Here is a 66,319-nt window from a genome sequence, read left to right as displayed (position 1 = left end):
TTTTCATGTTTTATTTTATGGAATAAATGCATCAGTAATACCCTCCTGTTAAGCTTTTACTTGTCTCAAGAGGCAGTTGTTAAGTGGCTAAATGGGCCTGCAGAGGTTGTTGGGGATATTTAAATGTCATCACACCAAACAAGTAAACTCACCTAGTCGGCTTTAACAGCCTCATTATTTAACTGTGGTATTGCAAATTATTCTAACTCAGCCTTTAAAATACATTTTCCTTAAGTTTGAGTTCAGAAGCTTAATGGTGTATTTTGCTTATGGGCAAGTTTATTTATATAGCACATTTCATACACAATGGTAATTTCAAAGTGCTTTACAGAAAAGGAATTAAGTTCCAATCTTTTTTTTAAACCCATCTGGAATGGAAGAAATGGAGTCAGATTTGCAATTTTACACTAGACATGCTCATTCTAGTGTCAACTTTCGTGGGAGTGTTTGCGCACAATTCACTGCCTGCCATACAGGTGATACTCAAATTTAGAATATCGTGCAAAAGTTCATTTCAGTAATTAAACTTTAAAAGGTGAAACTAATATATTATTTAGACTCATTACATACAAAGTGAGATTTCAAGCCTTTTGTTATAATTTTAATTATGGCTTACAGCTATGAGAACATCAAATTCAAAATTAGAATATTGTGAAAAGGTTTTCATAGCTGTAAGCCATAATCAATTATTACAAATATTGGCTTGAAATCTCACTTTGCATGTAATGAGTCTGTTTAATATATTAGTTTCACCTTTTAAGTTGAATCAATCAAATAAATGAACTTTTGCACAATATTAATTTTTTGGGTTTCACTTGTATATGGCTTCAGTGCTCCCAATTAGAGTGCAACTTTGTTGTCCGCCAGAGCAGATTTACACGGATCTTCTGCACCCAGAGGGAATGACTACTACAAAATATTTGTTGAGTTATTGTTAAACTACCCTTGAAGACAAATCTTCCTGGTCCCACCAGGATGTAAAGCCCCAAATGCTTAAACCGACAGCCTTAATGAAATCTTCCTACCAATAAATAAAATCTTAGCCAAAAATTAAGAACAAGGATATTTAAAACGGTTATTAAAAGAATAAAAAGATGATACTGTACATAGATGAACAATTTAGATTCAAAAGGAGGGTGCAAAAATAAAATAGTGCAATCAGTCGGACGTATTACAGTACTCATTAAGTAAATGCACAGCTAAACGAATGTGTTTTGAGTATGGTTTTAAATGTGACTACTGTTGAAGCACATCTGATCTCTTCTGGAAGCTGATTCCAGTTATGGGGGGCATAATAGCTAAAAGCGGACTCACCGTGCTTTGAGTGAACCCTTGGTATTTCTAGCTAATGTGTTCTGAGTGATCTGTTTATATTCAGTGATTCTGCAATGTATTGAGGTCCAAGGCCATTGAGTGATTCATAAACAAACAATAATACTTTAAAATCAATCCTAAATGTAACTGTAAAGACCCGAGGACTGGTGTAATATGTTCATATTTTCTGGTTCTGCTTAGAATCCTGACAGCAGCGTTCTGTATGAGCTGCAGCTGTCTTATGGTCTTTTTGGGAAGGCCAGTGAGGAGTTCGTTAAAATAGTCCACCCTTCTGGTGATAAAAGCATAAACGAGTTTCTCTAAGTCTTGTCTGGAAACAAAGCATCTAATTAGTGCAATATTTTTGTGATGATAGTATGCTGATTTAATTATTGCTTTGACATGACTACTGAAACTAAGGTATGACTCCAAAATTACACCAAGATTCCTGACTTAATTTTTAGTTTGTTTGACCCCTAGCATCAAGGTATGCGTTCACCTTGAGAACTTTATCTTTGTGTCCAAATGCAATGACTTCATTTTTGTCTTTGATGAAGTTAACAGTTGGATGTGTGCCAAAACTTTCTTCAGTTAAACAATGCATTGGCACAGGGAGTCAATGGGGCTGTAGTCGTTAGGCAATAGGGCAAAGCAGATCTACTTAGCCCTGTCGCCTAACGACTGCAGCCCCATTGACTGATCTTCTGATCTTCATAGCTGGTAATCTTGTGGTAATCTGATCTTCATAGCTGTGGTAAGCAATTTGGTTCTTTCTCATTATTTGGCTCAGTGGGAGCATATACAGGTTGAACAAGAGCGGTGCAAGAATTGAGCCTTGAGGGACTCCACATGTCATTGACGTCCACTCAGACTTATGGTCACCTATACTCCCATAATAACCTTTCCCTTCTAAGTATGACCTGAATCATTTTAGGACCATCCCAAAAAGCCCGACCCAGTTTTCCAGCCTGTCAAGAAGTATGTCGACTGTGTCAAATGCAGCACTGAGGTCGAGTAGTACCAGCATTGATATTTTTCCTGTATACATTTTTAAGCGAATATAATTTATTATCTTAATGAGCTGTGCTGTGATGTGGTCGGAAACCAGATTGAAAATTGTCAAAGTATCCATTTAAGCTTAAGAATTTATTCAGCTGATTGAAAACAACTTTTCCAATGATCTTGCCTATGAAAGGAAAATTTGAGATTGGTCTGTTGCTCAGTATGGTGTTATCCAGATTGCTCTTTTTCAGGAGGGGCTTAACTACTGCAGTTTTTATGGGGACTTTGGAAAAGTCCCAGAAAGAAGTGAGGCGTTTGACCTGTTTAGAAGCAGATCTCCTAGAAGTGGTAAACACATTTTTGAAAAAAAAAGATGTGGGACTGGGAAGTGTGTCAAGGGTTGATGTTTTTAGGTGCTTAACTGTTTCTTCCAAAAAATAATTTTTTGGGGGGGGTTAGTCTTTCAACAATTGCAAAAAGAGTGCGCGTGTTTAAGTTGCTGTTTATAATATTTTTGAAGGTCTGTCTAGCTTTTCCTAGTTCCACATTGAAAGCATGAAGGAAGTCTTTATAGATGTTATAATGAACTACAAGTTCTGTCTAGCTTTGCCTAGTTCCACATTGAAAGCATGAAGGCTGTCTTTATAGATGTTATAATGAACTACAAGTTTTGTCTTCCGCCACATACGCTCAGTTTTTCTGCATTGTCTTTTCATATTTTGCACTGGTGTTGTGTTTCTCCAAGGTGCTTTTTTCTGCCACTATTCTTCCTGACTTTCACAAGAGCAATATCTTAAATTACACTCTTAACTTTTGAGTTAAAGGAATCAAGGAGAAAATCAGAGTCCGCGGATATGCTTGGTGTTAAAGATATAGCCTTCATAAATAGCACACTAGTGTTCTCATTTAAGCATCTCTTCTTGAGAGACAGATCTAGCTTCAGTAGTAGGAGAGATCAATATATCAAAGAAAATACAGAAACGATCAGACCGTGCCACATCCTTAACAATCGATGAAATTTTTAGACCCTGATCAGTAAATCTAGAGTGTTTCCACGATTGTGTGTGTGGGTCCATGTACATGCTGAGTCAGATCAAAAGTGTTAATGCAGAAATCGATACAGCAAAAACACTTATCTACACTCACCTAAAGGATTATTAGGAACACCATACTAATACTGTGTTTGACCCCTCTTCAGAACTGCCTTAATTCTACGTGGCATTGATTCAACAAGGTGCTGAAAGCATTCTTTAGAAATGTTGGCCCATATTGATAGGATAGCATCTTGCAGTTGATGGAGATTTGTGGGATGCACATCCAGGGCACGAAGCTCCCGTTCCACCACATCCCAAATATGCTCTATTGGGTTGAGATCTGGTGACTGTGGGGGCCATTTTAGTACAGTGAACTCATTGTCATGTTCAAGAAACCAATTTGAAATGAGTCAAGCTTTGTGACATGGTGCATTATCCTGCTGGAAGTAGCCATCAGAGGATGGGTACATGGTGGCCATAAAGGGATGGACATGGTCAGAAACAATGCTCAGGTAGGCCGTGGCATTTAAACGATGCCCAATTGGCACTAAGGGGCCTAAAGTGTGCCAAGAAAACATCCCCCACACCATTATACCACCACCACCAGCCTGCACAGTGGTAACAAGGCATGATGGATCCATGTTCTCATTCTGTTTACGCCAAATTCTGACTCTACCATCTGAATGTCTCAACAGAAATCGAGACTCATCAGACCAGGCAACATTTTTCCAGTCTTCAACTGTCCAATTTTGGTGAGCTCTTGCAAATTGTAGCCTCTTTTTCCTATTTGTAGTGGAGATGAGTGGTACCCGGTGGAGTCTTCTGCTGTTGTAGCCCATCCGCCTCAAGGTTGTGCGTGTTGTGGCTTCACAAATGCTTTGCTGCATACCTCGGTTGTAACGAGTGGTTATTTCAGTCAAAGTTGCTCTTCTATCAGCTTGAATCAGTCGGCCCATTCTCCTCTGACCTCTAGCATCAACAAGGCATTTTCGCCCACAGGACTGCCGCATACTGGATGTTTTTCCCTTTTCACACCATTCTTTGTAAACCCTAGAAATGGTTGTGCGTGAAAATCCCAGTAACTGAGCAGATTGTGAAATACTCAGACCGGCCCGTCTGGCACCAACAACCATGCCACGCTCAAAATTGCTTAAATCACCTTTCTTTCCCATTCTGACATTCAGTTTGGAGTTCAGGAGATTGTCTTGACCAGGACCACACCCCTCAATGCATTGAAGCAACTGCCATGTGATTGGTTGATTAGATAATTGCATTAATGAGAAATTGAGCAGGTGTTCCTAATAATCCTTTAGGTGAGTGTATGTGAATATTAAAATCCACAGCAATAGCAAAACAGTCAAACTCTACCGAGCTGTTATCAACACTTTCATCAAGGTCCTCAACAAAGGCTGGAGAGTATTTTGGAGGCCTGTAAATAATAAGTAGAATGCGTGAAACACCTTTTAACACAATACCCAGATATTCGAATGAAAACTAATCACCAAATGACTTTATCATTGAGGACTGTTGCACTGCAGCTGTCTTCTTGCCACGTTTCATTTAGAAACATAAAATCCAGGTTGTTTGTGGTTAAGTTGTTGACTAGGAGTGATTTATTTTTAAGTGAGCGAATGTTTATAAGTGCTAACTTAACAGTCTAACCTTTTGAGCAGTGGTTGTTGTGGCTGCTTGGTGTTATCTTTGTCCTTGTGGGATGTGTCAACCGGATGTCCATTCAGGTGCTGAATTGCTGTGGTCATTCATACACTGTCCAGGTGTGTGTGTGCCATTCAGGTTGACTGGATTGGCACACACTGCCGAAGGATGATGGAGAGAGAAGTAGATATTGTCCTTTAGCACTCTTGCACCAAGTTTGTTTGGGTGGAGACCATCCTGTTGAAACAGTTGTCTCTGACTCCAGAAAAGATTGAAGTTCACTCCTTTTATGTTGCAGGTTAAGCCCAAGTAAAAACCTGTTTGTTCCCCTTGCTGGGAGTGGTCCACGAATGAATGGCTGAACTTCTTCTATGGAAGAACGGTCTTCTAAGTGTTTCAAAAAGTTCATTGAAATTCCCCATGAGGAGTTCTGACTGCTCTTTCCGAATTTCATTCTTTCCCACATGCTTGATAAGTCGATTTGCAGTCTTAGGGAACTTCAGACCATTCTGATGAAACATGTTTACATCAGAAACTGTTGCTTGTGGAAGGCAGCATGTAGCTGTCCTACTACTAATGTTTCTGATTATGGAGTCACCCACTATCAGAGTCCTATGCTCGGCTGCGTTCTGAGCTGAGTGCCGCTGTCTGCTCAATCTTGAGCGGCAGTTAGCATCAGTGTTAGGTACTGGCTGATTTGATCTATGTCTGATCATGTTTGGGGATTCCTCACCTACATTCATCACCTCTGGGGATTCCTCACCCACATTCATTAATACTTCAAATCTGTTCTTAAGACGTATAGGCGATGGTAGGAAACCAGTGTTTGCAATCCTTGTCATAGCCGTATCTGGGGTAGAGGATGTTACTGCAGCAATATGTGATTCTCGTGACAATCTGACAATCTTGCTCCCTGTTTGTTCCATTGATTAGTGTGTTGATCAGTTACGGTTTGTTTCTCTACACAGTATGGCCTGTTGAGGAGCGCTAGATTCATGGGACTCACCGGCTGTATGCTGAGGGCATCCATGACTAAGCTCGGTTGTGTGTTCCGTCTGGTAGTCCCGCAAGTAACTTTGTTTCAAGAACCTCAATGCTTTGTAGAAGTCTGTGGCAGTTTGTGCAGCAAGTAGATTCCAGAAGAGACATCCCTTTTCAGGAGAGTAAGCTGATGGCTGCTGTCCGTGGGAGGCTGTTTGGATAATAAAAATCCCCCCTTTTTGTAGTAATCTTCCAGTCACAAGCTTTGCTAAGCTTTGTCGTTTGATTACTGTGCTGATTTTCTGAAGTTAAAATTAGGAGATAAAATATAAAAGCGGTAGAGTAAAGCACGGAGCAGTAAGCAAGAGAGTCCGAACAGTAGCTAAGCTGGAAGCAGGAGGGTATAGCCTACGATTAGTGTTTTACTTCTGGAGATTGTTTTAGGCTTCAAAATTCATTTGATTCTTAAGATTATCCTGATGAGCAAAACATGCAAGAATCAAAAACTTAGCTGGTCACAAACATTTTTAAATAAAAGATTGCAAGTTGCCAGTAGCTTCTGGCTTAGTGCTGACATTGTGAGCTTGGTCATGTGCCCGTTCAATTGTGAATTCTTAAACAACCTGTAAGAATCAAACGTTTGTCACAGAGCTTATTTTCTGCTAGAAGTTTCCATCCCCCAAAGTTGATTAAGAATATACCTTTCGGGCAATTTCAAAGATTACGTAGAATTTGTGACAAAGAGCAATATTTCGAGGACAAAGCTAAGGGTATGGAAAAACGATTTTTAAATAGAGGGTATAAGTTTAAAACTATTCAAAAAAGCTAAGATACGTGCAAAAGATATGACAAGGGAAGATTTGTTAAAGAGAAAAACAAGAGCAGAGAGATCTAACAAAGTCTATTTTGTGACTAAATACAGTACAGTCGCTGAAAAAATTAAAATAATTATTTAAAAAAATTAGGGCATTTTACAAAGTGACAAATTAGTTCATAGCTATTTACCACCCACTCGTGGAAGCTCCTGGTTAGGGGTTAAACCTAAGGCTTGCTTTAAATGCCATCACTGTAATCATTGTGATAATGTTATACAAAATAAAACGTTTCTAGATGTACAGGCAAACAAGATCTATTCTATTAAACATTTTATTGTCAAACTACTCATGCAATTCATAGACTGGAATGTCCTCAATGTAAAGTATTTTACATTAGAAGAACAAATAGACAGTTATTGGATCGATTGGCTGAACATAAATATGCAATGAAGAATATCCTTTGGCAAGACATTTTAAATGAATGCATAACAGTAACCCTTCTATCCTGAGAATATTAGGTTTTGATCATGTGAACAGTACAGTACTATCAGGAAATTGAATAGAGAACTTAAACTGAATCAGAGGGAGACATTTTGGATTTATAAATTAAAGGCCAATAAATATCCAGAATTGAACGAAGACTTGGATTTTACTCCTTTCTTTTGATGTCCTTTATTTTTTGTGGTGCTTTTGAAAATGTATTGGTGAATGTTTAATGCTGCAAAGAGATGTTGATCACATGACAACTGTTAACCTATCAGATGTCTTAATGAATGAAACTGCTTGCACCTGTGACTGAGATTGTTGTGTTGCTCTCCCTGAGGAAGGCATGGGCCGAAACGTGTTGGAGAGTTTTTAGAGTTTTTGTATGTAGCCATCTGACAATAAAGGCTTTTTAATTTTAAAGAGTGCCATGGTCATCCTAAAGTTTCCTTTGATGGAAAACTTAAAATAGGGCTGTGCCGGTCAACTTAACCACGGGTGGTGGTACACCAAAACAGCTTTTCGTATGTGAATGATGTTTTATGTGAACATTACCACACGAGTGAAGCACACACCTTTTTCCAAAATAAATAATAGGTTAGCAATTTAATGTTACATCACAACCATGGAAACATTTGGATTTGTGCTGAATGAGAGAAGTACATTAGCCCATACATTTATAATATAATAGTAACATTTCCCTGTAGGTTTGTGAGATCCAGCCATTGGAAAGATACATGCTCTTTATTGTCTTTATTAGGCTAATTAATCTTATGAAAAATGAAAACTTCCACAAGCACAAATACATTCAACATAAATGGGCAAGTTTGACCAAATCTCAATTGTTTTACCAAATTTAGAGGCTGCCATTATGATCTCACAAAGTCTATCTGGATATCTTTTCAGAAATTGCTTCAGGATTCGTAATCACAGAGTATATAGGCTCATCTTGTGGTCTGGTTAGGCTCTTACTTATGTGCAAAGCAATCGGGATATACAGGTCATTGTGGTCACAAGTTCCTTATATCTACTGAAGGAATTGAATATAACTCTGCTCAAACGATCTGAACATGAAGAGGTGAATGTATTTGAGTTAGTGATGCAGAGAACATCACAATCACAATGACAATTTAAGTTCCGCTTCCCCCAACAAACTGAAACCCATTTAGTATGTTATAACACAGTTCATCTCATCAGACAGATCCTCCTCGAGGCGTCCTATTGGTTGCCCTGTCCTCCCTTGACTTAGAAGGTCAGTTGCAGCGCTCTCCATTTCGTCAATAGTCATGTGACAGGCACCTGCAATTTCCCGTTTTGCAAAGTCAACAAATTTGGGGTCTTTTGCATATAGACCCAAGCCTTCAGAGATCAGGATCTAAAAGATACAAAAAAAGAAGACCACAGAAGATGGATCAGATTTATTTACACTACAACCAGCTGAAATCCAACGACTACACACTATTTATGTCTGCTGAAAGCAGTTTGTTGCACTGGTAATTAAGGTGTGTCATATTAAATGGGGTTTAAAGTTTTGTATTCAGAATTATTGAAGATCAGTTGTTGTTTTTTTCACTTTAAAGTGGTCATGAAATGCATTCACATCTTTTCATTTCTGGAGGTTAGCTTATACAGTTGTTTTGCATCAAAATGTTCAAATATTTGTAATAGACTTTTTGATCATATGATCATTTAATATCATCTGTTGTGACATTAGATGAACAAACAAAAACAATCTTGTTCAATTGCTCAGGCACTTAAAAAAATAAACTTGTAACTATATTGTAAATAAACCATCCACATATTTCTAATAGTTTGATCTTTTGGAAGGGAGTCTTTCTCTGTACCACTCTTGTGATGTTATGTTAAGATGTTAAGTCATGTTAAGAGCAAGCCACCTTGATTTAAAAATGCATGTCAATGGGGTGTAGAAGAAAATTGTGACATCACAACTTCAAATGTGAATTTCAAAGCCTGGCATTTCAGAAGGATGGAAAACAAAAAACTCATATTTTTGGACTGGGGAGTTAGCTTTGAGGTATGAAACTTGCATGTTTTTATTTTAGAGCAACCTCTTATATGTGTAAATATCAAGGACATTTTGATTTTCCATTTCATGACCCCTCTCAAGTTTCTTTTTCTGTGGATCAAAGTAAAAAAATAAAGTCTATGATTCACTGCTGTACAAAAACAAAGTCCAGCTTGAATCGTTTTTATAGCCACTGAACCTGCATAAATAACAACTATCCTTATTACTTCGGGTTATTTGATACACCGCTCAGGAAGCTCATTTACCGACTCCACAAGGCTGTCAGCGCTTCCCTTCTCGATGTATCCGGAACTGTGTTGGGAGGGCACTCTGAGAGTGGTGTACGCCCGAGGCTGCTGGGCTACACCTGCCATTCCACTGCTAATCCACCCGGGACGGGCCGACGCCGGCAGGCTGGCGCTGCCATTGGCGTCACCCCACATTGCCTGAGTGCCCCCCATCTCGTTCACTAGAATAAGGGGGGCATAGAGGAGAGGACCCCGCCTGGCCTGGTTGTTCACCCAAGAGGCCGAAGAAACCGCAGATGAAATGCTGCTCCGCCGTGAGTCGAAGCTGTTTTGCGTCTGTGGGAGCACATACATTATTTTCATTATTGGTGTTAAAACAGTGAAACAGAAATTTGTCATTAGCAGAATTTAATGGTTTATTATTTTAATTTTGCACAATGTTGATTTTGTGTTAATGGTAAATTGCTGGCGTATTCTCCAAATTATGATATATCTTATTCTATATATTAATTCTAGGTTGGATCATAGTGTTGGTATCAAAGGTATTGCTCTAGAGTGGTTTAGGTCATATCTGTCTGATAGGAAGTTTTCTGTTTGCCTTGGAGACTTTGTATCCCCACAGGCACCTTTTACTTGTGGAGTCCCCCAGGGGTCTATTCTTGGCCCGATGCTGTTTTCCTTATACATCCTTCCTTTAGGGTCTATCCTAAGAAAACATGGCATTTCGTTTCACTGCTATGCAGACGACACACAACTTTATCTGCCTATGAAACGAAAGGATACCAGCTCCTTAAAATTATTGTTGGACTGTCTCACAGACATTAAAGCTTGGATGGCCATGAATTTTTTACATTTTAACGAGAGTAAAACAGAAATTGTGATATTTGGCCCAAAGTACCCATGTGGCCCGCGACACATAATTAGGTTCCTTACTTTCGTACGTTAAATCATCTGTTAAAAACTTGGGAGTAATCATGGACAGTGATTTTAAACTTGAAAACCAGATAAATTCTGTGGTTAAAGCCAGTTCTCTTACGAGAGGCTTCTCGTATTGCGTAAGCTAGCTTTCGCAATTTTTGTATAAGGTCAGAGAGGTAGGTCGGGGCTAGACCATTTAAGGATTTATAAGCAAACACTAACATTTTAAACTCAATCCTAAAATGTACTGGAAGCCAGTGAAGGGAGGCCAGTATAGGCGAAATGTGATCACGTTTACGTAAGCCTTTTAATAGTCTAGTTGCAGTATTCTGCACCAACTGCAGGCGTGAGAGAGATGCCTGGCTGACACCAGCATAGAGGGCATTACAATAGTCCAATCTAGAGGAGATAAAAACATGTATAACTCTTTCAAGGTCTTTGAATGACAACAGGGGTTTCACTTTAGATAAGAGCCTTAACTGATAAAAACGAATCGGTTACCTAACGTAACCTCGGTTCTCTCTAGATGAGGGAACAAGTATTGCGTAAGCTAGCTTACCATTCACCCTCTGGCGTTACACTTCAAAGCATGGGAAGCTATCCCAGGGATATCCAAATGGGTGTTAAGCACGATAAAACAGGGCTATTTGCTACAGTTCGATCGCCGCCCTCCCCGCTTCCGAGCGCGGCTCGAAACTACTGTGAACACGGAAGCAGCCTGCATGCTTCGTTCACAAATAGCAAACCTTCTGTGCAAAAGGGCCATAGAGAGAGTGCCGCCTTCTCTGAGCGAGTCGGGGTTTTACAGCCGTTATTTTCTTGTCCCCAAGAAAGAGTGATTTTTGAACAAGGTGCTTGCGAAAAGACCGTTCAAAATGCTCACAGTCAGGAAACTCCTCGCGCACGTGCGCCAGGGGGACTGGTTTATTTCTCTCGATCTGAAAGATGCCTACTTTCAGATTCAGATAAATCCCTGTCACAGGCCATTCTTGAGATTCGCCTTCAACGGTCAGGTTTATCAATACACCGTCCTTCCGTTCGGCCTGTCCCTAGCACCCCGTACTTTCCCGAAGTGCATGGATGCGGCGCTCGCACCCCTGCGGAGCCAAGGCTTGCGAATCTTGAACTATTTGGACGATTGGCTGATTTTGGCACAATCACACACGGAGCTTCTGTCCCACAGGACAGTTCTCCTCAGTCATCTGAACAGCTTGGGTCTCACAGTCAATTGGACCAAGAGCTCACTACAGCCCAGTCAGGCAATTTCCTTCCTTGGAATAGAACTAGACTCCGTGGCTATGACGGCTCGCTTATCAACACAGCGCGCGCGCCGAGTTCAGCGACTAGCTCATCTGCGCTCTCTGCCTGGGACTGGAGCATGCAGAGCTCGCCCTCGCTGACGGCGGATGCGACCTCTGCGAGGAGCTTCCGATGTCGACCCTGCAGGCTCGACTCGAAGCATTCAAAACCGAAGCCGCCGCGCCGCCTTTCGTCTCGCCACGCAAAAAGAAGCGCCGCTCCCAAAGACTGCCAGAACCGGTGTTGGAAGCGACTGTCTTGCCGGAGCCTCTCCCTCGAGCCTCGCTTTCACCCCCCCCCGCCCCCCCCGGACGCGCAGTTGCCGCCGAGCGGCCGCACTCCTGCCATCTCGGATAACGAGGCGGAGGAAAAGGACTGCTGTTCCTTCATGGCTTCGGACAGCGAGGAGTGGTCAGGCTCCCTCGCCTCCTCCTCGGCCCAGGAATCCAGCAGGACCCGCGCCGGAGTCGAAGAGGAACTAATGCGCCTCCTCACACAGGCCGTCGACCGCCTCGGGCTCGAGTGGTCACCGCCCTCTGAGCAGGCTCCCAACAGACTCGACAGCGGTTTTCTCCAGAGCCGTCGCCACGGCCCTTCCTGCCGGAACTCCACGCCGAGCTCACTAAGTCGTGGAGCGCGCCTCTCTCGGCTAGGACCCAGTCCCATGCCTCCACCTCTCTCTCTTCGGTGGACGGCGCCGCCGAGAAGGGCTACTCTTCCATCCCCCCGGTCGAGGATTCGGTAGCAGCACACCTTTACCCGCCCTCTGCGAGATGGCGGTCTAAGCCTGTGCTCCCGTCTAAGGCCTGCAGAACTACTTCCGCCTGTGTTGGCCGCGCCTATGCCGCCGCCGGCCAAGCCGCATCCGCTCTGCATTCCATGGCCAGCTTGCAGATCCTCCAAGCGGACCTTCTTCGGGAGTGGGATGAGAAAGGCAGGCACCCAGAGGCTGTTTCAGACCTCGTGTCGAGGTAAAATGGAGACATGAAAGTAGGCGTCCTTCAGGTCTATCGCTGCAAACCAATCCTGTGGCCGCACGCATTCGAAAATGCGTTTGGTCGTGAGCATCTTGAACGGCAGCCTGTGAAGGGAGCGGCTCAAGACGCGCAGATCCAGGATTGGCCGTAACCCACCGGTCTTCTTGGGGACAATGAAGTACGGGCTGTAAAACCCTGACCTCATTTCGGCTGGAGGGACAGTCTCGATTGCACCCTTCGCCAGCAGGGTGGCAACCTCCGCTCTCATGATCGGGGCATTGCCACCGACCAAAGTAAACGGACTCCCCTGAAGCGGGGAGGAGACCATGCGAATTGGATCGCATAGCCGAGCCTGATAGTTCGGGCGACCCAGCGGGACAGGTAGGGAAGCTCTAACCAAGCTCCCAAGAACTGAACCAGCGGAAACATCCGAACGACAGACGTCCCCCCGGAGGGGCAGCGAAGCAGAGTGACCGGCCCAGGCGTGGGTGGCATAGCGGCCCGGTGCGGGGGCACGGTCATGCTCCGCGTCCTGACAGAGGAGACCAGGGAAGGACCAGCGTTCCACGGGGGTCTGCTCTGCCAGGGGTCTGGCGACAGAGGGGGACGAGAGTGGTGTGGTCCGGAGACGGCACACACTGTCATCCGCGCCCTCAGAGACAGAGGGGGACGAGAGCGGCAAGGCCCGGGAGCGTCGCGCACTGTCGTCCGGCCCTCTGAGGGCTCAGAGATGAGATGCAGCTCTTTGGTTTAGAAAGATTCTCCCCCAGCCCTCCACCGGGGGAAGGAGTGGCCCTGCAACCACTCCCTGAAGAACTGCAACCCACATCTGAGCTGCCCGTAACGGGAGCCCCGCAAGCCTGGCCTTGGCGGGGCTGCGGGACCGGTACGGGCAGGGGCGCCTTCCTGCGACCACCTCCACGGCGCGGCCCGGTGCTGCTGGGGGCCGGGCGGGAGGGGGCGGAAGTCGCAGGAGGGCGCATTCGGCAGCAAGCGGACTGAGGCGTCTGAGCCGGCAGCTGGAGGCAGCAAAGCCGCCGGGTCAGACAAAATAGCCACAGTCCACTTCTATGCGGCCGAGAACTGTTGGGCAGAGTCCTCGACCGCGCCGCCGAAGAGGCCAGCCTGGGATATGGGGGAGTTGAGGAAACGAAATCACTCAGCCTCGCGCACATCAACCAGGTTAGCCAGAGGTGTCTGACCACCTATGTGGACATCACCTGACTCAGGGAGCGTGCGGTCACCTACGTCGCTCGGAGAGCAAGGTCGGTGACGGCAGGCAGCTCAAGGATGAGCCCTGAATCAGCCCTACCCTCGTGCATGTCATTGAACACCCAGGAGGATGGCAATAACACGCAGTGAGGTGGCAGCCTGCCCCGCAGCTCTATAGGTCCCCGCCACCGGAGTAGACAAGAACCTACAGGCATTGGAGGGGTGCTTAAGAGTCGCCACGCCAGGTGGAGGCGCTGTGGGGACACATAAGTGTTGCCACAGAACACTCCACAGGGGGAACCCCAGTGCACCCTAGGCCACGGCCTCTACAAGGGCAGAGAAGGCGGAAGAGGCCACTGAGCAGTCGTGAAAAGTCAAGGAGACTTCCACGACCTCATGATCTCTTCATGCACGTCCGGGTAGAAAGGATTTGGGTTCGCCACCCCCAAAAACCAATCACCCGGGAAGCATAGCTGTGCACTCTGGATCAAACTCGTTATGCTAGCACATCTGAGGACGGCAGCACAGACGAGCCATCATCTCTAGAGGACTCCAGCTCACCTTGTGATGCGGTGATACATGATTTCATCAGCCGGGGGACCGAATGAGACCGCGGGCCCGCGGGCGGGCCGGCGAACTCACCTGGGACCACGCAGGTTGCAATGTGAAAGACGGGGTGTGGACCGAGGAATTTTTAGTCGGTTTAGTTCCAAACCTGCCGTCTTAGGTCACCCTGGCCACCAGCCGAAGTATTATCTCACGTGGAGAAAAATAGATCGGGGTGTGGATGAGGGGACTCTCACTCATTGAGCTCATCGAGTCTCGACCGTTACATTGCGATGGTCACGTTCAGAATGTGACACACTCACGAGCGCTGTCTGAGCGCGATCAAAGCCCAAACACTCAAAACAGCGCTCGCGCCCATCAGCTGAATCTATCAGAATACCACACTCAGAAAAACACGGGCAGATCGTCTTTAGAAAGACGCGTCTTTAAAAAGACGTGCCGCGTGCAGCTCTTTAGTGAGAGGAAAAACTCTGCGGATGTTGAAGCGACCAGGGAGAACACACAGACTGGCAGACCACTGCTCAGCTCGCAGGCAATGTGAAACTCGCTGGATACCGCCGTCACACCAACACCGGAGAGTTCGCTCGTCTCAAAGAGATGTAGTCACTGAGAAAACTCAGAATTTGGCTTGTGGAGTGAAGAGATGCTCTTGGCTCCGAAGCGAAAACATGATCTGCTGTTGCAGGTGTCTCTCCTTAAATACCCACGCGGTGGGGCGGAGATACATTATGCAAATTCCGCAGACCCATGGCATTTCATTGCCATAGGCTCGTTTTTTAATACTCGAAGATGATAGGCTTTCTGGCGAAACCCCCATTCTCCGTCATCCGACTTAACTCGGAGTGACTACGAAAGGGAACTTATTTATTTTCCTTGGCTTTTACTTCAGTCTGAGAGCTGTGTGTCTTGTCTTCTCGTTGTCATTTTATTTGTGCTGTTTATTTTATGATTTTGGATGTATAGCACTTTGGTCAACTTCTGTTGTTTTAAATGTGCTCTAGAAATAAACTTGACTTTGACTTATATGATACTTCATTATGATACTTCGAAAAAATCTTTTCAACCCTGTAAAGCCTGAGATATAAAGAAATATGTCCGAACATTTATCTAATTGGTACAATTTTAAAATGAAATGTATTTTTTAAAATGTTTTTTTAATTACAAATATTTTTGCATACTTGTTGTGTTATATTTGATACATTAGGCTTTTATTGTAATTTATAGATGGAAAAGTATTTTTCTTCATAAAATGTTTTCATTTTTTATCATAATAAATAATCTATTTTGGCATGTGGTAGTCAAAAAATTAACTTGAGCAGTGACAAGATAAATATATTGTAAATATAAATGTAAACATTTATATTATATGTAACATTTATATTATATATAGATTATTTATATAAATGTGAATATAACATTATTCAATCTATATTAGTTGTTATTAGAGCAAATCAACAAGGTAGAGCATGCTGCATTTATAATAAAGAAAATAGATATAACTATTAGGTCTCATTCTAACACTGATTTTAATTCATTTAATTGAATGATTAATATACTTAAAATGCTTGCTGTATCACACCATGTCCAAACTACACGCGACGCAAGTATATTAAACGGTGTAATATTTTTGAATTTGATTATGTAGCCTACTTATCCATTTTCTTATGAGTCCCGTCAAGATTACTCTGGTGCTGTGCACTTGCCGTGAGACTCCGCCCACACGCTGTTCTGATTGGCTGTGGGTTTTGATTGATTTTGACGCATATCAAGGTCGCGTTACGTCTATTGTGGACAGACAAATGATTTGTCGCTGGAATCTTATCGTATCGCGTCTGGTTAGGACATGTGTCATGTTTGATATATTTAATATTGAATGAAAAATTGTTGAAAATGTGAGTTGCTTAAATCCACTAAATATTAATTTTGAAATATCAATAAAGTTATTCTTAGTGTTACTTTATTCAAATTATCAAAGATTTCTCAATAAAAATATGTATGCATATCTTTTTGGATAATCCACCAGAAGACATGTAGTAGAGTTTTTCAGGAAATACTGATTGTTGTAGGCCTCAAATGTTGTTGAGGCCTATCATGTTGTTGAGGCCTATCATGTTGTTGAGGCCTTGTCAGGTTTTATCGGGTCAGTGGGTTATCCCTGTTGGCGTTGGTCAGCACTTGTTTTTGCCAATTGAACATGTTAAATCTCCGATTGTTGGGTCAATGTCTGAGAAGTGACGTACAGTCTTCTGGTGATAGTCAGTGTTGGTTGGTGTCCTTTTGTGCAGCCTATAAAGATACAATTCCAAATCTGGAGAAAAGTTACCTGTATTCGTGCCCTACAGGGTGGGGAATTTTGGCGGTAAGTGCCTGGGATTGGGAGATCCTCATTGCTGCCCTGCCTTCTCAAACACTGGATGTTAAAGCTTGGCTTTCGGCCTGACAGATACAGGGAAAAGTAATCAATGTTAGGTTCACTGAAAGGTTTAACACATTCTTTTTTTGCAGTGCAGAAAGATAACAGTTGGATTTACCTAAGGGAGTTGGGGGAAGCATGCGTCGCCGTGCAGCGAAACCAGTGCCATTGTGTTCATTGTTGTTGTATCCGTTACCATTGTATCCATTACTATGATAACCATTACCATTGTAGCCATTGCTGCTATAGCCATTGCTGGAGTAACGATTCCCTGGATAATCAGTCCCATTGGTACCATCCCCATTGTAGCCATTTCCAGGGTAACCATTGCCATTGTAGCCACCAACACCTTGGCTGTTGCCTTGGTAACTATTGCTGATATTGTCAATGGGCTGAACTGGGGCCACGCATTCACTGCTCCCATTGGGTGGTGCAATTTGCGCCGGAGGAACCTCAGGAAACCACTGTCTGTTCAGACATTATCACAAAATCAGACAGATATATTAATTTGTAAGAAAAGCTTGTAAAATTCAGACACTGTTGTTTGAGTCATGTAAAGGCCCCGATATAATCACAACAATGTTTTTTTTTCCTTTTTCACATTTTTCTTTTTTTGAAAAACCTTTGCAGCGGTGTACTGTTATGAACATCCCAATGTCAGCCGTGCTTCTGGGAGTGGCGTTTAGATGAATATGCAAGTATGTGCTACACACTTTCCTCTCAATAAAAAAACAAACAACACAACTGACAGAGGTGATAAAACAGCGGTTAAGATGTGGATATATTTGCACCAGCTCTGCATTCTGGCACTCTAATCAAATCAAGTCACGTCATGTTTATATATATATTATACATATATATATAGCACTTTATACAATAGATTACTTAAAAAACAGTATAAAAAAAATAAAAAACAGTTTCAGTGTGGCTTTCAATTGACCGTTCGCAAAGACCCGCTCCCAATAGTTACTGTTGCTATGTCCGACAAGCCACGCCGCTCTCACGGCTCACCATGTTCTCACGCAGTGAAAAATGCATTGCGGAGCAAAGAGGACACTGACAACGCGCTGACAGACAGGACAGACCAGGTTACTTTTGATATGAAACAAAGTCTCAACTTTCAAATTTAGTCATTTTTAAAATAAATTTAAACAATAAATACCGTTTTGTGGCTCTTTAATGTGTTGTGACAGATCGCTGTAGTCTCTTAAAGCTGCTCGTGAACCGATCATCCCTTCCTTCTAGTTTATTTATAGCATCAAACATGAAAGAACATAAGAAGGAATGTTGTTTTAACCGCGGAAAGACGTCAGTACACTCCGTTTTTCAAGTTCAAATCCTCCAACGTTAATCTACTAACTCTTCTGACTGCTTTGTCGGACAAAAATGGCGGATTCGGCAGATGGCGGATTATGATTGCAAATGGACCAATAATCGCTATGGACCAATGGTAGTTTGAAGGTGTTTACCAGCAGGAGCGAACCTTTCCGGAAAGTTCACTTTGCCAAGCTGTTTCGTAAAGTAAACAAACTCCAAACGAATTTAGTTTTGGCCTGATTTAGATTTGAAATTATGTCATACGAGTTCGTTCTTTGATTTTGTTTAAAGTATATATTAGGGCCTTGAATTATTTTGGTGCATTATGGGTAGTCAAACATTTCCTACTAACCTATCATGTGAGACAGCACTATGAGGGTCCTCCCTGCTAACAGCACTTTGCTCTGGAGGGTTTGGCATCTCTGTAACTCCTCCTCCTGTGACTGCTCCTCCCATCACTCCTTCACCTCCACCTCCTACTTGTATGGCTTCTCCAGTGACTGCTTCTCCATTTCCTCCTGGAATGACGACCCCTCCTGCGACTCCTCCATTTTGCATTCCTCCATCCGGAGATGGGGGAGGAATATATTCACAAGCACTAGTTGTATCATTCCTGGATGAGAGTTTAATAAGAAATACAGTAAGATGATATACAAAAAAAGTTCTTCAAATACCTTATGAAAGCATGAAAAACATTCCAGTCACCTGCATTTCTTCCAGCTAACTGCAATAAGCTAATGCTACAATGGCTGATAATGCTCCACAATTAGGTTCTTTTAAAGTGAAAAGTCAACATTTCTCTAAAGGCTGGAATACACTACACAACTTTTAAAATCTGAACAGATTTTAAAACATTATACATTATATACTTGCAGACTAGGTAAATGGTTAGAGAGATAAACTGGGCATCATACACTAAACGACTGAGGATCATACACTACCAGACCTCCAAGTCGTTCTGAACACAACAAGCTCATGCAGAAACATGCTAGGTTACGCACAACAAATGAAAACAATGTGTTTGTTTTTTTAATTAGCTGAAAATATCAAACATATTTAAAATCCTCTATGCCCATAGATGAGTCTATGCCCATCATACACTACGTGATTTTCTGCAAAATCTGTCAACTGCCCAAAAATCTGCAGACTGACTCTGACTCACATCAACTCATTCAGACAAATCAGGGCAGAAATCCGGGCGAAAGATGTGAAGCGTATTCCAGCCTTACGGTGCAAAATACTTTTGACGGCAAATGTTACAATGTGCTACCTAAAAGCTTACACTGGGCTTGAATTTCCACCACATATTTTGCCATGAAAAAGACAACTGAACCATGTCTCCAGTACTGGCATTCTAGATATATTCAGAGCTAAGTCTCCAAGTCTGAGTTAAAGGAAACATTAAAAAGCCAAAGCAGCAGCAACAAGCAAGTGGAGCTAAACAAAGCAGTTAATGACAAATTGGGATAGTTTTATTGTCTCTTTGCTCTTGGTGTGAATGTGGCTTAAAGTGATAGTTCTCCAAAAATGTTTAATTCTGTCATCATTTACTCGCCCTCCTGATGTTCCAAACCTGTATCACTAACACTACTGTTCATAAGTTTTGGGGTTGGTAAGATTGTTTTAATGTTTTTGAAATAAGTCTTTCATACTCACAATTTATTTGATCAACAATACAGAAAAAAATATATATTATGAAATATTATTAGAATTTAAATGAACTGTTTTCTATTTTAATATATTTTAGAATATATTTTATTCCAAAGCTGAATTTTCAGCATCATTAACCCAGTCTTCAGTGTCACATGATCCTTCAGAAATCATTATAATATGCTGATTTGGTGCTCAGGAAACATTTTTATCAATGTTGGAAACAGTTGCGCTGCTTAATATGTTTGTGTAAACCATGATGCAATTTTTTAAGGATTCTTTGATGAATAGAAAGTTTAAAAGAACAGCATTTATTTGACATTTATATGTCTTTACTCTCACTGTAAAATCTGACTGATCCCAGACTTTTGAACAGTGGTGTACTTTATATTTTCAGGAATCTTTACAAAATACATTCGGTTACACTTCATTTTGACGTTCCACTATAGACATTCTACTAATTATAACTTTGCCACTACATTTCAGCTAACTTAGACTGTTAGGGTAGAGTTAGTTGTCAGGGTTCGGGTTGGTAGAATAAGTTGACGTAGTTGCAAAGTAACTCATAGTCAGTCTTTTGGGGGAGCATCAATATAAAGTGTAAGCAGATAGTCTACCAATACTCTAATGAGAGTTACTGTAGTAGATATGTAGTTGCACAGTTACTTATAGTTAGTTGAATGTCTAAAGTGATCAATCGAAATAATGTGTTATCATATTTTCTTTTGTGAAAAAAGTATCATACTGGTTTGGTTCAACATGAGGGTGAGTAAGGATGACAGAATTTTCATTTTGGGCAAACTATCCCATTGAATTGTAACCTGTTACTTCATAGTGCCAGGGTTTTCAACCAGGTGTCCTTGAAGGGGGTCATGATGTTTAAAACTATTATTAACAACTAATTTGTTGATGGTAATAACTAAAAGTAATGATAAATATTACATAATGTACTGTAGTAATGGTAATTCATGTTTTAATGAAAGATACTGTAAATTGTTACTGAGAAAAAAATTGACGGTTATACTGCCGATCCTGAGGTTGGCTGAAAGTTCGTTGGGTAGGTAAAGGTTGAAAACCTCTCCTTTTCCCATTTTAGAATACACTAGAGAGCATGACATCTACACAGCATGTCTGTCAAGCTTGGCAAGCATGGCAACTTCCCAAAATTCAGACTACTTGGCGTATTTCCAGTTTCCAAAATGTTAAATTGCAAAGAAAATCTTGTTTTTGGAGCATCTCAAAGCTGTGAAGCGATTAGTGAACTGACAGTTATGAAATTACAGGCCCTTTACAACAGAAAAAGTTTTGTCTTGGACTAAAATCTAACCAAATACCCCATCCAGTAAAAAATGCTCAAAACAGCTTTTCAGGTCCTGAGACTCCAAATCAAGTCATTAGAGTTTTCTAAATTCAGTGTAGTAGCTTCTAATTATATTTCTAAATCTAATTCTTACCTTTGGTTGGTATTCAGCATCGAAAATGGGGTGAGTTTGCTGTGACTGGAGGCCCACCTACTGGGCAGGGGAGACAACCTCTGAGGCTGATCAATTATCACTTCGTTTTCGGATAGGGCGGAGGCCGGACGGGACTCCAACAGAGCCTCCTCCAGCATTAAGCTCCCATTGCGTATTCTAGGAGGAAGCTCAATGCTCACTGAGGTCTCGTCCAGATGTGGGGGCATAGGGGTGCTTCTAGGGGTGGACATGACCGGTGTGGGAGGAGCATCACTGAAGACGCTGTCACTCTGCAGTTGGCAAGGGAAACAGAATTAACTGTCGTTCCAGTGAGACTTGTCTATAAATAGTTTTATAATGCATAAGGAAACATTTAAATTACAGTTGTAACTAATACAGTTGTAATACACTTTATTTTAAGTGTCCTTGTTATAGTATAGTTATACAATTAAGCACTGAATAATATTTTAATTAACAAATTGTACTTGGTATAGGGTTTAGATTAGCGTTTGGTTTAGGGTTAGAATTATGCATAATGTTCTGTTATTACTATAGTAAGTACATCTAATGTGTGACAAGGAAGGACACTGTAAAATAAAGTTTTACTTTTTTTTTTCTCTTATATTTACAATTTAAAGTGCCCCATAATGCTTTTTTGGGATATTAACTTTCACATAGTGTGTGATATAGCTGTTTGTGAATGTAAAGGTCTGCAAAGTTTCAAAGATCAAAGTGCATGATAAAAGGAGTTATTGTCTTCCAAAAGAAGGAACGATTCTCAACTGCCTGAAATGAGTCGTCAGTAATTCCCGTCTTACTTGCTGCATGAACCTATGTAGGATTGTAACACATTTGCAAAATGCTCTTAATTGGCTGCCCACGAACAACGTCTACTTTGAACCACCTTTAAACACTAGTTGTAGCTTTTCGTTTATGTTGTCGACATGTGGAGAAGACGCTGTTTTCTGTGCTTCTCGAAAGGAAATCCACTTTGCATGCACTTCCAAAAGATGGGGACTCTGGCTTGATTGATACAGTAAAACCGATGCTAATGTTACTGCCATGTAAACTATGAGAAAATTAAAGCGTTCTTTGCACTTTGATGCATGTAATCCTACTGTAGGAGACTTTAAAATAGCATAATAGGGACACTTTTGGTTAAGGTATTGACAGCATCTGGCATGCTGTCAGTTAGTTTAAAGCACTCTCATTTTACTATTCCCACTGGATATTTTTTACTGCTGAGTGTTCTCACCCTGAAGAAGTCTTCTTCTTCCATCATCTCCCCCTCTAGCCCTTCCAGCCCTTCCTCATCCTCCATTGCCATAGCCAGACGCATCTCTGGGGCCAGATCCTGTAGTGTGCGTAACCCAGCCTGGACCACACAAGATGAGAGTCATGTCAAAGACAGGCTGTAATCCAGTGATGCTGCACTAGGCTTGCACAGAATAACAGTGCAAAAAGTATGTAGAATGAGAATATGGAGCTCATACTCAAGGAGGGGAAAAGGCCCAAACTGAGCAAAAATATGCAATTTGCATACATTTATATGGCCAAAAAGTAAGATGAAATTCCAATAGGTTGTGGTGTAAATCAATGAGATCCTTTATAAGCTTATACTGAAAAATGAAAAATGAAAAGTTAAGAAAAGACAACACACACACACACACACACACACACACACACACACACACACACACACACACACACACACACACACACAAACACAAACCTCTCATAATTCATTACCTGGAGAGAGGCTGACTTGTCCTTGCCTTTCTTCTTCCTCTCTTTCTCCTTTCGCTTACGAAACTTTTTAAAGTAGTCCTGAATCAGGAAGCTGGCATAGAACTTTCCTGCAGTCACCTCATTCCCTAAAAACGTAAAGAGATGGATTTTTAAAAAGACAAAAAAATGCAGATCTTCAGTTGTCCGAAGAGGTAACTTTTTTGAGTGGGAAGGGAAGGACTTGTTGGGCATTGATTGAGGTATTTCTGATTCAACACAATGTTAGCGCTAAGCCTCGGAGAACACTGCATGTCCTTCATGGTCTGTTTGTAAGGTCAAACTTGTATATGGTGTTGGTTGTCCACATTAAGCACAGAAAGCCAATAAAAAGATATTATTGTAACATACTCTACCTGCAGGGGGAGGTATAACTTCATCCAGCAGTTTGGGTTTGGTACGTTTCCAAATCTTCTTGATGATAGCTTTCAGCTCCTCGTTCTGCTGGTCAATGGGGCCTGTGTTGAACGGAAAGGTACTGTATTACTGTATTTAGGATAGAAAAAATGCTTCATTTTTGCTGTAGTTTTTGTCAAAAAACAGATTATTTAAATCTATAAGCATCATTTTCCATAGAAAAGTTTAATTTATGGAAGCAATAACAAATGTCCTCACTTGTACATGTCAGAACTGACAGAAGTGTATTAATAGTATGTTAGTGAGTTTGTGTGTGTGTGTGTGTGTGTGTGTGTGTGTGTGTGTGTGTGTGTGTGTGTGTGTGTGTGTGTGTGTGTGTGTGTGTGTGTGTGTGTGTGTGTGTGTGTGTGTGTGTGTGTGTGTGCAGGAGTCCAACCGTCTGTTTTAATCTTGAGTGAAGTTCTGACGAGAGCAAACAGGGTGGCGTTGAAGGACACAGTGCCATCAGGATAGAGAGGCACATTCATAGCAACCAGTCTCTGCCAAAGAGAAAGAGAGAGATGGGCAGAGAGAAACAGAAGGGCTAAGATATGAATGGTTGCCAGGACACTGCTGTGTGGAGCATGTTGAAATGGGCCTGCAAGTGTGTTCTGGGTGGTTGCTTACTGGACCTCACAAGTCTCTGGTATTTTGGTCTCTACATACACCACCGTTTAAATGTTAGGATGCATTGTATTAATCAAAAGTGACAGTAAAGACTTTTATATTGTTACAAAAGATTTCTATTTCAAATAAATGCAGTTTAAACTTTCTATTCATTGAACGAATCCTGAAAAGCAAAATTTATCACGCTTTCCACAAAAATATTAAACAACTGTTTTCAACATTAATAATAATAAATAATAATAATAATAATATGTTGGTAGCACTTATTTTACAGTCTTGTTTGTCATTATTTTAGTAATGACACCTACCCTGAACCTACCCCTAAACCTTAACTGACCCCATGTAGTTACCTTACACTACTGTAGTACTTTTCATGTAAGTGGGTAAGAACACTGTAAGTACATTGAAAGTGCACGTACTGTAAAATAAAGTGCAACCAAAATGTTTCTTGAGCACTAAATCAGCATGATTTCTGAAGGATCATATGACACTGGAGACTGGAGACTTGTGTTCCTCCTAAAATGCAAGTCTACAGGACTTTTCACCCATTTCATTGTCCACCAGTGACTGTATAAATCCAAATGTCCTTACCCTACACGCTACTCGATGTGGACAGAGTTTCCCAAAGCCCAGCGGAGGCTGAATTCTGCGCAACATGGTGACTACATCTAGATGTTTGATCCTTCCCCTGACACAAAGAAATGCAACAGTATTTATTAATTTAATTAACATACTCATTTAAGACTGGGATTTAATTATGCTCTCATAAAAAAAGACATCCAGTTTGTGTGAAATCACTTACGTGGCTTCTGGGTCGTAATCTGACCAGACTCGTTTAAACTCATCGAGGTGATGAGTGCCCAGCACAGTCCAGTCTCTAGTCAGATACTCAAAGTTATCCATGATGACAGCGATGAACAAGTTAATGATCTGAGAAGATGCAGATTAATCACTAAACAAATTTGTTTATTATTTTCAGAGATGGATTTTTAAAAATTATATATTTCCCCAAGAAAATGTGTTCGCTCAAAACTTTTGCATTCTCTCTCAAAACTATTGCATTCCCTGAAAAACTTTGCATTTGCTAGCAAAAACATTGAAAAAACTTCAAAAAGCAACTTCATATTATTTCAAACACTAGCTTTTCCATTTTCCATTAACACAACTTTAGCAAGAGAGTGCAAAACTTTTGCGAGTTAAAGGTGCAGTAAGCGATTTCTGAGAAACACTGTTGATATTTGAAATCAAAAACCAAAAAGCACAAACAGGCAAAAACAGGGAGACAATGTTCTTGTGGATGTTTTATCCCTTACCAGGAAGGCACAGAGTGCAAAGAAACTGATGAAATAGAGGTACGCCAGGTTGCTTCCACAGCTGTACTCCTCCCCTGGCTCAATGTCAGACTCTGGGTCACACCGACGTCCTGGCAGTGCCGCAAGCATGATCTGCTGCCACTGTTCACCCGTTGCACATCTGGGTTTGAAGACATGCAACAAACCTTTACGTGAAACCATTTACTAACCAGATAAAAAAGCAGATCATTATCCAAACTCAAGTCAAAAATCAACCTAAGGCTACTGTACTCTTACCTGAAAAGCAGAAGTACAGCCATGAAAAAGGTTTGGAAATTGTTGTTCCGACTGAGTTCAGTATCGTCGTCAATAGCTATCTTCCCAAATGACTAGAACCACAGCAAAGAGTTTAAACTTCCCAATCTGGAATGTTTCTCAAATGAGGAGAGGGAGAGGAACATATACAAACGTATAAAGATGAACCCACCTGCATTCCAATCACACCATAGATGAAAAAGATCATAGCAATGAGTAGACCGACGTATGGCAGTGCCTGAAGGTAAGCAGAGAGACAGGTAGAAATTATGCAAAAAAGAGAATTGAGAATGAGAGAGTCTAGTGAGCTTGTTTGTTCCCTAAATTTCTCACCTGTAGAGATTTAAGGAAGGTCCAAAGGAGGGTTCGAATGCCTTCACCCTTACTGAGCAGCTTGACTAGTCGCATAACTCGGAAAAGACGGAAGAAAGTGATGGACACTTTGGCGCTCTCCCCATCTTTCTCCTTTTAAAGTGGGAAAAGAGAACGACATACCAAATATTAATGTATAAAGTCCAGTTAACAAAGGTTCTTGATCATGCCAGTGGCACAAAGTGAATTGTTTTGTGAAGCAGTCACAATATAATGCAGGTTATGCTAAGAGACAGGCAGTGAAAACTACATTAGACCTGACAGCAAACAGCCTGTTTGTGAGTAAGGATCAGAAAATGTGGAAAACTGGGAAATGGTCAAGACTAAATTAATTCCAAAGACAATCAAATGATTCAATTAAATTAAACATGTCATTTAAAGATCCTAAAAGCTCAAGAACTCACACTAATAAAAGTCATAAAAGCCTAACATTTAAATAATGAACTACAAAAATATACAAAGCCAATTCAATTTTGATATAGACAATAATATAATGTTAAATATAAATACTATAGTGCAGTTCTAGAACCTTCTATGTGTTGCCACATAAAACAGGACCAAAGTTTCTTTCTGCAAATTTCTATACAATATCAACGTAACAACACCATTGTTTCATGTCGGATTGATCGCATTTACAAAATAAGTGCGCATAAACAACAACACAGTGTTTTATTTACCAGCGGGAAAGTCACATTTTCACTGAGTTGTGGGTGTATTAAAATTATGGAAGCAAAACACCAGCAAATTCTTATTGATGACAATTAATGTTTAATTGCACATTTTGAATGTACAATTTATGTATATATTTTGTGTACTATTGAAAAACAATAGACAAGCTTGCAAAATATGAATACTTATTTAGCTGATTTATAAGGTGATTTATAACTGTGGCATATTCTTACCTCACCATGGCCTCCTCCACCCTGAGCCAGTAACAGGACGTTCCAAAAGCACACAGTGGAGCAGGAAACAGAAGATATGTGACATGATAGAAGTTGATAAGTGAGTGTGTGTCTAAGATAACAAATTCTACAGTACTTTAATCATTGTCACACCAAAAAAATCACATGCATGGGAATCCCTCATAGTTCAGATATAGTTTTAAAATAATACATACACTGAACTCTGCAATCATGATGTCCACCAAACTGCCCACCACTATCAGTGCATCAAAAGAGTTCCAGGCATCTATAAAATAATGCTGTGTAATCCACAACAAAGAGAGCAAGAGGGAGAGAGAGCAAAAAGCACAAATGTAAAGGCACTAACACGTGTTGACGTGTTATCAAACTATTGGAGCAAAGTGAAAAGTGAAGTGACTGAGGAAAGAAAGTGTCCAGCAAGTCTCACATAAGGTCTCAGAGCCAGAAGTTTGATGATCATCTCAATAGTAAACAGCGTAGTGAAGATCATGTTCAGGATGTCCATCACAGAGTTGAAGAGTTTGGACTGCTCATAGTGCTGTGGGGTCACAGTGACATAATCTCATTAGTGGACTAGACTACACATGATTGGCTGAGTTTTTATGCAGAACCTCTCCAAAGGAGCTTTACATTGATATGAGATATATTGTAGGATCAATTAGTTTTTCCAATTCTGAGAATAAAAATATATAGCATTTCAACTTGAAACATGTGTTGGCAGTTGTGATCTAATTGTTAGAGAGCCAGACTAGTAACCCCTCTCTAACCATAAGGCCACAACTGCCAACACATGTGATGTGTTGACTAACATACTAAAGCACATGTAAAGTTCTTGATTATAATTTTAACTGTATTGTGTAATTTAATATTACATTTAAAGTTGCCAGATTGCGGAACCAGTTGCGGGTTCGAGTCTCAATACTGGCAGGAAATGACTGAGGTCTGAAATGACTGCCCTTGAGCAAGGCATAGGCAAACATATCTATCTGTGCGGCCCCGAAGTGGTCCCAAATCAGCTGGACTGCCTGGGGATGAAGTTTCCACTCTCCCGGGGCCACAGGCTGTCGTGAGAGTTCGTCGGCTGCACAATTGAGCAGGCTGGGGAAATAAATGGCACGAAGCGAACCTCAGATGCTTCTGACACAATAGGAGGAGATGGCGGGCGAGTTGCGACATGTAACGGGACCGTAGACCACCTTGATGGTTGATGTACGCAACAGTCGCAGTGTTGTCTGTACGGACCAGTACATGCTTGTTGAGCAGCGGCGTCTTGAGGCGTCTCAGAGCAAGGTGTACTGCTAGCAACTCGAGGCAGTTGATGTGCCAATGCAGTTGGGGGCCCGCCCAGACCCCCGCTACTGCATGGAGGCATCTGTGGAGACCACAGCATACCTGGACACTTGTTCTAGGGGCACTCCGGCCCGGAGAAACGAAGTGTCTGACCACGAGCTGAGGGTTTGGCGGCAGGCCGGGGTGATTGTCACACGGAGCGTGCCGCTCTACCACACTCGTCTCGGGACTTGGCCGTGAAGCCAGTGCTGAAGCAGTCTCATATGAAGCAATCCGAGCGGCGTTACTGCGACTGCAGATGCCATATGCCCCAGGAGCCTCTGAAAAAGTTTCTGTGGGACTTCTGTTCTGCTCTTGACAGTATTCAAGCAGTTCATCCCTGGCCAGACACGATCCTCTGTGAGGCGTGCCGTCTGGTGGACCGAGTCCAGCTCCATACCAAGAAAAGAGATCCTCTGCACGGGGGCGAGTTTGCTCTTTTCCCAGTTGACCCGAAGACCCAACTGACTCGAAAAAATATGCTGGAGCAGCAAGTCCCTGTGCTCGCACAACTGCTCCCGAGACTGAGCTAGTACCAGCCAGTCGTCGAGATAGTTGAGGATACGAACACCACGCTCTCTCATGGGAGCTATGGCTGCCTCCGCGACCTTCGAAAAAACGCGGGGCGACAGGGCCAGCCCGAAGGGTAGGACTTTGTACTGATATGCTCGACCCTCGAACGCAAAGCGCAGGAATGGCCTGTGTCACGGGAGGATGGAGACATGAAAGTACGCGTCCTTCAGGTCAATCGCTGCAAACCAATCTCGGGGACGGATGCATTCGAAAATGCGTTTCTGCATTAGCATCTTGAATGAAAGCTTGCAAAGGGCCCGATTCAAGACTTGCAGGTCCAAGAATGGCCGTAACCCACCACCTTTCTTGGGTACAATTATGTACGGGCTGTAGAAGCCGGTCTTCATATCGACTAGAGGGACCGGCTCTATCGCATCCTTCGCCAGTAAGACTGCGATCTTCGCACGCATGACAGGGGCACGTTCGCTTAACACCGAAATGTAACGAACACCGCTGAACTTGGGTGGACGCCGGCCGAACTGAATCATATAGCCGAGTCTGATGGTGCGGAGGAGACAGCTCCCGGCTCCACGCTGAGGCCTGGGTGTAGGCTGCTGCTGTGGCCTAGCGGCGGTAGGGAGACGCCCTCGGTGACGAGCAGGCGGAGGATCTGCCACCAGCGGACGGTGGTATAAATACCTCTATTTAGATAGCTAAGTAAACGTGTGTGTGTGTGTGTTTGTACCTGTACAGCCAGTGCGAGCGTGTTGAGCAGAATGAGCACAAACATGATGTACTCAAACTGAGAGGAATTGATGATCTTCCAAAATTTGAGTTGAGAAGGGTTTTTGGGTATGTAAATCTTTATTGGCTGAGCTTTCAATGCGTAATACACACATTGTCGCTGTGAGCAAAAGAGACATACCATGAGAGAATCCATTAGACAACAAGAACAACACAAGGAAGGCAAAAAATTTTAATAAATTGAGTAGACTAGACGATCAAGAGAAATATAACTTAGCATCACCAAATTAATATCCAATAAGATGGTCTTGAATCCAGACTTACCTGATTTTTGTTTAGTTCGCAGTTTTTGAACTCAGCCTCTCCTTGTTCACGGAAGGTGATGATGACAAAACCCACAAAGATGTTCATCATGAAGAAGGCGATGATGATGATGTAGATGACGAAGAAGAAGGAAATCTCTACACGGTAGTTATAGATGGGTCCTCTGTTCTCTGCATTAGCATCAATGGCTTTGTACAACAGCCTGCGAAATACCAAAAAATTAAAAAGACAATTAAAGTTTGGAGGATTCAAAATCAATGCTGTTTTGTTAAACGTTTTCCTCACTGTGGCCAGCCCTCAAACGTAGAGACGGTGAATAGTGCAAGCATGCCCATCAGCACATTGTCGAAGTTAAAGTCGCTGTTCTCCCAAACTCTCTCCCTCACCATTGGATGGTTCATATCACCATCTTTGAACACCACAAAAGTGCCCCTGAAAAAAATCCCACACACAAGTCTCAGAAAACTACCCAGTGAGTCATTGTAAGGGCAAATAAAATGAATAATTTATGGCTAAACAACATACTTGCACTCTTCAGGTGTATGTTTTGCCTCATCAGTGCATCTGTAGAACCGGCCCTGCAAGAGGTATTACATTAATATTAACCAAAGTGAATACTGATTTCACTATTGAACATAGGGCTGCTGATTAACATTAACAAGTAGGCTGCACATAATGTCAACCTAAAAGGAAAATTGTTTCAGGAACGAACCAAATTATTACATTTTGATAAAAGACAGACTGACTGAAACTCTTTTCTTAGGAACTAATCAATCAAGCAAAATAACACCAGGAACATGCATTAATGCATGTCCATTTTAATTGTATGTTGGTTTTAAGTACCTTGAAAAGCTGCACACCAATACAAGCGAACATAAACTGGAGGAGAGTGGTGACAATGAGGATGTTGCCAATAGTACGGATGGCCACGAACACACACTGAATCACGCTCTGAAGACAAACGGACAACAATCATTGAAAGTTATGAATTAACATAACTGGAAATAATAAACATCATGGCATTTAGGTCTGCATGATATTGAAAAACACTGACATTTTGATATTCTTTAATCTGCAATACTGCAACATGAAAAAATACAAGAATTTTCACCAAATGACTTGAATAGCTCTATTTGGAATGAATTCATTATTCTAGAATGATTATAGGCGATTTTGTAGGGAAGTAAAAATAATTTATATAAAATAATAAAAAGCGGGAAAATTCTTTTAGTGTGAACTATCCATGGGTGCGTTTCCCAAAAGCATTGTTAGCCAACTATGGTTGCAACTTTTGTCGTTATCAGCATAGTTCAACGAGTCGGTGTTTCCTGAAACATTCGCAAACAGCATGGCAAAGTTTTATGGCTGGAACGACAGTTGTGGTTAGAAGCATAGTTTCTTGTTTGCATGACATGTGGACTCAATAAATCCTTATCTTGAGAAAAATAAGCAAGCTGACATTCAGTACAATCAGTATCTTTTATTTAGAATACATAAAAATGTCATTTACATCTTTTAGTTTGTCAAGAGATTTAAAGAACCGTTTATTAATAGTGTGCATGTGCAAACGTGCTCTACTATGTAAGAACGAGTCTATTATTGAATCTGGAAATAAACCAAATAACTGAGAAAAATATTAGATAGTCCTCAGATGCCATGTCCTTAATTTATAGCAAAACATCTAGCATTAATTCGATCTCAAAAAGATTCATTAAAAGAAGTTATTACTCCACCACCTGCATGACATCATTAACCAACGTGGTTGAACTACCATTTTGCGAAAATACGGTTTTGGCAAACCGTCGTGACTAGCTAGTTGATTTCTTCAACGATACAATGTACTATGGTAGTAAAGCAGCGAGTTACGTCGTTGTACGGATATAACGCATATACTGTAATTAATTCAAGATTTTAAAGGGTTAGTTCACCCAAAAAATGAAAATTATGTCATTAATGACTCACCCTCATGTCGTCCCAAGCCCGTAAGACCTCCGTTCATCTTCGGAACACAGTTTAAGATATTTTAGATTTAGTCCGAGAGCTTTCTGTCCCTCCATTGAAAATGTATACACGGTATACTGTCCTTCTCCAGAAAGGAAATAAAGACATCATCAAAGTAGTCCATGTGACATCAGTGGGTTAGTTAGAATGTTTTGAAGCAATGAAAATACATTTTGGTCCAAAAATAACAAAAACTATGACTTTATTCAGCATTGTATTCTCTTCTGGTTCTGTTGTCAATCCGCGTTCAGTGACGCTGCTGACGTAAGACGCTGCTGACGAGTAATCTGGAGCGCCCGAGCTTCGTTTACAGTCTGAGGGAGACGCACGCTGTAAACAAAACAATCTTCGCAAATATGTCTAAGGATTTCGACACAGAGGAAGACTTGCATTTTTTTGCCCAGCCATATTTATTTGAACCCGAATACACGGACACACCAGATAACACGTCAGCAGCGTCTTACGTCATCAGCGTCACTGCGGACTCGTGAACGCGGATTGACAACAGAACCGGAAGAGAATACAATGCTGAATAAAGTCGTAGGTTTTGTTATTTTTGGACCAAAATGTATTTTCGATGCTTCAAAACATTCTAACTAACCCACTGATGTCACATGGACTACTTTGATGATGTCTTTATTTCCTTTCTGGACAAGGACAGTATACCGTGTATACATTTTCAATGGAGGGACAGAAAACTCGGACTAAATCTAAAATATCTTAAACTGTGTCTTACGGGCTTGGAACGACATGAGGGTGAGTCATTAATGACATAATTTTCATTTTTGGGTGAACTAACCCTTTAAGTACAACATAATTCGAGAATTTATTCTGATTCAAGGGGAATCAGAATGCCAAATGCTGACTGGGCGAGAGGAGGAGCTGGGGATGGAGGAGGGTAATTAGCTCCTGAGAAACGCGGTAGCTGCTGATAATACTGAAGGACCTTATATACTGTATGTATACAGTGATAGGCGTCGTAATCCTATAGGTAGACGTGGATCAGCTGAGAGTCAGCTGATGCGAGCTTGACTAACGCTACCTGCCAGAACTGACGCTATGCTTGATTAATATAAATTACAATAAATCAAACCTCTTTCAGTAACAATAAATTAAAAAGAGTTCTCATTTTTTAAATTATTGTTATGATTTTTATTGTGATTATTACTTAATAACAATATTATACAAAATAGGAAAAATATATTGTTATACTGCTATTATACTATATTTTGAAGTACAACTGTAAAATTACAACACTGATATTTACATCTTAATTTCTTCATTTTTTAAATGTTAACCCATCAGGATTTTGTTTTGAATAAATGCGCAGTATTTCAGAGATATGCGCAGTATTTCAGAGATATGCACAGCACTGTGTTTATTTACATGCGTGCAGCTTATGATATAGTGTATCTGCATCTCAGAGCAGCACGTTAACATTGAGAAACATTGTAAAATTGTACCTTGAGTCCCTTTGCCCTGTTGATAGCTCGAAGAGGCCTGAGCACTCGCAATACTCTGAGAATCTTCACCACTGAAATGGCACTCGAACTAAGTGCAGAAATGAATAAGTGCAGGAATGAAAAAGTGCAGGAATGAATGAATGCATGAAAGAAGGAAAGAAGGAAAGAAGGAAAGAAAGAAAGAAAGAAAGAAAGAAAGAAAGAAAGAAAGAAAGAAAGAAAGAAAGAAAGAAAGAAAGAAAGAAAGAAAGAAAGAAAGAAAGAAAGAAAGAAAGAAAGAAAGAAAGAAAGAAAGAAAAGAAAAGAAAAGAAAACTTACTGCAAGAAGAAAGAGATGAGGGACACACTGACGACCAGAAGGTCAAGAAGGTTAAAGGCGTTTCTGCAGAAGGACCCTTGATGAAGGAAAGCTCCATACACAGTCATCTGAGCAACACACAGTCACACATTGTCATTAATGTATACACACCAAAATGAAGGTTCACCAGAATGTTTAAACTCAATGATCAATGATTTTGCACATGGCCAATCATTTGTCAGAGCTCAAAACCACAGTGTGCCACAGACAGTCCTGGGTAGTAACTGATAACATGTAATCTGGATCAGATTGCAAAAATAAAGTAATTGTAATTGGATTATATAACGTTTTAAAATTCTCATAATCAGACTACAGTTCTTTTTTTTTTTTTGATAACATGATTACATGTTCAATGATTCTCCCCAAATCTTCTTTTTTATCTTTTCAAATTTCCTTTTAAAAAAAGCCTATTACTTATATATGTTCGTAAAGTCTTCTCGATTTGTGGAATTGCACACACCAGCCACTGACTAGTCAAGTGAGAGGCAATAGCACTTGACCACTAAATTAACAGAAATCATTTCAATTTTAAGGAGTGTTTTCTCAATATTGCATATCCAATCAACTGCTGATGAACACATTTGAATTATTATTCGAATTAACACAACCATTTATTACTATGTCCATAGATTTGTCTTTCAAACACATTAAAATGCACAAATTTATCTAATTTCATATTTACATGTAATGCAGTTATTCCAAAACGTTTTAGTTAGCTAAACCTCTTTTGAACTAATATATAATATTAATAATTAGGTCAATAATTTAACAACACATTCGCATATTCACGGTTCTTTAATGTCAATTAATGGCCAAAACATGCAGGTACACAACTAAAAATATTTGATCTTTTTTAGCATGTGTTGATTAGTTTCTATTTGTATTCATTTGACATTTTTATGATTTAATTAATTATTAGTTTTTCAAGAACTCACTAACCCCCTGCAGTTAAATGTAATGCCCTTCGTATTGTGGAATATATTTTCTTTCTCATTATATTTTTATATCAATATGGTATAAATAAAATTGTCCAATTCAAATCAATATGATGAATGAGTTGGGTCAAAAGCAATCTAAAAGTAATGAAGTCTGAAAGAAGTCCGAATACATTACCTAATTTTGTGTAATGTAACAGATTACGTAACTAACTGCAATTTTCATAGTGTAATTTGCAATCTGTAACTGACTACAATTTGTAAATAAACCCAGCACTGGCTACAAATGTATCCCACTACTAGACATATAGAATAGATCAAAATCGGTTTGGAGCAAGAGAGATTTTAACTGTGCACGGGATTATCAATAGTTTACCTTCAACATGATCTCAATAGTGAAGACGGTGGTAAAGACATAATCAGCATAGCCCAGCATCTATCATATGACATAAAGAAAGCAATCAAGAGTACAGTCATTGTCTTTGGTACCAGGGTCAACCTCATGAGTCTAGGTCATATTTCACCTCAAAAAAAATAAAAATAATAATTTGCATATACACTGCTTTTTTGCTTGCTTAGTTGGGGACACTTAATATTCAGCACAATTATTAACTTGACTGCACTGACACTATTGGATGAGAGCTGAACTGAGCTGGATGATAACATCACTGTTTTCTCCAGAGCTGCTTTATAGCTGAATAGAACTCATTTCATAACTGATGAACTTTAAACAGTAATTGAACCGAACTGAATCAACACCGAATTGATTTCAACAGAAAAATTACTATTTACTATTGTCTTTAGAGCTGATTTACTGCATATGATAACAACTAAATTTATTCAAGTCGAAAATATGTTTTGCCAAAACTGAACCAACCGTAATACATTCATTTATTAAAGATTTCAACTTTTTACAGTGTAGAAAAAAATAATTTAAGGACCATTAATGAATATATATATACACTACCGTTCAAAAGTTTGGGGTCGGTACGATTTTAAATACTTTTAAAAGAATTCTCTTCTGCTAACCATGGCTGCGCTTATTTGATTACATCAAAAATCAGTTATAGTATTAAATATTTTTCCTGTGTAAATCAGCTGTTTTCTGTGTGAATATATAGTAAAGTGTAATTTATTCCTGTGATCAAAGCTGAATTTTCAGCATCACCAGTGTCAGTGTCTTCAGTGTCAAATGATCCTTCACAAACAGGGGCGGACTGGCCATCTGTGTGATCTGGAGTATCACAGAACGGCCGGTACTCCAGGACGGCCGGCGGGCCGGCCCACCACCCGCCGCCACACACGCAGTCATCACCTGTTTTTTCCCCCCACTAATCTGTTTCACACTCCAGTACTGTAGGTGGCAGCAATGCACCTTTAAGTTGGATGCCAGCGCCGAGCATTATCAGCTCGGCCCAAAAAAACTGCGATCGCGGCCGAAGCAGCTGTGCGGACTGAACTCGATCATGCGAACATTATTACACAGAGTTGCGCGATCCACTGAGAAGCATTTCAATTCAGTGCAGAATTCTCTATCTCTATTATAAACCCACAGATGGCTGTGATTTAAGCTAGTTAAAAGCCAGATTAAACAGCACTGATATTCTCAACATCTTGACGCAAAAAACAGGTGAAACATTGTTCCAAGAACAAACCAGTTAGAAGACATTTCACTCCACAACTTATGAATTAACTGTAACTTAGTAAAACAAATTTTTTGGCAGGAATGTGCCTGTATTCATATTAAAAATGCTGTTATATTAATAGTCATGTAGGCCTATAAGTGTAGGCTAATAAATGTAATGCAGTAATGTTTTTGTTTAGAAGTTATGGCAGTTTATTTATTTATTTTGCATTAAATATTTATACTAAATGTTTATGCTACAATAGGTTTTTAGAGAATAATATATATATATATATTACAATTTTTTCAGGAATTGTTGAACCAGAATATAAAGATATTTTATTATTTCGCATATGATGGTGAAAAGTAAAAAAGTAAAAGTTAAAAGTAAAGGTAAAGGTAAAAAAAACACCACCATGTTATACAAGGGCGAAATTGTCAATCACACATTGGGGGGGACAGCTGTGGAACTTTTTGTGTTGGCGCATGCACACATTTTTTTAATCAAAATAAAATTAAAAGTCAGAGTCCGAATGTTTGTAATTGTATAACACAACAAGGAATTTTATTACATCTGATCGTCAAACCAACGTATAGCCTACTCACAATGATTACAGCATCGGCATCAATTACAGGCCTGAATTGACAACAAAGCGGTCAGTGATCTCTCTCTCTTATATTCTTCTATAAACATATAGTGGCTATAAACATTTTGATTAAATTACGGTTACAGGATAACAGGATATTTACCATTCATAGATAGCCTATGTGCCAAATGTCTGTCAATTTCCGCGCTCCTCCTAACTCTTTTTCTGTTTGGTTTTTCCTAACTCATTGACGATGCACTAGGGATAGGAAAACATGACATGGATTTCAGGAGAAATAGGTTTTGCTAAATGTATAGTGTAAGGAAGTCCGAATGGATTTGGGAAATGGACCGGCCGGGATTTTATATTTTCGGAGCTGGGAAGAAAGACGTAGGCTATTTGCAATCACATCTGGCCCTGCCCGCATAATCATACAAGCCGCGTTTCCATAAGGCTACTCTTCAAATTGCGCCAATTGAAATTGCGTAGCCTAATGAAAATGCGCACAATGGAAACACGTCCATTTCGCAAAAACTCCCGTTTATCCCAATAAAGTTTTTACGCTTGCATGAGGAGGCTTTTCAGGCAATTTGAAAAAGGAATATTTCGCAAAACTGCAATGGAAACGGGTTTTGCGCATTTACAGTCAGCTGACTTAGAATACGCGGTGTGATTTGGGTCCGTGTCCGCAAATAATAATAATAATTATCATCATTATTATAACATTTATTATATGTAGAAGACGCTTTTATCCAAAAAAGGAACAAAGCAATTCGTCACATTTCATTCATAATACAGGTTGGACAATAATAATAGGGCTAAGATTATCACAAATAAACACAAGATTTTGACGCATATCCAAGTGTGTGTGCGGACTGGGTGTGGAGCGCGCACTGGATGGCACGGAGGCGTGGGCGCGAACACTTGCATTTTCATATCAACAGTCGAAACAACTTAAAATACTCTATCATTTCTGGTCATACAGAATATAATAATACATTATTTGCAACTACTTTTATTTGCGTAATCTCACAATAACAAGAAAACGATGTGCTTTTGTAAAATAAAATAAAACAATCAGGCGCGCTTTCATGATCTCCGTGAACTGAAGCGCGAGAACTGATAGGCTAGCCTTTGTAGACTGAAGCTTTAAATGTCCACTTTAAAAGGAACAAATTCGAATCGAAAGCTAATACCTTCTGATTATGTAATCCGTATGAAAGGTGCATTTCTCTCTAAAGGTGCATCTGGAGATGGAGATATGTTTTTAGCCGACACTGATTTAGGAAAACAATAGTTTATTAATAAACAATTAAAATGCCTCGTTATTTTTTCAGACACATTTATTATAGCCTAACTCAACTATACATCCCCTTTCTGTAGGCTGTGGTTATGGCTCTTCTCATTCAGCACTGCGGTAAAAATATAATTTCCAGGTTCTAATTTGGCCTTAGAAAACCAGTAAAATCTACATTTTTTTCTCCATATTAATTTGTGAATATTTTAAATGTTTAATAAAGGGGCAACAAGTAATAAACAAATATCTGAAAATTCGTCTCTCTCTCTCTCTCTCTCTCTCTCTCTCTCTCTCTCTCTCTCTCTCTCTCTCTCTCTCTCTCTCTCTCTCTCTCTCTCTCTCTCTCATATATATATATATTATTTTTTTATTTTTTTGTGCAGCATTTGGTGTAGGCCTACAGGTCAAACTAAAATGTTGGTGTTCACCTTTGCGTTTTAAAAATACAACAACCGTTCATTTTTCGTTTTGCAATTAGGCCTACGGGTTAAATAAGAAAAATGAATGCAAGTACACTGACCGTTTGGACATAATACGAGACAGAGTTCTTTATTGAATTCATAAAATAAACAATAATTACAGGAGTAGTCTACTGGACTCTAAACCCACTGATCTATATAATGACATTAATAAAGTCATTCTATATTGATCAGTGTCTAAACCTCAAAGAAATGCCACAATCAAGACATCGGAGCAGAAATGAGGGAGAAACACCCAGGAACTCCGTGTCTTTCCCTGCCATTAACGCTTGGATAACCCGCCACGTCTCCTTCCATTAATAATAATAATGTCTATGCGGTGGCTGTGATATAGGCTATAAACCTACCAACGTCCGTTGCCATGATTTTTGGAATGACTGATCGCGAGAGGAAAAAAAGACGTTTTAGTCGCATAACATCGGTTAATGGAACGCCGTCATTTCGCAATAGTTTTTTATCGACATTTAGAAAATATCGCAAAAGTTTTGCGCAAATCTGTAATGGAAACGCGCCCCAAATATGATCAAATATTGGGGGGGACAAATTGCCCTTCGTTGAATATTGGGGGGGACGTGTCCCCCTGTCCCCCCATAGGATTACGCCTATGATGTTATATGTATAATAAATATTTTTGAGTATAGCCCTTCTAGATTATTTTATCCCTTTAGCCCTCGCACACAAAAAGGTTGGAGACCCCTGGTATATAGTAACTATATGTTTTATAATTACAAGTTTGTGTAATTAGGGTTTCTGTAGCCAGTGACATTTCATTATTTGTATTTTATTTTCAATGCAGATGTAATGGCATTGTACATTTTTTTGTTTTTATTTGAAGACTGAGGCTTCATTAATAAACAAAACCCCAATTGTCATCATTGTTTTTGAGATATTACTTGCTGTGAATACCTTGTCTGATATAGGTTACAGTATTGTGGCATAGTATCAGGACATCCTAGTGGCTAGGGGTGAATGGCTGGATGATGGGCCTATTTGGGAGAAAGTCCAGGGCTGTTTTTTAGCCCCAGTCCGTCCCTGTTCACAAATCAGTATAATATGAGGATTTGATGCTCAAGAAACATTTATTATTATTATCAATGTTGAAACAGTTGTTGGTCTGTCAGTTGTACAGTTTTTTTTTTTTTTTTTTAGGATTCTTTGATGAATAGGAAGTTCAAAAGACTTTTGTAATATTATAAATGTCTTTACTGTCACTTTCGATCAAATTAATTATTCCTTGATAAATAAAAGTATTGATTTCTTTCCTCCAAAAAATAAAAATAAAATTCTCACTGACCCCAAACTTTTGAACGGTAGTGTATATATATATATATATATATATATATATATATATATATATATTCATATTTAAAAGTAAAATTGTAAACATACATATGATAGTACTTGCAGTACTGAATTTATTTTATGTTGATTTTAAGAAAAAAAAAAGCATTGTATTACAGTTATAAAAATGAAGTTATTTTGTATTAAAGTAATACATGGGAATAATAAATGTTACAAACAATGTCACAATGTAAATAAAAATCCCTTTTTATGTATAACATTGGCTGTGGGTGAAATATGAAAGTCTTCAAGGGATTTAGCCATTTTATTAATCTCTATTGGGCACAAGGGATGGTGTTTGGGAATCATGGGTACCACAGTGCACTTGGGAAATGCCATCTAGCAGGGACATGAGATCTATTACTATTTTAAGACTATCAAATGCTAATTTGCAGGGCCAGTTAGTGAGCCTGACGATTTCGTATTTTTAAAATGGTATACAGTATTAATAATTTGCCTCACTTTGGGAATGTGAACAATGGAAAAAAAGTTAAAGATCTGGACACAGACTGGCCCTCAAGCGTTCTGGGTCTTATCCTCTATTCTAGACACTAGAACTTACAACGTTCCTGACAGAATGAGTTTTGATTGGGTCTTCAGCGGCCAATGAAAAACTACTCAGTATGATGAAGACAAGGATGATGTTGGTGAAGTAATGATGATGAATGAGGTTGTGGCAGGCAACTCTGAGACTAAGTGAACATTGGCAAGGTTAATTTCAGGTCGGAGATCAGAAAAATTATAATTATTAGCAACCATCATTTGTGCTATTTAAAAAAAAAATGTTAACATACCAGTTTTTCTTTCCAAGGATGAAAAAGGAACTTCCATCAGGAATAGGTACAATTTTCTCCTTGGGTTGAAAACTTTCGACTTTCATGGGAGTGCCTATACCTTTGGAGAAAATTAAGATATAAAACAATGTCATGAAATAAGTTCAAATACATTTATAATCAATGTGACTAGAAAGTTTTGGACTGGACAGTATTTACCCTCAAGCCCTTCAATTGCTCTAAACTCCTCATTTTCTTCCCAATCGTCCATTTCATTCTGAACAAGGAAAAAAAAATGAAGAAAAAGATGACAAGAGAATGATCATAGAAACTTGCTTAATAAATGCTTTGATAAAATGCACAATTAATCACTGCACATTATATAAAGTCATATTTTATATTTATCAAAATGTGATAACTTTGATATAATAATACTTTGATAAAATTGATCAAAATGTGATAACTAACCCACTGAAAAAAAAAACATCAATATCAACCAATAATATCTTAGCCTGTTTTTCACAACCCAATTAAATAATGATGGGTAAAAAATTAAAATTCTAACCCCACCCCACTTTATCACCTGCTGATTATACTCAGAAATTCTAAATCACATTACAGAAGTTCAATGTGTCTCGAGTGCCTTTAAAAGAGAATGTGAGAGAGCGGGGTTCTTACACCAGCGTCTTCCTCTCTTTCTTCATCATCTTCCCATTCCTCATCCTCTTCTTTTTTCTCTCTATAAAACAGAACAACCGAATTTGAGTTCTATGCCTATGAGTGCACAACAATAACAATATGTGAGTGTTGCCTACTCTTTTTGCTTTTTGCCACCATCTCCGGCTAAGTTGTCCACAGCGATAGCCAAGAAGACATTCAGCAAGATGTCTGGTTGACAAAGTAAGTCAAGGACCAGAAACAAGACTCCAGATATAAGAATAGCCATATGGACAGGCTAATGGATATGAAAATATGGAGCTTATAAATAGAATGCACTTTGATATATCGAAAGGATACAGTTACCACAGACGAAAAGAATGACAAAGTAAATACAGACAATCATATTGGGAAACACTGGTCCACCATACGCCATGATGCCATCATACATGACAGAATTCCAGTCCTCGCCTGTTAGGATCTATATAAGAAAGAGTTCTTAGTCTACACCTCCCAGTTCTGTACACATGTGTATGTGAATGTAAAATATCATTTACTCACCCTTTCCAAACCTGTATGACATTCTTTTGTCTGCTGAACACAAAAGATGATATTTTGAAGAATGTCAGTAACCAAACACTTGATGGGCTTCATTGACTTCCATAGGTTTTTTTTTTTTTTTTTCATACTATGGAACTCAATGGGCACCAGAAACTGTTTGGTTACTGACAATCTTCAAAATATCTTCTTTTGTGTTCAATAGAACAATAAAAAATTATACAGGTTTGGAACAATTTGAGGGCGAGTAAATGATCACAGAATTGAAATTTTTGGGTGAAGTATCCCTTTAAGATGTACTGTAAAGAACCACCTTAAAGCTATTGCTAATAAAACAATCATTGTTTTGGGAGTAGGATGACAAAAACATTTTTTAAAGGGGTCAAGCAACTTTATTCTATTTGAAGATATACATAGGCCCATATTCCCTTGTGAAAAAGAAGAGTCCTTAAAGTCACCCTGAAATCAAAATGACCAATTCTTATTTTTTATGGAATATTGAATTTTTTAAAATATACTGTATATATTTTTTTTCTGTGAACATCATTGGTTTTTTTATTATTCATGTGCCCTCTTAATATTTAATCAAAGTAACTTTCCCTCCCTCTTGCAGCGACATCTCTTCTCTTCTCTGCTGAGGTGTTTACTGGCAATGAGGGCAGGACATTCTATCACTTTGTAATCGACCTCTGTTTATTACTTTTCAGCCCTTGGTATGTGTATTGTGTATTGTGCTTTGTTATTGTTTTTTTATTTGGTTCTGTTCCTTAAACTTGTCTTTGTAAAGCGACATTGGCTGTTGGAAAGGTGCTATATAAATAAAAATTATTATTATTATTACTCACGTGAAATCGCAGCAATAGCAAGCTACAATGATCCAATCAATTCCCAAAGGACAAAATCAAGTTCCACCCAACATTTTTTCTCGTTTGAGAAGCTGTCACAATAGGGAAGAAAAGACTTCCCAATACATTTTAATTTAAATTGCAATTAACATGCAATTAATGCTCAAACAATTCCATTCATACCACACTTAGTGTCACACCTAAGTATATTTTTCAATAATAAGTACTCATTTTAAAAGTATGCTAAAGTGTACTTCTTTTTAACAAGGGATACCTTTATTTTTCACAGCTTTTAGTCAGTTTAGGTGATCATTAGTGTTGTACTTGACCTCACAGGCTGCATAAATACGACATTTGCAAACACTGTCCAAAAAAAAAAAAAAAGTGCAAAGTTTAGCTTAGTAACCTGGAAACAGGTGAGCAGGGCAGATGGAAAAGTGTCAAAGGTGCTTCTTTTCATTTGAGTTTCATCAAAGTTGAACTTTCCACCAAAGAGCTGCATGCCCAGGAGAGCGAAGATGATGAGGAAGAGGAAGAGCAGCAGCAGAAGGGAGCAAATGGCTTTCATTGAATTCAGCAAAGAGCCCACCAGGTCTGAGAGGGCAGCCCAGTGTCTAAAGAGAGACATTCAGCATGTTCAATGAATCTTGAAAATCAGCATGACTCTTATTGAAGACTATACAAAGACAATGTGCTCCTTTTACTTATGAATGGGAGAAACTCCAAAGCGCAATATGGCGGAATACGTCCCGCCTTCTAAATAAAAGCTAATCGCTGATTGGTAAAAACATTGTCACTGCAGCTGCTGAAGCTCAGTTTCAAGCTCAGTTTCAGTTTCTTCTTAGGACTACACATGCACATTGGCTGATCTAGCCTGAAAACACCATTTTTGGGACAGTGCGTGTCAGATTTTGTTGCTGATTTGAAATTTGTTATTTAATTGTGAGCTCGGCAAGAAGTTTTTGAGATTTCAGGATTCCCCCATTCAAATAGATTAGTCTTTCATGCCCAAAATAGCTTCCCGGAAACGTTGCAAATATGGCCGCAGAGTGAACAGATTTCCAGTAACACTTTACAATAAGGTTCATTAGTTAACATTAGTTAATGTATTAACTAAAACGAACTAACAATGAGCAATACATTTTTTACAGTATTTATTAATCTTTGTTAATGTTAGTTACTAAAAATCCAGCTGTTCATTGTTCATGTTAGCTCTTATTGAGTCTTATTGATTATTTTAATAATCAGAGTTTGCTTTATTTTCTCAAATCTAAAATGAATTACAGGGTTATTATATTGTTATTATATACATAAAAAAACACTAATAAAAATGACACAAACACACAACAAAATGACTAAAAATAAAAATAAAATGAAAATATAAAAAATATAAACTAATTCAAAATAGTAATAAATACTATAACAGTATCTAAAAGACTTAAACTGACACTGTTGCCCTCATAACTCATTTGAATTCAAATGATACAGCCAAGTCATTAATACTACACTGTTTCACATTGAATGTCAAAGAGCTGGACACACTTATGAGCTAAATCACCTTGTGACTTTGAAGATACGGATCAGACGGACGCAGCGCAGCACAGAGATTCCGATGGGCGGGATTACTTCCATCTCCACCAGCACCGTCTCCAGGATTCCACCACACACCACGAAACAATCAAAACGATTAAACAGTGCCATGAAGTAGATCTGAAAGCCGAAGCTGTAGAGTTTCATCAGCATCTCCAGTGTAAACAGAGCCAGAAGGATCTTATTTGCTCGTTCTGGGAAATTAAAGAGACCGTATTTAAGACAGGGTCAAATCATCTCATTAAAGGCATACTTTGGCAACACTTCAGTTATACAAACCCTGTATATCAGTGAGCCACTTGGGCTGGCCGTAGTGTTCAGAGGCGCTGGCGGCAGTGTTGAGGAACACCAGCAGTAGCACCAGCCAGTAGAAATTGGTGGATTTGACAGCCACGCGGCAATTCTTCCTAATGACCACATTCAAGTGGTACAGCTGCTCACTGAGAAAGAGAAGATTCAGTAGCAAACATAAGTAGAGATTAAATCTGAAACTTTAAAAAAAAAGATGTAAAATATGTCACTTTAAAATTATTCCTTAGAAAGGTACAATTGGGCTTCTGGTAAACGTTTCTCAACAAATAAACACTTACCAAAAACTTATAGCCATCAGTCGTGCCCTATAGAAAAATAAAAGAGCTTAGGTTAATGAAATCTCTGGTATTTAATCATTTATTATATATGAAACAACAATATTAATGTTGTACTTACATTATAGATGAACAGAAACCACTGTCATCATCCAAGAATGCTTCAAACTCAGAGTCTGAATCTGATTCTGTATAAAAGAAAAAGGACTGAATGTGTGCTTCAAAAATGATAAGGGTCAAGATAAAATGTCTTAATTTATCTTAATACACGCAAATCTGAATGAAAACTTCAGTATACCTCCATCTTCACTGTGTTTGTACCAGCCATATTTCTTCATCATTTTTTTCTTAGCCACCACAGCACCTGCCATTTACACCACACAAAAAAGAAAAGTTCTTCATTGACTGAAAAACAAACACTACACTGCTTCTTAACACGTTTTAGTACTTTTTAAGTACACATTTAAAAACGTTTAACAGAAATGACATTAGAGTACATTTTAGTTTACCAAAATTGCTTGCCATTACATATAATTACCAGATTTTAATAGAAGTTAATTTATGTCCTACTTAAGCGGGTCCAAAAAAACACTCTAAAGTTACACTGGATATAAATATGAACTATAAATCATTTTCATTTAATTGCAATTAACATGCAATTAAGTGCCTACTGTATATTTTTCCAGTGTGATCATAATGTGAAAGGAACGCTAAATAAAGCTTATATTACGTTTATTTCCATCCTCATCCATGTCCTCTGCTTCAATGAGCCAGTCCATGTAGCCGATCATGTCCTCCTCCATCTGTTGTTTCTCCTGGGCCATCTGCAGTTCACCACGACACACAGCCTTCTCTCTCTCTTTAGAGAACTCACTGTGATGTGCAAGAGACACATGCAATGTAAACCTTCACAAGATGCCCAACAAATGTCATCACAAGACCTCCATATCTTTACAGTATGTATCTGCCCATATAATTTAATTTGCAATGGGGAGCAGAGCTGAAGGTATAACACTAAATCGTTATTTTCAAAACTATTTACCATACTAGTATTATAAACACACATATATGATTTAAAAGGCTTATAAGGGACCAGGGCTTGAGTCACTCACCCGCTCAAAACACCCAACACGAGATTGAGGACAAAGAAAGACCCAAAAATGACCAGAGACACAAAATAAACCCAAGGCAGCTCAAACCCGATGGAATCATTCATCTGAGTGAAACATTACAGACGAGAGAGAAAAAAAAAACAGAGGTTATTTAAAGTTGCTCATGAGCTGTCAAGTGTTTTTTGAGTGACATAGATTGGATATAACTTTAAACAGACAAGGTAGCACTTTATTTTACATTTCTTTTCCCCATGTACTTACTATGTACTTCTTATAGTAATTACAATAACTGGGTAATAACTTACCTGAACCTACCCCTAAACCTAACCTTTACTTTCTTGGGTATGTACACTGTAAAGTACACGTAAGTACGCGTGCTGTAAAATAAAGTGCAACCAGGTTAGTAAGTGATTATATCCCGTGTCCTTATTGTTAAACAAAACTATAACATTAGTCATATGTTAACATATATGTATATAAGTCTTGAGGCTATAAACAGTTTGCTTTTAATTAAAAAACTGAGAGAGGAGTTGAAATTATTTTCTGTAGTAAATATTTACAGATTTTGCATTATTGAGCTGTTTTTTAAATTGTTTAAATTTTAAAACCTAACCCTATTTTCATTAACATTCCAATAAAGTATGCTGTTCGTGTAAAATGAGTAACTTTAGCTAAATAAAAAGATAAAAAAATTGAAAAAGTGAAAAAGATGAGGGAGAGGTCGTACCCAGTAGAGCACATCAGTCCAGCCCTCCATTGTAATGCATTGGAACACAGTGAGCATGGCGAAGAAGATATTGTCAAAGTTGGTGATGCCTCCATTGGGTCCCTCCCATCCTCCCTGACACACTGTGTTATTCCCCACGCAGAAGCGACCGTTACCGGCAAAAGCACATGGAGTAGGATCATCGTCCACCATTAGCTCTTTTCACATGAAAATAAACAATTTTGTAGGGTTTAAAATTATTTATAGTCAACAAACAACCAATTTAACTTTCCCCATCATTGACAGAATTTTCCATCATTTATGATAAAACACTTCCCCACCATCGGCGGAATTTTCCAGCAATCCATGTTTTCACTGTTAAGCCGGGCACACTGTACAATTTATAATAGTCCTTTACGATTGTTGCTCGTCAGGCTGTACGAACATGATCCCTGCTATAAGTCTGTAGGATCTCAATTGTCATTAATGTCAGACTGTACAGCAGTCAAGATGTGTTAAAAACAGACGCACACAAAAAGATAGTCCGCAGTTTTACAACATCAATCCGTGACACGTTCCGGATAGAAATGGTGACTAGCAAACAAAAACAATCTTTAGAGTTAATTTTGATGTCTAATGTTTAACGTCTCAGGTTACGACTGTAACCATAGTTCCCTGAGAAAGGGAACGAGACGATGCGTCAACGACGCTTTGGGAACGCCCCCGGCCTGAATGTGTCTGAAGCATCTATGTCAACTAGTCCAATGGAAAGAATGAGCGTCACGGGCGGGTGACGTCATGACCTTAGACTTTAGGTAAAAGCACATCCGGTGCAAACCGGCATTAGCTTTGAAAATTGCCGAAGCAAGCCGATCACAGGGATGCAGGAAGTATGGCAGGGTGGCATCGTCTCGTTCCCTTTCTCAGGGAACTATGGTTACAGTCGTAACCTCAGACGTTCCCTTTCGAGGGAACTCGAGATGCGTCAACGACGCTTTGGGAACGAGAATTCCCAAATCGCCAAACTTTCAAGTACCTGAGTGTCAGTCTGTTGTACGCTAAGCACTAAGCACCTGAGAACCTGGGGCAGCATCCAGGTCCAAGCTGTAAAACCTGACGAATGTGAGCGGTGAGGACCAGCCCGCCGCATCACAAACGTCATGGAGAGAAACCTCAAATAATAAAGGCTTTAGAGGCCGCCATACCCCTAGTAGAATGAGCCCTGACCACCAAAGGGCATGGCTGGTCAGAGTACTCGTAAGCAAGTGAAATAGCCTCGACTATCCACCTACTAACCGTCTGTTTAGAAGCAGGAAGACCTTTCTTGGGTGATCCAAAACAAACAAATAACTGGTCGGAGCTTCTCCACTGAGAAGTGCGATGAACATAAGTGTCCAATGCTCGCACTGGACACAAGAGGTTCAGCTTTTCCTGGTCCGCAGATGTAAAAGGAGGAGGACAGAAAGCCTGCAGCACAATAGGCCTCGGAATCATGGTCGGCACCTTAGGGACGTATCCCTGTTTTGGATATAAGAATGCCTTGACCATCCCCGGTGCAAACTCAAGGCAAGTGGGGGAAACCGAAAGGGCCTGAAGGTCTCCGACTCTTTTGAGGGACGAAATAGCTAACAGAAAGATAGTCTTAAAATTAAGAAATTTCTCTGAAACCGAATCTAAGGGCTCGAATGGAGCCCTAGACAGGCCTCCAAAACTATTGTAAGGTCCCAGGCCGGCACCCTAGTGCAAGTTGCAGGCCTCAGCCTCAAGGTGCCACGAAGGAAACGAGTAATCAGGGGGTCTCGACCCATAGATATACCACCCACCAGGGCGTGGGAAGCCGCAATGGCCGCCACGTAGACCTTGAGTGTGGATGGGCATAGACCTGATGTGAAACGCTCTTGTAGAAACTCGAGAACTGTGTTTACGAACAGCTAACCGGATCCCACTGGCGTTGGTGACACCAAGCGCATAAAGTTTCCTCGTAGCAGGAGCTCTGGTGCTTAGAATGGTCTCAACAACCTCGGTTGAGAGACCACTCTCTATGAGTTCTGCCCCCTCAGAGGCCAAACCCATAGTTTCCAAATCTCTGGCCGGGGGTGAAATATTGTGCCCCCTGCCTGAGACAGAAGGTCTCTCCTGATCGGGATCTCCAAGGGAGGGCCGTCGAGAAGATGAATGAGGTCCGCAAACCAAATTCGGCTCGGCCAGCATGGTGCTACTAGCAGTAGGCTTATTCCATCCTGGCGGATTCTCTCCAGAACTCCTGGGAGCAGAGCAACAGGGGGAAATGCGTACAGACGAAGCCTCGGCCACGTCTGCACCATAGCATCCAGCCCCAAGGGGGCTGGTTGAGTGAGGGAGAACCAGAGTGGACAGTGCGTCGTATACTGAGACGCAAACAGATCCACTTCTGCCTGGCCATAAAACTCCCATATTTGCTCCACCGCCACAGGGTGGAGTCTCCAGTCCCCTGGCCTCAGCCCCTGCCTCGACAGGGTGTCTGCTCCTATATTCTGGTCCCCTGGAATATACACTGCCCTCAGAGAGCGTACTTTCCCCAGGGACCACAGGAGGATCTGGTAGGCCGGTTTGCAAAGCGGACGCGAACGCAGACCCCCCTGGCGGTTCAGATAAGAGACCACCGATGTGTTGTCTGTACGGACAAGCACATGATGGCCCCTCAGGTCTGGGAGGAAATGTCTCAACGCATTGAAGACGGCCATCATCTCCAGGCAATTTATGTGCCAAGAGAGATGATGACTCCTCCACAGACCCTGAGCCGAGCGGCCTTCCATTACCGCACCCCAGCCGGTGAGGGAAGCATCTGTCGAGATAGCAACTCGATGGGAAAGAGCTCCCAACACCGGACCCTGGGTTAAGAACCAGTGTTTCGTTCATATAACCAAGGCGCAGAGACACCGCCGCGTTATCTTGATCATACGAAGTGGGTTTCCCCTCGGGGAGAACCCTCTGGTCCTGAGCCACCACTGCAAAGGTCTCATGTACAGCAGGCCAAAGGGTATCACATTGGACTCTGCTGCCAAGAGGCCTAACAGTTTCTCGAACTGTTTCACAGTGCGTGACTGGCCTAGCTTTAGCTCTTTTGTGGCTGTAAGGATAGCAGCTACACGAGCGGGCGATAGAATGGCTCGCATCGTGACTGAGTCCCATTCCACACCAAGAAAAGTGGTTCTCTGTACTGGAGAAAGCACACTCTTTTTGGCATTGAGCCTCAACCCCAACATTTGCATATGAGCGAGAACGACACCTCGGTGCTGAACCGCTAACTGTTCTGATTCCGCTAGAATCAGCCAGTCGTCTATGTAGTTCAGAATGCGTATGCCCTGCAGCCTGAGCAGGGCCAGAGCTGCATCTACGCACTTCGTGAACGTGCGGGGTGATAAAGCTAGACAGAAAGGAAGTACCCGATATTGGTATTCTTTGCCCCCGAAAGAAAACCTCAGGAACCTCCTGTGCTGAGGGAGGATGGAGACATGGAAGTAAGCGTCTTTCAGATCTATCGTGACAAACCAGTCCTCAGATCTGATTTGAGTCACGATCTGTTTGAGTGTTAGCATCTTGAACTTGAGTTTCTGTACTGAACGATTCAACAGACAAAGATCTAAAATGGGACCCAACCCACCATCCTTTTTTGGAACAATGAAATAACGGCTGTAAAAACCCGATTCTCTGTCGGGTGAGTACACCTTTTCTATAGCTTCCTTCGCTAACAGGGCCTTTACCTCTTGCTCCATTACCAGAACCTGCTCGGGATGTACTACTGTGAGTAACACCCCGTTGTAGCGAGGACAAGAACCAAACTGGATTCTGTATCCTTTCTCTACTATCTGCAGGACCCATTGAGATATATTTGGCAGTAGCTTCCACGCTGCCAGAAAATCTACTAAGGGAACCAGCCTATCGAGGCTGGCCTCTGGTGTTATCGAGACAGCCAGTTCGGGAGCCTGAAACATACCGGCAGGAACTACCTGAACTGACTGTTTTTGAACCCCCCTCTGAGGGTGCGAGTCTGACGCGATGTCAAGTTGACATTGCGCCAGAAGCTCGCTGGAGACCACTGCGCCCCGAAGCACCGAGGGTGGCGGGGTTGGGAGAACGGCCCTGTGAGGACACCGAGATGGAACGGGCACCGTGTTCTGAGGTGTGTACCGTCCCACCCCGGTTGGGGCTGCCCTCACAGGTCTGACGCCAGAGACGTCAGGACCTTTTCTTTTGGGCCGAAGCCTTCTTAGCCTGAAGAACGGTCCTCAGATCCGGCTTAGGCTTCGAAGACTTCGGCTGGACTGTTTCCAGTGTTTCTGTGGTGGTGCACGAGACGCAACACTCTCTTTTTGTTGAGCACGATATGAGGAGCTCGACGGCCGGCGCTGCTCACGCCCAGCAGCCCCAGGGGGTAAGACACGGCGAGGGAGAAACTTTTTAAATGCCTCTGATTGCTTTTTGGCCTCCTGAAATCAATCAACTACGGCGCTCACTGCATCACCGAAGAGACCAGAAGGATCTAATGGAGCATCAAGGAGGAAGGTCTTATCTTTCTCCTTAATCTCAGCCAAATTCAACCAGAGGTGTCTCTCAGTAGCTACAAGGGCTGCCATAGACCGCCCAATTGCTCTAGTGGTCTCCTTTGTAGCTCTGAGAGACAGATCTGTGGCCCGACGAAGTTCGCGAACCTCATCGGGCCCCACTCCCTCACTCCTGTCTAAATCCCCCAGCAGGTCAGCCTGGTATGCCTGAAGCACAGCCATAGTGTGAAGGCATGCTCCAGCCTGACCTGCTGCCGTATATGCTTTGCCCACTAAAGTCGATGTTGTCTTTAATGGCTTCGTGGGCAAAGCCGAGGCATTCAGAGCAGATGCTGGACCGGGTGACAGATAGCTCGCGAGTGTCTGTTCAGACCGGGGCATCGACTCATAACCATACTCATTCAATCCCCTTATACCTGAATAAATATGTACTTGGGGACTGAATACTCGTGATGAGTATGGTTTATTCCAAGATCTGGACAGCTCACTGTGCAGATCAGGGAAAAAGGGAAGGCCTCGTGGTGGAAGTGAAATATTTGAAGGAAGAAAACGCTCGTCTAATTTGCTTTAAGGACGAGCGTTTCTTTTCTCGGCTGGCCAAATGATATTGAATTTTTCTACAGCGCGAGTAATCACTTCCACCAGCTCCTCATATGCTAGGGAAATAGGTGGCGAATATTTTTCCCCCATGTGTGTGCTTACACTTTCGACGTCCAGCACATCTAACTCCTCAGAGCTAGAGCACTGAAGCATAGGGCTCTCTCCCCGGGCAGATGTAGCTTCCGACACCGGAGGGAAAGCACAGGATCCTCCAGATAAGGAAGGAGATAAGGTCCGGGGACCCGTCTCCAACCCCTCAGAAAGATCCTTTTGCGATCCCCAGGAATGCATTCTCCGTGCTGCCTCGGCAGCAGCGGGTCCTGCACCCTGAGGATCGCGAGCCTGGCCACTTTCCTCGAAAAGCGCCAGGCGAGAGCGGAGCATGCGGAGAGGAAGCATCTCGCAATGCTGGCAATCAGCCCCCTCAAAGGCTGACACCGCATGCTCCACTCCCAAACAAACTACACAAAGCTCGTGTGTGTCCCCACCCGTTAAATAACGCGGGCAGGGAGAAGCACAGAGTTTGTAAAGTTGTTTCGCCATAACTCTTTCCAAATATATCGAACAGACAACAATAAATAGACAGAGACAGAGTGACACAGATCGCTTGCTGAGGCAACAGAAGCTAATGTGCACCGGATGTGCTTTTATCTCTTTCTGGTCATGACGTCACCCGCCCGTGACGCTCATTCTTTCCATTGGACTAGTTGACAGATGCTTCAGACGCATTCACGCCGGGGGCGTTCCCAAAGCGTCGTTGACGCATCTCGAGTTCCCTCGAAAGGGAACTGGAAAAAGAAAACAAAGAGGTGTTTGTGGATGTCTCACTATTTGCGTCATCCGGTTCTGTGTCCTATTAGTTTTGATTTGATGGTTGTTGTAGGAAAAGCCACACAGCAGGACTGTGCCTCAAAACTTCTGACACTTCTGAAAATTTTAATTGGCTGTCGGCTGTCGGAGAACATGTCAACATGAGAACATGAGATCACACTAGTGATCAAAGACTACAAATTTTGGCCAAGGATCAGAGGAATCTTTAAGGATTCACAAAATTTGTCTACTAAATCATGGCTAAATCGTACAGCATGCGCCCGGCTTTATACGAAAGGGGGCGATACTACAAACCTTGTGAAATAGTAAAGAATCTTTGGACCCAAAAACAAGCAAAGAAGAACCAGAAACAAACGATTGAACGAACATTAAACAGCATATAAATAAAAAATGCCTAACATTACAGAATTAAATGTCAATAGAGAGGTATAGGACTGTACAAACTTTGGGGGTGTTGATGGACTTGATCTACTCGATCTATGTTTTGACAACAACATGATTTTCCCAGCTTTTTGTTCAAAATTTTGCTTTTTTATGAAACGTACCCACATTTAAGTGTTGATAAATAATGTATGAAGCTAGAATAAAAAAAAATTGTTTTTGTTTTTAATAGCAGTGGCTCTGTTCTTTCTTTCGAAATATTGTATGTTCAGATACTGTATTCATGCAACTATATATTCTGGGGACCATAAAAGGTGATCAAAAATGCTGGCATGGGCTAGCAATTTATTTTTAATTTTTTTATGCTGGTGGGGACAGAGTTAAACATGCAAACAGAGTGGCATTGCAGCCAGCTTTGTAAGAGCTTGTGCTTGCATTTCTCACCTGTCCCTACATAGTAGCAGGTCTTGTGCATTTTGCCTATGAAGAGCTCCAGCCCAATGATGGCATAAATAATGATGACAAACATGACCAGCAGACCGATGTGGAGCAGAGGCACCATGGCCTTCATGATGGAGTTCAAGACAATCTGCAGACCTGCACACATCACAGCCTGAATCACAATCACTGTATACATCAGAATTATACAGTACACCGTATACATTTTCTACTCAAAACTACAGAAGAAAGCATGCACACACTTACTCGGCACACCAGAAACCAGGCGCAGGGGTCGCAGTACTCTGAAAGCTCTCAGGGCTTTGACATCAAGACCACCTGGTTTGCCTGCTCCGTGATGTGCCTCTCCTGGTTTGTGCTCTCCCATTTCAGCTATCACACTGAAAAGCCTGCAAATGGAATACACAAACCTGGTAACCTCTTCTGCTGTTCACTCTACTGTCAATTAAGTAGGTTTATGTAGCCAAACTTGGTCTTCATTAAACCAAGAAAGAAAGAAAGAAAGAAAGAAAGAAAGAAAGAAAGAAAGAAAGAAAGAAAGAAAGAAAGAAAGAAAGAAAGAAAGAAAGAAAGAAAGAAAGAAAGAAAGAAAGAAAGAAAGAAAGAAAGAAAGAAAGAAAGAAAGAAAGAATATTCAACTTGAAAACCACACACATACCCTACAATGACAATGATAAAATCCAGCAAGTTCCACCCACTGCGGATGTAGGCGCTAGGATGCATGACCAGACCGTATGCGAGAATCTTTGTGAATGTTTCGATGGTGAAAATGACCAGAAACACATACTCCACTTGTTCCTAGGAAGAATTAGGGAAGTAAGAAGAAGTGATGCAAACTACACACACACACACACACAATCAAAATTCAAAAGTTTGTAAGATTTTAAAAAATGAATTCAGCAAGGACGCATTAAATTGCTCAGAAGTTACAGTAAAGACATTTGTCTAAATTTCTGTGCAATAAATATCCAATATATTTAGATATGTCCAAGTGAATTTTAAATGGCACTGTCAATTTTAAATGTGTCTGTCAAAATGAAGTTGCATGATATTTAAATATACAAGCTTAATGATTTAGAAGCAATTTGATCTACACACACACACACAGAGAGAGAGAGAGAGAGAGAGAGAGAGAGAGAGAGACACACACACACACACACACTCAAATACACTCTCTCTTTCACCTGATTCCCCCTATAACACACATTGCTGAGCTCATTAGCTTTCTGCCCTCTTGACCTACTCAGTAAGAAGCTAAAGCTAAATGCTACCACACGTTAATACCAGCTAGTCATCCATATGCTGAATGCACTACTGACTCAACAACAGACATCTGTACAAAGTCTTAGCTAACCTGAAAATGACAGTATCAGCAAACTGTAACAGTTCTATATAGGGGTTATAGTGCAAGTGTATTAACTTAAATCCAGATGGATGGTGTTGTGTAAGAAAAAGAAAAGACAGACAAAAGAAAAACAGAGAAGCATGGAGAGGTGAATCTATTAAATAAAGCACTAACGGTTTGTTGCAATCATTAATATCAGTCAGAGAGTATATCACGTGTCTTCAGTAAGGGCAACGAGCGAGCTGCCATAGATAGAGAACAGATGGTCAGTACTCTTATCCTGTTTGGTATTCAGAGCTGTCAGTCAAACTTCAAGCCTAATGCAATTATAGTGTTGCACCGAACACTAGGAGCTCTGAAGAACTGTACATTTCCTTATATTGGATACATTCAATTTACCATGCAGATCATAAAAAAATAAGTTGTTCAGCTAGGCACCGAATGCACAAACCTTTAAGTACTTTCCATTTACACTGTGTCCTAACCTGGTGCTGGTTCAGTGGTGGCTAACTGAACGCGAAACCACTGGACAACGTGCAGGTTATGTAGCGCAAGATTTTATACCAATGAGATTTCACAATGGAATGGACTAACCAGCACGAAGTAGTAGAATTCAAGTGTTCGACAAAATGCCCTGTCAATAGTCTCACTTTTTGCTTTAGTGTGAAAGTTAGCATATGCACAAATGGCAGAATCTACATACACACAAAACATTACATATAAAACAGTGTTTTCCATGTCAATCCCTATTAAGAGAATATATATATGTATATAGACCATATACTGTGTATCAAAATGTATTAAATAGTAGGGGTGGGAATCTTCAGGCACCTAACGATCCGATTCCGATTCCAAAAATGTGTTAACCGACTTTAAATTATATTAAAACAATTGTATGTTAAGAATTTTAAATATATATACTAACATAGCTTCAAAGCATTAAAGCAAGTAGTAAATAATAAGAAGGAACAAATAAACACATTAAAGGAAATAAATAAAGAGTGCTTTCAGTATTTAAAGGGATACTTCACCTCTGAAAAGATGAATGTGTATTTAAAATGGGTCATTTGTGTAGAAGAAATGTGAAATTATTTTTGTATTTGGAGCTTTCTAGACTGAGAAAAGCCAGAAAATGTATTTTTGGCTTATGTGGATGAAAGACAACAACTCCCAGAATGCACTTGCTTCGCTGCCCTGGGAGTCTCCGTGATGAGTCTGCCCGAAAATGTGTTTCGAGATCGCCAAAAATGTCCGGGATTCGGCTTTTGCGTTCTACAGTCGCCATTCATTATGTTTACTGTGGCGAGCAGAGAGGCTGAGGGCCGTGGGAGAACGGCGCGAGGCCGGTGGCGTGATTACTGATGAGCGACACCTGTGAGACGCACCGCACCGGTCTCGTATCTCTCACGGAGGAGCGGGAATTTTCTTAGCAATGTTAAAACGCACATCAACCGATCACTTGTTTAGCTTTCATGTAAACACTACATAAATGATACACGATATTTGCGTCATCGGAGGATTTTTTCCAGACAAAAAATACATAAATCTCTCGTCTCAGGGGGATATGAGGGTGGAAAGCATGGTAATTAAAAAATACTACAGGTTTTCTACTAATACAAAGCTTAATGCTAAATCCTGAAGTATCCCTTTAAGGGTATATCTGAACGTTTTCCATTCAAGAGCTGAGAGGAATTTTTCTCTTTCTCAGCTTTACTGTTGTTTGATTATTACTGATGACATCACAGACAGCGGGAGATCTAATAAACTGCATTTACACTAATGAACCGATCTAAATATAATATGTGAATTGTCCTGTCTGTTTCCCTTAATCCCTTACATACATGTTTTGTCATAAAAGCATGAGATGCAAGTACATTTAACCACTTGCAAGGGTTGGCAGATTCATGAAATAAGATCACACAGTATATAAATATATAAGGGGACTCTTGCTTATTATTTATGGATGGCTTAAGATGCACACCATGCAGGTGATCAATTACACATGACTTAATGCTGAATGTGCTTGGATGGAGCACACAATTATATTATGTGGTTTGATTTATTTTGAGTGGTGGAATCAGTTTTCATTTACTGAGTGAATGGCATAGTAGACTCACCAGATTGTGGTTGGTGGCATTGGAATCATCTTCGGGAAATGGTTTTGACACACCAAGGGCAACACAATTTGCAAAGATGGCCAGTAAAATGAAAATATCAAAGGGCTTAAAGGTCTATGGTCAAGGAAACAATCATCTTGAAAACATACAAAAGAAAAGAATGCAAACACACATTGGGCAAAGGATATTTCCACTCCACTAGGGCCAGTGCTGCCATGCGTATAGGATTGCTGAGAGTGAGGCAGCACAGAGCTCTGGGAGCACGCAGGGCCGATTTGTTTGCTTGCATGTGCTTCTTGGCTCCTCCAGCTCTCTTTTGCCCTGCAGAACCTGTTGAGTTGAGTGTGTCTGTCTTGCTGGGGTCAGACCCGGCCAAGCCGGCCCCATCTGAAATAAAGGGTTTTCTTATTAAATCTATGCCTGAGACAAAATATCTGCATCTAATATAAATATTAAACTATAAGTTCACTTTGAGAGAATCAAAATTGAGAGAATCAAGATTCCAATCAAAATGGTCACTCCAAATCCGTTTGACTATCTTTCTCCATGCTTTTTTTTTTTTTTTTTTTGCAAAGTGAAAGTAAATGGGGTGTACAGCTGACAAGCAACAAACCATCACATTATTCAAAAATTATTCTATTGTGTTCATTCGGTTTTGGAACAACATGAGAGTTAATGATGAATACAAGTGGTCAAGCAACTATAAAGACATTAAGAGCAAAGGTAAATTAGCATCCAGTGAAATGAATGCGATCAGTTTCTAATGTCTATGATCTGAATAATCTTTTTTTAATGTTTTATTAACATTTGCATCTGGAAACAATCAAATGTCTTCTGACAGCCTCTCCAAAATCAGTAACTTGCATTTAAGTTGACCTGCATCTAGAGCTGCTCATATGAGTGTTAGATTTGACATTTCCTACTCAGCACAACCTTAACTGTTTAAAGCAAAGAAAGAGGCCAGATGTGACCAACAGATACCGAAGTACACCTAAGAAGTCTTAATAGGGGATCTGGCAGAAGTGACCTATAGTTCTAAGAGAAAAGAATTCCTAGTATATGACTCTCCAAGAAATCTATCTATCTATCTTTATGTTGCAGGAACTGCAAGGTTGTGAAGTGCAAAAAGCAAACATGTAATTATTATTATTTTTGTTTTACGAAATGGTTACTGCAACTAAAATAGCCTAGCCTATAGGCTACGTTCTCTCTCTCTCTCTCTTTTATCTTGAAATCTTTGTTGAAAAAAAAATGCAAATTGGTCAATAACCCGTTTATTAATTGGAATAGGCTGCATTAGGATGCATATGTCTTTCTACAAGAGAGTTGACTGTTTCAATGCAGGTGTAGGCTATGGCATATCACTCACCTTTCTGTGTCACATCCATGTCCACGACTTCAGCACAGTGAGTCTGCTGCTTATTCCTACGAATTTACATGAAATAACACCTCACTACACCTTACATATCTATTGATAATATTTATCGGGCTGAACCGCGTCGCGAGCAGTTAGCGGAACAGGTGTCGCGCGCAGGTGAAATGGCGCACGCGCGCTGCCTTAAGGAACTCCAAAGATCTCATTTAAAAGACGGGTCCACAGACCAAAGCATTTTCGTAAATATATTTACATTAATTGAAAACACGTGGATGGTTCAATATGTAGGCTATCAATAGGCTAATAAGGGAAACAAATGTATAAATCTATATCCTCGTGTGACCGCAGGTCTTGGGTGTAGGCTAGTAGCCTAAGCCGTGAATGCTGGATTAACTCATGTGAGCCGGTTAACGGGGATGATTGTTGTGCTGAAACCTTTCAAAGGGGAGGTGGAGACACGAGGGAAATTCTGGATACCTTGAATCGTGTTAAACAAATATGTTTAAAGTTGTTTCGATTTAAAAATATATATGAGAACACAATCATAAAAATAGTCCGTTATTAAAGTCTGTTATTACTTGAGTAAGGAGCCGATAACAGGTGTTACAATATAGGCTATTCAGTTCCTGAAATATTTGGTTCCAATGGGTGGCGCTAGCGTGAATATTCATGAGAATACCCTATCGTGGCCGTGGGCAACTAAGTAGGCTATTGATTTGCCTTCGTTTTGTTTTACGGATTATTTTGAAGAGGTAATAAAGTCGAACGAAGTTAAGCTTAAACTACCTAATAACAGTTCCCATTTTGTAAATACTTCATCTTTGTGTAACACCTGTTTCTGATTAGCCTGAGTTTACCTGAACAATTGCAGACTGCATATGAAAATAGCCTTTAGATTATAGGCTAATGGCTCAAGAACTTGGAGTTGGATGCGCTTGCTGTACACCCAACAGAAAATCATATTGATACACACAACCCACATAACTTCATTTTCAAAGGCTTTCATAAATGTTATTTAAGGTTATTTTGCAACAGTTGTTTTCTGTATAGCAATGCTTTAGAATGTTGGTCAAATTAAGTGATCATTATGACAATCGTATTGTTGTCTAACTGTTCATCATTAAATCATTAGGCTACATCTAAGCAGTTATAATGCCATCCTTTATCTAGGCCTAATCTTTTTGTAATTGTTGGGTAAACAAGTGAACACAAAAACGCACTGCATACAAGGCACAAAAAGAAGGGAATTAAGGTATAGTTATAAATAAATATTTGAATATTATAAAATATTTTTTATTAGTCTGCGGTGTTTCTTGATGTAGTAATTTCTCCTTGATCCCATGATTTTCACTAACATTATCATTTTATCTTACTATAAAAGTATTTTAGTTAGTGAATACTAACTTTCAAAATGCTTTGAAAAACCTCAATACATTTTACAAAGAAACATGTTGCTTTTTCTTATCAAATATAAACAGTATAGTATTAAGATAGTTAGATAACTTTATGTATATTGCATTTTAATTTGAACACTTTTCTTTAGTTGGCGCTATTTTGTTTAATCACACCTGAAGATTTGCATATCTATTCAATTTGCTATTGTACACATGCTCGGACAATAAATAATTGGTTCATCAAATACAATTTGTGAAGCATTCAACATCCAATTAGCTATAATGATGTGTTAAATGAATGACAAGTCTCTGAGCCACAATCAATAAACGTTCCCATCTTGTTAAATTTGTAGTTTTGGGAGGACAAGTGAGCCTGTGAGCTTCGGCGATGCGAGTGTGATTCGATTTAATAATTCTGCGTCGGACCTATAACGTAGCCTCTACGCCGTAGCCTACACGTCAGTTTTCATTTATACTTCTGCATCGATGTGCAATTACACATGTAGTAGGCACTAGGACACTAGGCAGTGTCACAAAAGCCACACAAAATCCACACCACACAAATGGCTTTTAATTGGTTTATTTCGTTAGCAAACATGTCACTAATTGTTAAGTTCTTTCCATCGATCAATTTCAATGTCAGAAATATAGCCCTATAGATGTAAGTTTGTGTAAGAAAGAATATTCTCACTTTAAGAGAGTACCGATTTGATCTAGAGTATGTGGCTTTTTATCAGGTGGCTGAGCCATGGGACATTGTTAGCATGGATTTAATGGGAAAGCTTACTCCAACTAAAGAGGGCTACCAGTACATTTGTGTAATGTATGTAATCTATTTCACAAAGTGGTGTGAGGCTTTCCCACTAAAAATCTGGAGTGCAGAGGAGGTAACAGCCTGCATTGTGAAGATGTTCTACAAATTTGGTATCCCAAAAGGCGTTTGACTGATCAGGGCACAGAATTTGTGAATAAGGTTAAGAGTTAAACCCTTTTAATATTTGAATCATTGGAAAAATATAATTAATTTAAATAGTATTTTGTTGGTTTGTTTATACAGATCAATATGGATGTCTGCCAAGTACTTGGCATTAAAGAATTCTATGATCCTCATACCATCTTCAGGGCACCGGACTGGTTGAAAGATTAAATGGCATAATTCAGAGGAATGAAAGTGACCATTCAACTATGACAAAACTATTAGTATACTGTATGAATGGCAGATGAAGAAGGCCTCTGCTCTTGTCTCTTGTACATGTATGGTTGTCCAATGCACAATGTTTGGTCTCTGAACTAAAAAACTAGTAACCACCAAATTCTCTCCCTACTTTTTTAATGTTTGGCTATAAGACAAGTTATCCATGTGTGGTACCAGACAATTATGAGGTAAGCATAATATATTTAACTGTTATTTGCATTTTTTTCTCCAATTGCCAATAAAATACATTATCTTTATAATATAAATCAATGAAAGTGTGGAGGACATTGTGGCAGAGGAATGCATTGTGGAATGCATCAGAAGGCAGGACAGGATTTTTTAAAACCGTGCAGGACAACATGAACAATGTTCAAGTTATTGATAAAGGAAATTGGAGAAAAGAATGGCCATTGACATTCAGGTTGGAGACCGGATCCTACGGCAGAATGTCAGAAGCAGGCAGAGAAAGGGGGCAAACTTACATTTACATTTACATTTATTCATTTAGCAGACGCTTTTATCCAAAGCGACTTACAAATGAGAACAATAGAAGCAGTTAAACTAACAGTAGGACAACAATATGTAAGTGCTATAACCCCTCTCAGTTTAATTTTAGTGCAGTTTTTTTTTTTTTTTTTTAGAATAGAAGAGAAGAGAAAGTGTTAATTCTACTGAATCAAGTGCTGCCAAAAAAGATATGTCTTCAGCAGTTTCTTGAAAGTGGCTACTGACTCAGAAGCTCTGGTTGAGTTAGGCAGATCATTCCACCAACAGGGAACAGCCATGGTAAAGGTCCGAGAAAGAGATTTTGTGCCTCTTTGAGATGGTACCACAAGACGACATTCGCTAGCAGAGCGCAGGTTTCTGGATGGCACATAAGTCTGAAGTAATGAGTTTAGCTAAAAGGGAGCAGTGCCAGTGGTTGTTCTGTAGGCAAACGTCAGTGCCTTGAATTTAATGCGAGCGGCAACTGGCAACCAGTGCAATTGTGTGAGGAGAGGAGTGACGTGTGCTCTCTTCGGCTCATTGAAGACTACTCTGGCTGCAGCATTCTGGATCAATTGTAGAGGTTTGACAGAGCAAACTGGAAGACCAGCCAGGAGAGCATTACAATAGTCCAGTCTAGATAAAACAAGTGCTTGGACAAGGAGTTGTGTGGCATGCTCTGTAAGGAAGGGCCTGATCCTCCTAATGTTGAGCAAGGCAAATCTGCAGGACCGGGCAGTTCTAGCAATGTGGTCTGTGAATTTCAACTGATCATCAATTACAACCCCAAGGTTCTTAGCTGACCTTGATGGAGTTATGGATGACGAGCCTAGCTGAATGGAGAAGTTGTGATGAAGTGTTGGGTTGGCCGGGACCACAAGTAGCTCTGTCTTCGCAAGGTTTAGTTGAAGGTGGTGGTCCTTCATCCAGCCAGAAATGTCTGTCAGGCAGGCTGAGATACGAGCAGCTACCGTCGGATCGTCAGGCTGGAATGAGAGGTAGAGTTGCGTGTCATCAGCGTAGCAATGATAGGAAAAGCCATGTTTCTGAATCACAGATCCTAGTGATGTCATGTAGATGGAGAAGAGGAGTGGTCCAAGCACTGAGCCCTGAGGCACCCCAGTAGCTAGATGTTGGGTCTTAGATGCCACACCTCTCCACGACACCCTAAAGGACCTACCTGAGAGGTAAGACTCGAACCATTGGAGTGCAGTTCCCGAGATGCCCTTCATCTTTAGGATTGACAGGAGGATCTGGTGGTTAACTGTGTCAAAAGCAGCAGACAGATCCAGCAGGATGAGGACTGAGGATTTGGAAGCTGCTCTTGCCAGTCTCAGAGCTTCAATTACTGAGAGCAGGGCAGTCTCAGTTGAGTGTCCGCTTTTGAAACCAGACTGATTGTCGTCCAAGAGGTCGTTCTGTGTAAGAAAGGAGGAGATCTGGTTGAAAACAACTCGTTCAAGTGTTTTCGCGACAAATGGAAGAAGAGATACCGGTCTGTAACTTGTTAGATGTGCTGGATTTAGATTGGGTTTCTTAAGCAGTGGGGTTACTCGAGCCTGCTTAAAAGCTGTGGGAAAGGTACCAGTGTGAAGAGAGGTGTTTATGATGTGCGTGAGTGTGGGTACAACTGAGGAAGAAATGGCTTGAAGTAGATTAGTGGGGATAGGATCAAGCGGACAGGTAGTAGGGCGATTGGAAAGGAGGAGTTTAGAGACTTCCGCCTCTGAAAGTAGAGAGAAGGAGGGTAGAATGTGTGCGTTTGTTGGTAAAATGTGTGTGTCAGTTTGTGGATTGGTAAATTGGGTGCTGATGGTGGTTGTTTTTTCTATGAAGAATGTGGCAAAATCGTCAGCTGTTAGGGTTGATGAAGGAGGAGGGGGAGGAGGGTTAAGAAGAGAGGAGAAGGTTTTGAAAAGCATGCGAGAGTCAGAAGAATTGAAAATTTTGTTGTGATAGTAAGCCATTTTAGCAGTAGAGATATTAGCAGAGAAGGAAGAGAGAAGGGATTGATAAAGACCCAGGTCTGTCGGATCTTTCGATTTGCGCCACTTCCTCTCTGCACCCCTGAGTTTAGTACGATGTTCGCGAAGAATATCAGTTAACCAGGGGGCAGAGGGTGTGGCGCGGGCTGGCCTGGAGGAAAGGGGACAGAAGTTGTCCAAGCAGGATGTTAAAGTGGAGAAAAGAGTATTAGTTGCACTGTTAGTATCAAGTGTTGAGAGCTGATCAGGTGGAGGAAGTGTGGATGAGACCAAAGAGGATAGGTGAGAGGGTGAAAGTGAGCGTAGGTTCCGTCGAAAGGTGACCTGTGGAGGAGTGTGTGTTGTGTTCTGAGGCAGGTTGAGGTTGAGAGTGAGGAGGAAGTGATCTGAGGTGTGCAGTGGAGTGACCAGTGTATTGTCCGTAGAGCAGTAGCGTGTGTAGATAAGGTCCAATTGGTTACCTGATTTGTGAGTAGCCACAGTAGATACTCGTTTGAGGTCGAATGATGCAAGCAGGGTGTGGAAATCAGCAGCCTGAGGTTTTTCTAGGTGGATGTTGAAGTCTCCAAGAATTACAAGAGGAGTACCATCTTCAGGGAAGGATGAGAGTAGCACATCAAGCTCCTCCAAGAAACTGCCAAGTTGACCTGGGGGACGATATACAACTACAAAATGGATTTTTATAGGACTAGTGATGGTAATTGAATGTGATTCAAATGAGCTGTTGTCAAATAGAGGTGGTAAAGGATCAAATTTCCAGTCATTTGAGATGAGCAGACCAGTACCACCACCCCTTCCGGTCAGACGGGGGGTGTGTGAGAAAGTGAAGTTAGTGGAGAGGGCAGCAGGTGTGACAGTGTCCTCTGGTCTGATCCAGGTCTTAGTCAGGGCCAATAGACTGAGACCTGAATGACTTGAAAAAGATGTAATGAAATCAGCTTTGTTAACAGCGGACTGGCAGTTCCAGAGACCAATAGGAAGAGAGAATAAAGTATTAGAAGACACCGGAAGGGTATGGAGATTGTTAGGATTGCACCGCCTCTGACGTGTGACGTTTGATTTACGTATGTTAGTAATAGTAGAGATTTGAAAACGCATAGTGAAAAGGAGCTTACAAACAGAAAGATCCAAAGAAAAGTGTGTAGAAGAGAAAGGAAACAACAATAAATAAACAAAAAGAATTTAATACTCAAGTGCTTTGTCGGTGTCCTTGCTCGGTGGAGTCGCACAGGTAGAGTCGCTGGTCTTTACACTCTTTGGTCTTCACACGATGAGGGCTTCTCACGAGGGCAGCCGCGACCGCTGCCGCGGTGCACTAACCAGTTTTATACACACCTAATACCCTGTTAATGAATACAGCAGGCCACGCCCAACTATTTGGCCAGCGAAACTCAGTCACGACACACAAACAAACACACGCGCGTTTTTACGCAGGGTAAGCACAGTAACGAAGAGCCGCGCTAAAATCAAATGAGAAAGTAAACACTCACAAACTGATGTTCTCTCCTGTTGTTCTAATGCTTCTTCTAACAACTATTAGCAAATGCCTAGATTAAGTACTTTAACTGGCTTTGGCCACGCCCAACTATTTGGCCAGCGGATCCGGATTATTTGGTTCCATATACAGTTATACAAGTTAAGTGGTAATCCATTGATGTGGTGGTGGATGACAAAGAGAAACAAATTAAAAAAATCAACATAGACCATTTAATTCAACTTTTGGAGGACCATCCTCCAAAAGTTCCCAAGTGTTCCTCTCCACAAGTCCCTCAAGCACCTGCTTTGCAAGTACCTCTTGGATTCATGCATTCCCTCCATTGTGTCACCCTGCCACACACCTTTCCCTGCAGCATGTACCACTATACCTGCAGTGCACATTTCCATGCATCCCTCATGTCAGATTCCATCCTGGAACATAGTGTTCTGTTCTTTTTAATCAAACACCTGCTGGCCCACCATCTTCTAAAGTCAATTTATGATGCCTGCCTCCAGTCCTGCCACCCAGTCTACTCAGGTCAGCAATTTCACAACAAAAAAAGCTTTTGAAAGTGGATCAGACTGAGCACCACAACAAACTTGCAGCCAATCAGAAGTAGGGGGCTTATACACTCATGATGGGGGAGGAGAGAGAGTGAGCAAGAGGGAGATTTGAAGAAGGACTATTGAAAGAGAGATGGCTGAGAGACATTACAAAAGAGAAATGGTCAGAGAAATATCACTGGAAAAAGAAGGGTTATGATCAGGCAAGAGCTTTAGGGCCCACATTAAGAAAAGCTTTCCAGCACTGGAGAGACCTAAGCGGGAAGGCTTGAAATTGGACACTGAGGTTGCGTTGTTTCTGCTCCATACGTGAGTAACATTGATTTTGAGTGTCATCGTTTATCTGGAGCTGCTGTGCTGCTGGCTACTAACAACGAACTCTTGCTTGTATATACTCCATGTACTGTATGTTCATTTTTTGTTCTTCCTTGTCGTTCATTTGTCATCTCTTTATTTTTCTTTGCTTCGCTTCTGCTATGACAAATTGACATCCACTCTTGCATTGCGTGTTCGTGCATTTTGTGTGTGGTGCAGTGAAGGGAGGGGTGTGTTTGTATGTAGGGGGTGTTGAGTTAATTTCAGATATCAACAGTGTTCAACAATGATTCTCAGAAATCACTTACTGCACCTTTAACTGGCCTTGCACCCCAGCCTACTTCCAGTCCTGC

General features: G+C 40.7%; 1 protein-coding gene across 1 annotated transcript; it reads right to left on the bottom strand.

The window, feature by feature from the left end:
• Nucleotides 1-8,043: 8,043 nt before the first annotated feature.
• On the bottom strand, nt 8,044-57,261 carry cacna1fa (calcium channel, voltage-dependent, L type, alpha 1F subunit a). Its single transcript, XM_056246703.1, has 45 exons — nt 57,177-57,261; nt 54,373-54,512; nt 53,961-54,103; nt 53,700-53,852; nt 46,921-47,117; nt 46,194-46,297; nt 45,812-45,954; nt 45,380-45,445; nt 45,203-45,269; nt 45,085-45,111; nt 44,774-44,934; nt 44,463-44,688; nt 43,311-43,518; nt 41,862-41,982; nt 41,660-41,732; nt 41,523-41,583; nt 41,064-41,121; nt 40,866-40,965; nt 40,634-40,763; nt 35,120-35,179; nt 33,770-33,876; nt 33,451-33,538; nt 30,512-30,564; nt 30,272-30,418; nt 29,987-30,188; nt 29,664-29,822; nt 27,504-27,614; nt 27,271-27,354; nt 27,056-27,076; nt 26,115-26,246; nt 25,954-26,019; nt 25,764-25,855; nt 25,488-25,647; nt 24,977-25,104; nt 24,766-24,862; nt 23,945-24,047; nt 23,508-23,609; nt 23,116-23,240; nt 22,622-22,741; nt 21,367-21,656; nt 18,615-18,875; nt 17,064-17,413; nt 16,856-16,968; nt 9,578-9,895; nt 8,044-8,660 (listed from the first exon to the last, which is right to left on the bottom strand). The coding sequence occupies exons 2-45, from the start codon at nt 54,435-54,437 to the stop codon at nt 8,451-8,453; spliced, it is 5,802 nt and encodes a 1,933-aa protein (XP_056102678.1). The 5' UTR covers nt 54,438-54,512; nt 57,177-57,261; the 3' UTR covers nt 8,044-8,450.
• Nucleotides 57,262-66,319: the final 9,058 nt, after the last annotated feature.

This window comes from Rhinichthys klamathensis, unplaced genomic scaffold (genome assembly GCF_029890125.1).
Source record: "Rhinichthys klamathensis goyatoka isolate OS25496 unplaced genomic scaffold, OSU_Roscu_1.1 h1tg000040l_1, whole genome shotgun sequence".
In the NCBI taxonomy this organism is placed as follows: Eukaryota; Metazoa; Chordata; class Actinopteri; order Cypriniformes; family Leuciscidae; genus Rhinichthys; species Rhinichthys klamathensis.
Note: the sequence above shows the minus strand (reverse complement) of the source record. Positions and strands in the feature narration are given on the sequence as shown.

What these genes read in the sequence shown, in the direction of transcription:
- cacna1fa (XM_056246703.1), bottom strand. Translation starts at nt 54,437, where the DNA reads ATGCATCCTAGCGCCTACATCCGCAGTGGGTGGAACTTGCTGGATTTT. An exon ending in AAGAAGAAGACTTCTTCAGG is followed by an intron (nt 21,657 to 22,621) that starts GTGAGAACACTC and finishes TGCCAACTGCAG; the next exon opens with AGTGACAGCGTCTTCAGTGA. An exon ending in AGTGCTGTCTCACATGATAG is followed by an intron (nt 17,414 to 18,614) that starts GTTAGTAGGAAA and finishes ATGTCTGAACAG; the next exon opens with ACAGTGGTTTCCTGAGGTTC.